This window comes from Leopardus geoffroyi, chromosome D3, assembly GCF_018350155.1.
Source record: "Leopardus geoffroyi isolate Oge1 chromosome D3, O.geoffroyi_Oge1_pat1.0, whole genome shotgun sequence".
Classification (NCBI taxonomy): domain Eukaryota; kingdom Metazoa; phylum Chordata; class Mammalia; order Carnivora; family Felidae; genus Leopardus; species Leopardus geoffroyi.
The window spans coordinates 84131562-84203650 of record NC_059339.1 but is presented as its reverse complement, the minus strand read 5'-3'; the positions used below and the strand labels follow the sequence as shown (position 1 = coordinate 84203650).

The following is a 72089-nucleotide window of genomic DNA, read 5'->3' as shown; positions in this document are numbered from 1 at the left end:
CCAAATAAGATCACATTAGGAGGTACTGTAGGTTGGGGCTTTGATATATCTTTTAGAAGGGCACAATCATTCAACCCATGACAGGAAGCTCCACTGTTAGCATGCTTTAGAAAACCATTAAAATTTGAAAGATAAAATACAATGTTCCATCTTTTTAAAAGAATGCAGAGTGCTCAGACAAACTCTAACTGGAGATATAAAATGAAATATAAGCCAGCTGCTCTGGGAAGTCTCGACTGATCTTTCCTGGGCATATTCAAGTACTTGCGGTCAGTTGACAGTGTGTCTGGGACAGCATAATCTAAGGTGGCCTCACTCTCCTGTGTGGTACCTGGTCACTGTCCAACATGCTGGCCAGCCTGGCTCCTTCCAATAGCAGTAAGCTTCCAAGAGAAAGCAAGACCCAAAGAGCATTGTTTCAAGCCTCTTCTTGAATCACATCTGCTGTTATTCCAATGGCCAAAGCAAGTGAACACAACGGAGGCCAGAATCAACCCAAAGGAGTAAATAAAGAGGTGAAAACAAATAAGGGGCTTGAGGCAGACACACCCTGCGGTGAAACCCAATAGATCCCACCCTGGGCAAGCCACCATTTGAAGACGCGTGGCTTCTAACCAATAGAACCTGGAAAGGGTGATAGAATGCCACTTCCTTGATACTTCACCACAGATGACAAGTTTGATGGGATATCGCTGCCATGACTGACTGTCTGTCTTCTCTGACCAGAAGGGAACATCTTCCTGCTATTCTGGAAGAATCAGACAGCCGTGTTGTGAACTACCTATGAAGAAGACCACAGAGCAGGGGACAGTAGATGACTTTGGGACCTGAAGCTGGCATCAAACTAAGAGGGCTAAGACTCCCAGACGTACAACTGGAAGGAAATGGAACAGTTATAACAACGTGAGTGAGCCTGGAAGTACATCCTTCTCTATGTAGAGACTCCAGATGGGCACACAGCCTTGCTAACACCTTGACTGCAGTCTTGTGAGAGCAGAGCAGGGTGTGGGGCAGGGGAGGGTGTGGGGAGGGTGCATAGGTAAAACATGGCTAGATTTCTAACAGAAACCTCGAGCTAATAAACTGTGTTGCTTTATGTCACTAAATGTATGGTGACTTGCTTCCCAACAGTAGGAAACTAATACAAGAAGATTAGTAAAAACTATCTACCGCAGTCAGTTATCAGCGCGAGTCCCTATCCTTCCCTGCACCTCTATTCCTACGGTAGACTTCACCGTCTCTTTCTCACTGGGGTCATCAAAACATCAGCTCACCTTACAGCCTCTCCAGGGAGGGCTGTTTTCTCTCCCGCACACTCAGGTTCCGCACGCAGAAGCCAGGGCAAAGCTACAATTCATTACTCCTCTCCTGCACATGCAGCTGGAAACACACACACACACACACACACACACACACAAATCTTACTAATTGCAATCATAATTAATTCATGAACGTCAACAGCCAGAGGGCTCTGAAAAAAGCCCGGCGATGCTACGTTTCTATCGTCCTTTCACGCCTCTGCTCTCTCAGGTTAACTATTTTATACCTTCTCTGTTTTTCAGATGTCCAAAACCCTTGCCCCCATCTTCCCTCTCTACTGATGACCTTGTGATCTATATCATTGAGAAAACAGAGCAAGTGAAAGTTCTCTTAAGAGAATCTGTGCATACACACCCTACTTCAGAGACACCAGTAACCCACAGTGTCTCTGTGATTCAGAATCTCCCTTTTAAAAAAGTTTTTCTGGTTTTTGTTGTTAAATTAGGCATATTGTTCATTGTGAACCAGAGCAATCACAGTAAACACAAAGTCTTTACGTTTACATTTTTTGAATTAAGTTCTTAATTAAAAACAGAAATCTAAAAATTCCATCAGCATTTTGATCTTAATGTTTGATTTGGAAATTCAAAGTCATTAGGGTCGTTGTTAATTTTTTTACAAAATGCATTTATGGATGTTGAATTGTCTATATGTTCTTAGAAAAAAGTAATAAAAGAGACCGTGGCTCAGGAACAGCAAACTAAAATTATTTTTCTTTTCTATAATTTCAGCTTATGCTAGACCTAATAGTTACTTTTTATTGTTTGCAGCAACTTTTTCATGCTACAGTAGAGGGACATTTGCAAAGATATCAAGAGCGGTGTGAGTATTTGATATCTCGGAGGCCTGGTCTGAAACCTTTTTGGTGGAAAATTCATTAGCAGTTGCTTAGCAACCGAGGTATTTGGATGTACTATGAATCACTTGACATGTTTTCAGTGGAAAATATTGCCACAGGGAGTAAAAAATTGAGATTTGGGATTTAACTCTGAAATTTGGAAAAGCATTAATTGTTCCTTATTAGTAAAATATTGTATTTGAAAGACATTTTGGAAGGAAGATATTTAAGATTGAGTCGTATTGGATACACACACACACACACACACACACACACACAACCAAAGAAAAAAATTGTCAAGTAAAAAGAAAAACACATATTTCCTTATGATCCCTTGAATCTATATATAATATCAGGTTATTTTTAGAGAAAATAGTATCTTAAGATTCACAATATAATAGGGAAGAGTTACAGATTCACAGAAAATCAATGGCCACTTAAGGGGTGGAATCTCTCTGTAGATAATTACAAAGAAAGAAACCTTATTGACAGGAAATATCAGATCTTGATCGATCTATGTATCTATGTATCTATCTCACTTAGAACAAAAGTAATCACCATGGAAGATGAGTTTGAGGAGAATAGGAATATAGAATTAAAACCCCCAACTTGGAAAAAATGCTGAAAAATACAGAGGTTCTTAAAAATGTATTTGATTCCCTTACATAGCTGTGCTAATGAAACATAGATACTATTCTAAAGCATGTTTTGTCCTTAACTTCTAACTTGCCACAGTATTTGCAGAGTCAGAAGACAGAAGACAAGCAAGTTCAAATTGCCTGCTAGGAGAAAAAATAAGCCTCCACTTCCAGCAGGGCTCTCACTTGATCTCCTACTGGAGGCTTGTGCAGAGTGTAGGGGAAACCCGGATAACCTGAACAAAAGAAGAAAAGAACAGAGGTGCTGTGATTTAACAAAAATCATCTTCAGAAAGAGAAAGTCCATCTAAGCGTGAAAATATCAGAAATAGTTGTGGTAGATCCAATCGCCAACAAGAAAGCGTTTAACAGTACAGAGAATCAAAGAGGCAGTCATGCACAGGCATCAGTTGTCAGACAGTAAAGGCTAAATGGAAACATGAAAAAAAGAGAGAAAAAGCAAGGAAGAAGGTACAACGTCCTTGCCATCTTTCATGAAATGGCTCTGATCAAGAAAATTAAGTATTGCTGCAGCACTGGAAGAGAATATTCTCAAATGAGGAAATCTTGTACTACCGATTCCTATCCACAGCATGCAATCACAGAAATACGGACACACACACAGTTTTTACTTAGCCAAAGCTCCTATTTGAATAAAACGGAAAATGAAAATCAAAGCACTTGAGACAGTAAAATTACCTTTTCCCTGCCACCAAAAAAGAAAAAAAAAATAGAGAAGAGAAGTGTAACAAAACACAACAATTTGATTAAATATCTTAAATAAACAGTTGGAGGTGTGAAAGAAACCTGGAACCAGAATTTCCAAATTGAAAATAGAAATGCAAAACAAAGGAGAAAAATTAAAGGAGATTAAATTATTTAAGGAACTATGAGGCAGAAAAGATCAACATAATTAAAAAATTGAAGATAATGTACAAGGTGCCCAAAGGAGAGTAGAATTAACTGCATATTTAATAAGGGATAATGAAGAAAGCCAGGAAGGGAAAACAGAAAGCAAGGATGTAAAAATGAAGAAAATAAAGAATTAAAATATTTGAAAGGAAAGTAGTTAAAATGGAAGGCAAATAAAAGGATACTCTAAATGGAGTATTCAAAGGAATTGAAATAATTTAACTATTAATATTTATAATTATAATTAATTAAATTTTCAGAGATAAAGGACATCTGAATCTACATTTTGAGAGGATTACTGGAAACCATTCTTCAGACCATCCTGTTTTTTCAAAGATATGTATATAGCATACAGTTTGGAAGCTAGATATGGTGTCTGTTTACAGAGCAAGTCAGATATGGTTACTGCTCATTATACAATATTTTCTCAGCTTCCTCTCCCATAACAGAACCCACTGAAATGTGCAGGTGCCATCTGGCCTCTGTCTGTCTCACCCCGTAGGAGCTGTGGCTGTGGGAACCAGTGTCAAAATTTTGATACTCTGTGTACTGCTATTCTTGTGAATAAGGAATTGCCTTTCTTATGTGACCAGGAATCTTGTGCTAGCATCCAAGAAACTGGCAGGCTAATTCATTAGCACGCAGACAAATAGCATGATATCCCGGAACATTTAGGGTTTTGATATAATAATGGTAAAACAATTAGACTTTAAATAGGACGGGTGTTATTTCTATACCTTAAAAGATGAAACAAATTCCAGATATGCGAAGTTGATTTAATTTAGGAAATCTAATATAAATTATCATATTAATAAACCTAAGAATCCACAGATTCTTAATCCGAAGTATCCACAGAATCCACTTAATCCTAAGTATCCACATGAAGAATGTCCTAACACCAGCATTTTTCTTCATGGAAATACAGATTTATATCCTCCAAGATGAGAAGCCTCCTACACTACAATTGAATATGTAAGGGGGAGGGTTATTAGGTGATGGAATTTGGAAAGATTAATCAATTAGTAAATAAATGAAATCGCCACCTTTTGTGGATATGTTTGTTTGGAATATATTGAGCTGTCAGGATATAAATTAATGTATAAAAACTGACAGTCTTCATATACATAAATAGTAACCAATTAGAGAATATAATGATAGAAAAACCCCATTTCCAACAGCAACAAGGAATGTTAATATTGAGGAATAAATTTGAGGAGAAATGTTCACAAACCCACAGGAAGAAAGTATTCAAACACTACTGACCGATGGAAAGTAGCAATGAAAAATTAGAATGACATAACTGGTTCTTCAACAGGGTGGCTCTACATGCTAAATAGATTAATTTTCCCAAACTTATTTAGAAATTTCTTATAATCTCAATAATTTATACCAACCAGGTTTACTAGGTAGCAGGAGACAGTGAGAGAGGAATGCGAATCCCAGTCTGCTCTTGTGAGTCTGAATTCACATAGGTCCTGGTTTGTCTTTTTCCTACTTCAGAACTTTCTCAGAACCTTCTTTTTTTCACTGCCTGCCCAGCTGACCTCATTCCCCATCACCCGATGCAGAAGTAACCATCTAAGAAATATTGTTTTATCAGTTCCCACAATTGCATAAATTCTAGTGATTTCATAAAACCCTTTTTATTTATCACAGCATGATTCTGTTTCTCTGATCACACCCTGACTGATACAGCCATAGTTGTAGAACCTTGAAGATATTCTTAATCATGAAATGACCAGGTCAAAATTGCTCTCAATATTTATAAGGTATGCTGATTACTGCAGGAAGTGTTTGAGAAATCCACAAGAGTCTTCTTCTCCTTGTGCATTTCTAATTTTCAAGTATATGCATTTTATGGTGCAAGTGGTGATAATTTTTTTCCATATGACTTAATTTCATTCATATATCAAATGTAACTTTTGTCTAAGTTTCATGTGTTTATACTTTTCATTGAACCTGATATTTTCCAGTCTTTCTTAAGTAACAATTTCTGAAATAATAAAAAATTACTTATTTCATCATTACTTAACAATTACAGATTCTAGGACACGCGTTCTTAGAAATAAAGCTGAGCAGAAAGATAGTGCCAGAGTAGGAGGGGCCTAGGCTTGTCTAGTCCCACAAAAACAAGTAGATAATTATCAAATCTTTTTAAATACCCAAGAAATCAACCTGAAGACTTTCAGAACAAACTTCACATCTAAAGGGAGAGAAGAGGCCACATCAAAGAAGGCAGAAAGTGAAGAGCCATGGTTCAGGAGAGAAATGTATCATGGGTGCAACAAAGGGGTTGGAGTTGTGGTTATGGAGAAGGGCAAGAGACAGAGGAATACACAGGGGAATGCACAAAGCCATTGGCTTGGTAAATAAGAGGGGATTTTTTTTTTTTTTTTTGTGAGTCCTTGCAACCAGTGGGGGTTTAAAGCCTGGAGTTTTAAAGTTCACAGAGTTGGCCAGAATTGAGCCCTGAGGGCACTGCACTAGTCCTGGAAAGAAAGCTTGCAAGCAACCCTGGGGGGCAGACAACCTGTAAACAGCAATCAGAGAGCACCTGGAGCACACAATGGGGAAATTATTTGGTCTTTTTGAAGTGTGTCCCTGAGAGAAACTTCTCCAGGAACAAAGGAGCTGGCCACCACCATTTCCGTCCCCTGCCCCTCAGCATAAATACAAAGACACCTGTGGGAAGCAGCACAATGTGGACACTGGTTGCCTAACTTGCTTAAACTAAGTCCCAGTCCCCTGCAATCAGGTGAATCTGCCCTTCTTGGTCATGCTTGCCTCAGTCCCAGTGCCCAAGAACCCTCCCCCAGAAGACCAGCAAAAACCCCGGCCCAGACCATGTCTCCCAAACAGAGTTTTTCAGGGCCTCAGTTCTAGTGGAAGTGGTGACAGATCTCATTTCACAAGCAGACCAGAGCACACCTAGTTAAAATTCACCACATTCAGGCTAGGGACCAAACACTGCCCACAGCAGGCAAGGAGAGTTAAAAAATAATCAGAGATGAACATTATGATAAATGAGATTGGAAACTTGCTTGATGCAATCACCAGTAAACTGGAAGAAGCAGAGGAACAAATTAGTGACATAGAAGAGAAACTAATGGAAAGTAATAAAACTGAAGAAAACTGAGAAAAAAATAATTATGCAAAATGAGAATACACTTAGGGAACTCAGTAACTCCATCAAAAGTAATAACATTTATACTATAGAAGTTCCAGAAGAAGAAGAGAGAGAAAAGGGAGAAGAAAATTTATTTGAAGAAATAATAGCTGAACACTTCCCTAATCTGGGGAAGGAAACAGACATTCATATCCAGGAGGCACAGAGAACCCCCATCAAAATCAACAACAACAAGCCAACAATAAAACATATTGAATAAAAGTTGCAAAGTATAGTGATAAAGAAAAAAAATAGTAAAAGCAGCAAGACAAAAGAAGTCCTTAATTTACAAAGGAAAATCCATAAAGCTAGCTAGAAATTTTTCAGCAGAAACTTGGCAAGTCAGAAGGGAATAGCAAGGATATATTCGAAGTGCTGCATGGGAAAAATCTGAAGCCAGGAATACTCTATCCAACAAAAGCTATCATTCAGAATAGAAGGAGAGATAAAGAGTTTCCCAGACAAAAAATAAAGGGATTTGTGATCACCAAACTAGTCTTGCAAGAAATATTAAAGGGGACTTTTTGAGTGGAAAGGAGAGACCAAAAGTGAGTAAAAAGGCAGAAACAAAAAGCTATAAAAATAAATATTTGCATCAAAAAGCTCACACACACAAAAAGGATATAATATAGTAATTGTGGGGAGGAGAGGAGAAAAGAATGGGTTCAAACTTGATTGAACATCAATTTAATGTAGATTGCTACTTACAGGAGAGGTTAAATACGAACCTAGTGGTAACCATATATCAAAAACCACTAATAAACATGCAAAGGATAAAGAGAAAGGAAAACAAAAATACCGTGAAAGAAAATCAGCAAACCATGAAAAAGGGGAAGACAAGAAAGGATCAGAGAAAATGTCCAGAAACAACCACAATACATGTAATAAAATGGCAATAAATACATGTCTATCAACAATTACTTTGAGTGTAAATGGACTAAATGCCCCAACGAAAAGACACAGGGTGTCAGAATGGTTTAAAAGAAAAAAAGACCCATCTATACACTGCCAACAAGAGACTCATTTCAGACCTAAAAACACCTGCAGATTGAAAGTGAAGGGATGGAGAAACATTTATCATGCAAATGGATGTCAAAAGAAAGCTGGGGTAGCCATACTTGTATTGGACAAAATAGACTTCAAAACAAAGACTGTAACAAGAGATAAAGACGGGGAAATACAAGAAGATATAACAATTGTAAACATTCATGCACCCAACATTGAGACACCCAAATATATAAAACAAATAATAAACATAAAGGAACTAGTCAATAATAATACAATATTAGGGGACTTTAACACCTCAATCACATCAAGGGACAGATCACCTAAACAGAAAATAAGCAAGGAAACAATGGCATTGAATGGTACATTGGGCCAGATAGACTTAACAGATATATCAGAACATTTCATCCCAAAACAGCAGAATACACATTCTTTTCAAGTTCACCTGGGATATTCTGCAGAATAGACCACATATTAGATCATAAATCAGGCTTCAACAAATATGAAAAAATTGAAGTCATGCCATGCACCTTCTCTGACCATGATGCTAGAAAACTAGAAATTACCTACAAGAAAAAAATCTGGAAAGACCACAAATATATGGAGGTTAAATAACATGCTTCTAAACAATAAATGGGTCAACCAGAAAATAAAGAAGTAAAACAAACAAACAAACAAACATGAAAACAAATGAAAATCAAAACACAAGAGTCCAAAACATTTGGGATGCAGCAAAAGCAGTTCTAAGAGGGAAGTATATAGCAAGACATACTTACATCAAGAAACATGAAAAATCTCAAGCACACAACCTAACCTTACACCTAAAGGTGCTAAAAGAAGAACAATAAATGAAGCCTAAGCCAGCAGAAGGAAGGAAATAATAAAGATTAGAATATAAGTAAATAATATAGAAACAAAAAAAAGAGTAATTGAACAGATCAATGAAACCACTAATTGGTTCTTTGAAAAAATTAATAAAATTGATAAACCTCTAGCCAGACTTATCAAAAAGAAAAGAGAAAAGACCAAAATAAATAAAATTACAAATGAGAGAGGAGACATAACAACCAACACCACAGAAATACAACAATTATAAGAGAGTATTATGAAAAAAATGCCAACAAATTGGACAACCAAAAAGAAATGAATAAATTCCTAGAAACATATAAACTACCAAAACTGAAACAAGGAAAGAAGTAGAAAACTGAGAAAGACCAATAACCAACAAATAAATTGAATTAGTAATCAAAAAACCTCCTAACAGACAAAAGCCCAGGGTCAGATGTCTTCCCAGGAAAATTCTACCAAACATGTAAAGAATAGTGTGTACCTATTCTTCTCAAACTATTCAAAAAATAGAAATGAAGAAAAACTTCCAAATGAATTCTATGAGGCCAGCATCACCCTGCTACCAAAATCAGATAAAGACAACACCAAAAAGGAGAACTATAGGACAATATTTCTGATGAAGATAGATGCAAAAATTCTCAGTAACATACTATTAAACCATCATTCACCACAATCAAGTGAGATTTATTCCTGAGTTGCAAGGGTAGTTCAATATTCACAAATCAATCAATGTGATACATCGCATCAATAAAAGAAAGGATAAGAAACATATTATCGTTTCAATAGATGCAGAAAAGGCATTTGACCAAGAAAAACATCCATTCATGATAAAAACAAAAACAAAAACAAAAAACCTACAGCTAATATTATCCTAAATGGGGAAAAACTGAGATCTTTTCTTCTATGGTCAGGAACAAGACAGGGATGTCCACTCTCCCCACTGTTATTCAACATAGTACTGGAAATCCTAGTCTCAGCAATCTGACAGCAATTAGAAATACAAGCATCCAAATTGGCAAGGAAGAAGTCAAACTTTCACTATTTTTAGATGACATGATACTATATATGAAAAACCCAAAAGTACCTACCAAAAACTGCTAGAACTGATAAATTAATTCAGTAAATTGTTAGGAGACAAAATCAATGTACAGAAATCTGTTGCATTTCTGTACATTAATAATGAAACAGCAGAACAAGAAATTAAGGAATCTAGCCCGTTGAAAATTGCACCCAAACAATAAGATACCTAGGAATAAACCTTACCAAAGAAATGAAGAAGACCCACACTAAAAGACTGATGAAAGAAATTAAAGATGACACAAAGAAATGGAAAGACATTCCATGCTCATGGACTGGAAGAACAAATCCTGTTAAAATGTTTATTCTACACAAGGCAATCTACACATTTAATGCAAACTCTATAAAAATATCAACAGCGTTTCTCACTGAGCTAGAACGAACAATCCTAAAATTGGTATGGAACCAAGTCAAAGCAGCCCTGAAAAAGAAAAGCAAAGCTGGGGGATCACAATTCCCAGACTTCAAGTTATATTACAAAGCTGTTGTGATCAACACAGTATGCCACTGGCACAAAAACAGACACATTGGCCAATGGAACAAAATAGAAAACCCAGAAATAAACTCACAACTGTAATTTCAACTAATCTTTGACAAAGCAGTAAAGAATATCCAGTTGGAAAAAGAAAGTCTCTTCAACAAAACGTGTTAGGAAAACTGGACAGCAGCATGAAGATAATTACAACTAGACCATGTTCTTACAACACACACAAAAATAAATTCAGTATGGATTAAAGACTCAAATGTAAGACCTGAAACCACAAAAATCCTAGAAGAGAACACAGGCAGTAACTACTTTGACATCAGCCATAGCAACTTCTTTCTAGATATGTCTCCTGAGGTAAGGGAAACAAAATCAAAAATAAACTATTGAGACTACATCACAATGAAAAGTTTCTGCATATCCAAGGAAACAATCAACAAAACTAAAAGGCGGCCTACAGAATGGGTGAAGATATTTGCAAATGACATATCTGATAAAGGGTTAGTATCCAAAATAAAGAACTTATACAAAAAAAAAAAAAAAAAAACAAAAACAAAAACAAAAAAAAAAAACAACAACAACAAAGAATACCCAAAAAACAAATAATATGATTAAAATGGGCAGAAGACATGAACAGCCCTTTTTCCAAAACAGACATACAGTTTGCCAACAGACACATGAAAAGATTCTCAACATCATTCATCATCAGGGAAATGCAAATCAAAACTACAATATCCTCTGATACCTGTCTGAGTGGCTAAAATCAACAAGCAGAGTAACAAGAGGTGCTAGTGAGGACTTGGAGAAAGGGGAACCCTCCTGCACTGTTGGAGGGAATGCAAACCAGTGCAGCCATTCTGGAAAACAGTATGAAAGTTCCTCAAAAAGTTAGAAATAGAACTACCCTAAGATCCAGCAATCGCACCACTAGGTATCCAAAGAATACAAAAATACTAATTCAAAGGGATACATATCCTGATGTTTATAGCAGCATTACCCACAATAGCCAAATTTTGGAAACAGCCCAAGTGTCCATCGACTGATGAATTGATAAAGTATATGTGATGTATATGTATCACATATGTATTGTGATATTACAATGTAATATACTTAGAGGTAAAAAAAAAGAACGAAATCCTACCATTTGCAACAACATGGATGGAGCTAGAGAGTATTATGCTAAACGAAATAAGTCAGGGAAAGAAATATGCTAGGAATCCACTTATATGTGAAATTTAAAAAAAAAGAACAAGCAAAAGGAAAAAAGAGAGAGAGAGAGAGAGAGAGAGAGAGAGAGAGAGAAAGGCAAATAAAGAAACAGGCTGTAACTCTAGAGAACAAACTGATGTTTACCAGAAGGGGTGGGTGTAGAGATGGGTTAAATGGGTGATGGGATTAAAGAGTGCACTTTTGATTTGTATGGAAATGTTGAAGCACTATATTGTAGACCTGAATCTAATATTACACTGTCTGTTAACTAAATGGAATTTAAATAAAATCTTTTAAAACTTAAAAAAAAAGAATTCTTAGAAATACATAACACTTTTTTTTTATGATTTTTTTTCTTTCCAAGGGCTAATCTTTCCTCAATATTTTACAGTAGGTCATCTAATGTTTTATTCTTCATATTTTCATTAACTAATAATAACCATGTAGCTATAAATTATAAATAACGATGGGGGTTATAGATACCGGAATTCAAATAATCCCTCAATTGATGTATAATTATTAGTGCGTGATCTAACTATTAGTGAAAGAGAATAACAAGATTTCCTGCATACCAAACGCTCCTCTGACTTATCGAGGTATCTCACCTCACGTCATCCACACATCTCCTCAAGTGGACATTGTTATCAGTGCTGTTCTGATTGAACTGAAGCTTGGAGAGATTAGTAAATTGCCCAAGATGAGACAGCTGGTGTGTTGTAGGTTTGACATTTGGCCCAAGGTCTATCTGACTCTAAAAGGTTATGCTCTTAACCTCTTCAACATAAAGCCTTCCGGAAAATAGACTCCAATCCTAACATCGGTATACAATTCCTTTGAGTCTCCTTAAGTAGTTTCAGTAACGTCTCTCTCCTGGCCAACACCAATTGTTAGAAAACACTTTCACATAACGCATGCTTTGCTATAACGTCTTCCTGAGTTTCCTCTGACTGCCCTCTAAAGCATCACAGAACATCCCCTCTGCCTACGCACATATGAGCATTCCAAAGGCTGTGGGTGAGCTCCACTGCACTTTCTCTTTTGGAAACAATTATCCTCACTTTTTCAGATGCTCCTTTCTATTCTCTAATCTCTATGATCCTTGCCATCAAAACCATAGCTTGCCATTGCACCTCCTTCTCGAAGTGAATTGAACAAGTCTTCCAACGAGTTTGTCATAAAAGTGAAAATAAACAGAAACAACAATAACTTAATGTTCACCCATTGCCCTTTAGGATGGAAATTGCCACTGTTTAACACAGAATCAACCTTGCTTATGGACGTTACTGTCACTACTCCATGTGACTATTGGTGAGGCATGGTGTTCCCCAATGAGAACATGTTCCCCAGCTGAGAACATGAATCATAGTAAACATGTATTCATTAGCATTAGATTCATGACTACACATTAAGTGAAAATAATTTTCGAAGAAAACTTTTACAAAGAGCTGTATCCAATAGAGTTTATTTCCTATAGTTTGGAAATCTCTCTTGTATGTCCCTTGTGTCTAGCCTGGAATTATTACTCAGCTTTAAAGCAGTGCTCTCTTCAGTAAAGTATGATATTGTCTTTCAATTGGCTCAGGATATTACCTCAGGCACTGTCACCCTTCCTCCATTTCAACCATTTTTAAAATATTTTTTAAAGTTTATTTATTTATTTTGAGAGAGAGGGGGAGGAGAGGAGCAGGAAGAGAGGGACAAAGAGAGAATCCCAAGCAGTCTTTGCACTGTCAGTGTGGAGCCAGACACGGGGCACGAACCCACGCACTGTGAGATCATGGCCTGAGTGGAAATCAAGAGTTGGACGCCTAACGGACTGAGCCACCCAGGTGTGCCCTCCATGTCAACCATTTTAACTCTAGTGTGTTGCATGTGGTTTCGACCCAATTGTTTTGCAAGGGATTTTCAGTATCAACTTTTTTTTTCCCTCATAACTCTAGAAATTGTACCTGATAAATGCAGCAAAGCTTAGGAGTCCTAAGAACCCAACATCTGCATTTTTCCCGGATATCTGGCCAGTTGAGCTCGGTCATATGTGCGTGATTCCTATTGTCTATAAGACTGAGTCTAACGTTACATTGTCAGGCTTCAGTGTTCTGCATGCCTCTTTCCATGCTTCCATGCTTTCCATGGTTCTCCAGGATTCACAACTTCCTGGAAGCAGTATCCTTCTCCACTTTATTTAACAGACTTGTATTATCACCTTATTCCTGAAAGAATACGGATCAGGGGAAAGAGAGTCACTCTTAGAAAGTTATCATAGTTTTTTTGTAAGAACCTCAGAACCTTCTTAGCTTAGAAATTTCCTTTCAGAGACAGACTTGGGCAGAATCATGTAATTGCTGTCATCAGAAACCTGATGCTTTTGTACTTCCCTCAATCCCGTGTCACATATTCACTGTACTCTTCTTGGCTGCGCAAGAACCCCTACAAAAGTCTTATGCCTGGCACGTAGTTAATGTTTTAAATTCCAGACACCCTCTTGAAAATGTGTTTCTCTTCTATTCGGTTTTCTCATGACACTGTTTCCCCTGAAAAAATTTAGCTTTGCATATAGCTAATATATTGCTTTAAAATAAAATGCTTGAGGGGCGCCTGGGTGGCGCAGTCGGTTAAGCGTCCGACTTCAGCCAGGTCACGATCTCGCGGTCCGTGAGTTCGAGCCCCGCGTCGGGCTCTGGGCTGATGGCTCAGAGCCTGGAGCCTGTTTCTGATTCTGTGTCTCCCTCTCTCTCTGCCCCTCCCCCGTTCATGCTCTGTCTCTCTCTGTCCCAAAAATAAATAAACGTTGAAAAAAAAATTAAAAAAAAAATAAATAAAATAAAATAAAATAAAATGCTTGAAATAACTATTTTACTAAAGTCATATCATCATATTATCTTAATTTAACTGATTGAAAAGTGACGTTGAAAGTGTAGGTCTCACAGGGAAAAAGTGGGGTCACCCTGGATGCCAGGGTCTTGCCACATTCCTCATGGTATTCTCTACGGCTGTTGAACATCACCTTTAGACCTACTTGATCTGTATTGATGTTGTTATCCCAAATGAGTATTGATCCCAATAGTTTAATAGTCCATAATTACTCTTTCCTACATACACTCCATATGTCCATACACTCATGTGTCCTCTTATTTTAAAATAAAATCAATCACTTACTTGAGTGTATTATATGTCTGTGTGTGTGTGTGTGTGTGTGTGTGTGTGTGTGTCTGTGTGTGCATACATATATTAATTTAAATATCTCTTCTATATGCCTTTCATCTTGTACAGGATAATTTGAGGATTAAAGACTCTGCCGCCAAGTTATATCCATCCATGTGAGGAGCAGTGGTCAGATTTTATAATGATCTTCTTTGCCTCTAATTGCTTGTTGTTCCATACACTAATCACCCTCTGCCCGAGGACATTTTTCATGAACTCCCTTGGTGTACTCTCTTTTCTTAGCTTTAGCTTCAGTTCATGGCCTCTTATTTTTCAGTCCATTACCTCCTCAAATAATTTGTGGCTTACCGTTTTATATGTCCTTCAAAATTTTATTCAACTCAAATAACATTTTTCTCATTTTATATTCGTTTGCTTTAAGGTTCTCTTATTTTCTCTGTGTAGTTCTTATCTATAGGTAAGGCATTAACTTCCATATTTTATTCACCCTCATGACTTATATGTTTAAGAGCCTATATAACACCACGATTATGTACTGGTTCTCTGTCTGACATGCATTCAATAGGGATGTGAACAAGAATTAAATGCTGCCAATGAACGAATCTAAGTGATTTCCAGTGTAGAAAGCTATGAACCATCTATTATATTTTTGTTTTGTTTTAGGAGGTTGGAAACTAGGTTTGTGATAAAGACAAACAACCTCTAGGAAGGTAGTTAGGTGGGGGAAAAGTCTGACGAGAATATTTTGTCACGGTAAGAGATTTAGTTTTGTTTCGTTGATAATGTAGGCAGGATCTACTTTACTCATATAATCACAGCTGCATATCAGGGTTAGGGTTTCTTTTCCTGTTAGATCTTGGCAAAACATATAGAAATTAAAAACTACAAGTTCAGGAAGTCATATGATAAAATGTATTCAATTAATTAATCATCCAATGACCCAAATTATGTCTTAAGGTTAAGACAAGAAACTGGGTGTTGACATATAGGTAGTAAATACACCAGAGAAACTGCACATTTTCACCACTTAGCTTAAACAGTTTTCACTTATTTTCGTCAACAGGCAACATGGCAATTGTGAGCAAGCAAGCTAGTGAGGAGAGTGGAAGATCCAGGCTACCTTCAAGGGATTGACTAAGATCAGCCAATCTCTCACACTCACTCAGCCACCATTCGTTCTTGGCTAGCTTGCTCAATGGTCTCCACTTAAAGATGTCTTAAAGGACTGGATTCCACAGGATCACCCTGTAGTGGCCTGCAAAGAAGCTCAGCACATTCCAGAAAGATGCCCAGAGTTAATACTTGATGTTATCTGGCAGGCCAGACCTTTCTACTAATTGAAGCAACTTAGTCTTCTTGGTGTGCTTCAATGCTGATTGGTTCACAGTTGTGTCAACCATAATCTGATGATACATTCACACACACATGTGTATGTATGTATGTGTGTATGCAGGTATGGTGTTCATTTCACATCATTCTTTATCAATATATTCTAGAGTTTTTCAGTACTGTCCAAACTTATTGCCTACTAGTTTATAGTGGTATTTTACTCTATTTGACCATGTGGTCATATGCTTAAGGGAAAAATAAAGGTTTATAGCTACACTCGAAGAAGACATGTCTATAAGCAAAGAAACATTTTGCAGTGGGAAAACTTGCTGCGTTCAAGTTCACATTAAAATTCACCCCTATTCAAATCCACATAATTCACTTCACAATCATAATATATATATTACTTGTTGGATTTTGGTAATAAGACTTTTAAAGGGTCAATTCTAAAAATGATAAAGTAACCAAGCATTTTAGCATTGCCATTTCAAAACATGTTTCTCCTGTTATCTAGTGAATTAAATTATCCTTATAAAAATATTTCTTTTGAAACCCAAAGCTCTCCCACCACAAACAAAGGTCTAACTCTAACACTTAGGCAATTTTTTTTTCCCCTGGAAGAGAAAAAATTTTAGATCAAAACAAAAATTCTCGAAATGAGTGGAATCCAAATGATTTGCATCTGAGGCCAGCAAGAGCTACTGGTGGCTTACAGGGGAGGAAGTCAGGGGAAAGAAAAGGTTACAAAGCAGTATGAAGGGAATTTTCAGTAAAACTGAATGGAAAGCGGTATCAAATTTCACAGAAAACCCTTCTGAAATTAGGAAATTTCTTATGGAAGTTGCAACGTTCTTCTCAATAAAATACCGTAATGACACTCTGCTTTCCCCTCCCCCATCTTGTCATTATCCTCTCAGTTTAGATACTTTTCATGGCGAGCAGGTATCTCCGTTTTACATTTACGGAAAGAAAAATCAAAGGAAATTGCAATTGCCTCATAGCCAAAAATAAAATATAAATAACAAAACACCCTTTTTTGGGATGTGCCATAAAATGTTATGAGTAAGGATCATAAATAAAGTTTAATTTTCAGCTGCCTAAAACCATTATCAAAGGTTGGCTCATTATAAAAGAATGACTCCCTAAGTCAGAAAATAATTAGGTAAGGAATAAAAAATGAGAAGGTATGTATTTCTGGAGGTCCTGTCCTACCCAAAATAGCCCAAAATAAAATCGGCCCTTATGTGGAATTGAGAATTATGTTTCCAAAGGACGTCTACTATATAAAAGAACTATAACTGGATTTCCTTTGTGAAGTTGAAGTAAAATAGAAATGCCTCTATGGTAATCCGTAGTTTGAAAGATGACTAAATGGAGGCAGAACAAAGGCTGAGCCAAAATAATACGAAAATCTCTGGTTAGGCTAATCACCATTCTCAAAACACTTTTGCTGTAGAATCATAAAGTTTAGAAAATGTTTTGATCTAATAGAAACTCCTGATCATTTTTGTAATGGCGAAAACTGCCTGAGAGCAGAAGTGGCCTTTTTCATGTCAAACCAACTTTGGCACTAATAAACTGCACTAAAAGTAGCTTTAAGAAGCTTCCTCTAGACGTGTCACATGCCATTAACCTGCGCAGGTCAAAATAGAAAGCCCTCCATGTGGAGAGAGGAGCATAATCCTCCTAAAGGCAAGGCAATCTGGCACGTTCTGTCTTGTTCCTTCTTGATTCCCTTCGATTTGCCACACCTAACTTCCACTGCCTTCTGATGATGGACAGAAAAGGTAATTTTTTTCAGAACTTTTGAACTTAAAAATATCTTTATTCTATTCTGACATATCAGTAGTGATTCGGGTATATAATGTGAAAGTGGATAATTTTTTTATCAGAATATGAGAGAATTGTTCCTATAGTCCCATGCTTCCACTGGCATTATTGGCTGTAACCAAATGGTGTCATTTGCAATTATTTATGATGGCCTGTACAGTCATTTAGCTTTTAAGATTTACTCTTCACTTCAGGTCTGTTGCAAGTTTAAGCTAATGTATTTTCTTATGGGTCCTTTTTCAATTCTTGTTTAGGGTATGGGCTTGACCAGTTCATTGGAGAATCCCAAATACCAATTACTGATAGGTCTTTTCTCTCAGGCTGTTGATTTTTCATAGACAGAATGTTCCAATCTTCTATCAGGGTTTTTGGAGCTAAAGGAGGCATTGAGAGTGGAGAGGCTCGTCATTCAATGTGTTGACTTTAACTTTACATCCTTGATGTCTGTTATTAGTATTTCATCTCTATCTGGTCTTTTGCTGTGAATTTTGAGTCTCATGGCTTTCTTCTCTCTACAAAATAATCCTGCAATCTTTCAAGCAGGGTTAAAATAGCTATGGTTGCATGACTCTTGTTCACTGTGTGTGTACGTGGAGCAGGGGAGAAGTTCTGGTGGTTTTATATGTATTTTTGTTCGTTTCTTATACAGACTTTCAACCAGTCCTTTGAGTTAAGCCCCATCATATTCCACAAGGTCAAAAGTTTTTATTTCGTCTGACTTCTAAATATGTGACGGTATGCAAGTAAAATCCACATTATACATTATAATTAGTATTGGAGTAGTGAAACATCAGGAATAAATAATTTAAACATGAGGATTTGGAGAAATTCAAAAGCTACCTCTTGTTCTTTAGTAGATGGGGGTAAGATACAGTCCAGTAGAAGAGATAACATCCAGGATATCAACAAATAAAAATGGGATAATCTACGGGGGAAAAAGTATTGAGGAAATTTCAAAGAGAACCATAAGGGATAATCTTCCAGTGGCTGAGAAAAGTTGTACCAGTATTGAAGAGAAAACTGTACCAACACTGTCTTCACTTATGGGAAGAATTCTACTAGTAATAGAAAATCACTGTTCATTGTCAACAATTGAGTTTTCTCTCTCCATTTCTTTGTGTCATCTTTGATTCCTTTTGTCTGTGTTTTATAATTCTCAAAGTGTAGGTCTTTTACCTCTTTGGTTAGGATGATTTCATTCATATCTGGAATTTAATAAATAAAACAAATGAGCAAATGGGAGGAAAAAAAAGAGACAGAGAGAATAATAAACAAAGAAACAGACTCTTAGCTCTAGAGAACAAACTGATGGTTACCAGAGGGGTGGAGGGTGAGGGGTGGGTTAAATAGTTGACGGAGATTAAGGAGTACACTTGTGATGATGTATGGAAATGTAGAGTCACTATATTGTAAACCTGAAACTAACATTACATTGTATGTTACGTAATCTAAATAAGGAAAAAAAAAATGAAGTTTCACATTGTAAATGATAGCTACAGAAAAAAAGGTACCGAAACCAAAACAAAACAAACAAAACACAAAGAAATAGTTTCTGTCCAGTAAACACTGAAACAGAATTTTCAAAACATATGAAAAAGTTTTGGGGTTCCTGGGTGGCTCAGTTGGTTGAGCATCTGACTTTGGCTCAGGTCATGATCTCACGGTTCATGAGTTCGAATCCCGTGTCGGGCTCTGTGCTGACAGCTCAGAGCCCGGAGCCTGCCCTTCTCTCTCTGATCCTTCCCCCACTCATGCTCTGTCTCTGTCTTTTTCTCTCCCTCTCTCTCAAAAATAAATACATATTTAAAAATTTAAAAAAAAATATGAAAAGTTTTATTGAAGACTTATTCTTCAAATTTCTTTTCAGATATTTCTGCTGTCAGTTACCCTCATGTTAACTGATTTGGTCACATCATAACCATTATTCACTTTGAACATTGATATGTAATGTTCTGTCTTTCAGTGAAAAAGAACTTTTGTTATATCATAGGTATGTTTGATTCACAGACAGGAAATACATTAGATAGCAAACTGATTTTAGAAATAGAATTCCTAACAGCAAAACTTTTATTTGTGTCAGTTATGTTCAATCTGAAGACGAGGAATTCTTTGCCACGCTTTTCTGATCTGATGTAGGAGCTTTGTCCTGTGGTTTACTTCACATTCAGCAGTATATTTCGCCTTCAGCTCCCCCTAAAACCATACTGTGTGAGTTTTCAGGGGTTTTCACTCTGTCTTCGGTTTCACATAGCTATGAGTAAGCTTCCTGTAACAAATTCTTATTCATAAGAATGGAAAGGAAAAAAAATACATTGCAAATCATCTTCAGAAGACTCATCATTCCTTTTTCCAACTTTCATGTTCTGCTCCAAGTACTTCCAAATATCCCCATCTCCTGAATTCTCGGTCTCGAAATTTATTGTCTGCTTCCTCTAAGTGGTGTCATATAAATTATATGAAATTGCCCTACTGCAGGATGGAAGAAACATTTTATCCCTCGGGAGAATAAAACCCTGACCACACTTTCATAAACACGGTGAAAGGTTTACTCTTTGAACAACTTGTTTCTGGTGATTTCTGTGCCATGGGAACCCCAACTACCACTCCAGTTTTCAGGTATAAAATATTTTTGCACTCCACAGATGCCATGCATCACTCGGGTCATGGGCTGTGCATTCTTCTACAAGGATTCGGAAACTCTCCAATTAACATGGTAAACGAGAATTGCATTGTGACCTAAATGAGTCAGGGTGGAATATTTCATCATTTTCCAAACCGAGTGAGCTCGCCAGCTTTCAGACGGTTTCTATGACTCACGTTTTGGACAGACACACAGAGGTGGGGCTCTGCATTGGAGAGTAAGCCTGAGTGCCCAGTCAGGTCTCAATATCCAGAACTGGCTGTCGGCTTTCCGTTCCGAGATACCGTTTGTGAAGTTAAACAGAGATTCTGTCTCTGTCTCTGTGTGTGTCTCTTTCTCTCTGCCCCTCCCCCTCTCGTGCTTTCTCTCTCAAAAATAGGTATTTAAAAATGTAAAAAAAAAAAAAAATGATACTTAGCAAACTGATGAACAAGAACAAGAGAGTAAGCAAGTGCTTGTGTGTAACCCAAGGGTAACAATGGATAACAGCAGCAATGGCAGAATGATACATTTTTATGAAATCCACAAAACGCTTCTTCAACACATTTTAAATTGCTTTTAACGTTTATTTATTATTGAGAGACAGAGAGACACAGAGCGTGAGCAGGGGAGGGGTAGAGAGAGGGGAGACACAGAATCTGAAGCAGGCTCCAGGCTCGGAGCTGTCAGCACAGAGCCCAATGCGGGGCTCGAACCCACGAACCACGAGATCATGACCCGAGCCGAAGTTGGTCGCCCAACTGACTGAGTCACCCAGGCGCCCCTTTAACACATTTTAATGTAATGATGTAAGTCAAATATTATTTCTAAAGCATCATTCCTGGATTTATTACAGCAAAACAAACTAGATATAGAAGAACTGACAATTCCCATACTAAATACTTGTTGCTACTGGGCATGAAGAAGAGGTCTTGGGGGAACAGGACTGTATTCAGAGAAAACAATGTGTTAATAATGTTAGACTCTTTAGATTGTCTTTGAGCACAAACTAGCTACAGAGGAAAAAATCATACAGAATTTAAAAAAAAAATTACAATGTCTATTTATTTTTGAGACAGAGACAGAGCGTGAGCAGGAAAGGAGCAGAGAGAGGGGGAGACACAGAATCCCAACCAGGCTCCAGGCTTCAGGCTGTCAGCACAGAGCCCCATGCGGGGTTAGAACTCATGAACCATGAGATCATGACCTGAGCCGAAGTCAGACGCTTAACTGACTGAGCCACTCAGGCGCCCCCAGATTTTTTTATTTGAGTCCAGAGTAGGTGAATTTGTATTGACTGTAGTCTGACAGATGTCTGAGGAACAAAATTCCTGATTAGATCCAGTTGGTATAAGGAAATGAAAACACAGATCAAATAGATTTTTCCCTGTAACATACTATAAAGACTTTATTTCTCTTAAAAAACACACGTTACGGAGAGTTTACAGAATGCTTGAGCTCTGTCTCTACTAATTTAGGAACCCTCTTTGGTAAACAAGAGAACCCTCTGCAAGATCAGGCTAAATCGATAAAGATGGACCTTCCTGCAAAAACCCTACTTGAAGTTTAAAGATCATTTGCAGCCTTGGAAGGATAGGAAACTATTCAGAAGGAAAAATGCAGTCCCGTCGAAGCGGTTTGTTCAGTTAAGGGAAAAGCTTGATTAGGTTTCTACAAAGTATAATTAACACAGATAGCAGTGAATGAGACTTAGTGAATAATATCTCACAAGCAGCAGGATATTCTAATAGTAGTTATTCAGTATGCTCTCAATAACAAAATAGCCCTCCAGAAACTCATCTCATTTCTAAGTATTATTAAACGTATATCCAGAAAGATTTTAAATACTTTTTATATCACATAAATACTGATTTTTGAAAATCTTAATTTCTGTTAGCATTTTCAACGATCTAATGAGTAGTAGTCATTAAAGCTGGATGCTTTGCAATTAATATAACTTTTATAAGCCTTTGGTTAAACTATCTCCATTTAGAAGAGAATGGGATAATTACACTACCCTTCTACATAAGTCTGAGAAGAATCCATACAAGATGTAAATAACATCATCCAAAAAGATTTCTTCAGCACGATTACCTGGAGTTTAGAATCCCTCTTAAACAAAATTAATATTGTATCTATATAAAATATAATATTAAATATATAAAAATATAAATATTAAAATATTATATAAAAGTTAATATTATATAAAACCTATACTATATCATGTATTTCTAAGACTTTTGATTAGTAAGAGTATAAAAAATAGAGTGTGAGTTAATTCGTTGTTTTGCTACTCAGTAAAATAGTAAGTCTAACTTAAAACTGTATTCAGTGTATAAAATTCAATATACAAAGGGAAAAAAAATTGGTTTTCAATTAAGTGATTTCCTGAGCTGTCTCCTACAATTCCACTCCCTAAATTAACTCTGACCCAAAATTCAAAATGCAGTTAATTAAATGTCATATATGTTTAAATCCACAAACCACAAAGTTATCATGATACCTTATATCTAAAACTTTCATACATTGAGACTACTTATTAAAATATAGTAATGGTTCCCCAAATATAATGAATTTGATATTCCCTATATTTAACCTCAAAAATATCTCAGTGTATGTTCACATGTATGTATATGGATAGAGGACAGATAGATATGATAGGTAGATAGATGATAGATAGATAGATGATAGATAGATAGATAGATAGATAGATAGGTGTCATTTTAATAGAGGAATAATAAGTAGAAAATAATTGAAAATCAAAGACTTGTTAATATTTTGAAAATTAGAATTAGAAAAAATAATAATTGTAGAAATAATAAACTTTGAACTCTAGGTAAAGAAGCAGCACGTTCTATGTTATTCAATAAAGTAATGGAAGACTGTTCTTTCAACAAAATATAGAAGGAAATGTATAACATCCACCAGAAGACTAATATCATTCACTGAATGATTAAAAAAAAACTATGGTGTAATTCAGTTTAATTCACGAAAGAAAATAATGTCCTTCTGATTTTTAATACTGAAATCGATGTGTAAAGTTTGATTAATCTTATTTAAACATTATTCTTTTCTTTTTTTAAACTATTTATTTATTTTGAGAGAGAGAAAGAGTGTGAGCAGGGGGCGGGGAGAGAGAGGGAGAGAGAAAACTCCAAGCAGGCTCCACGCTGTCAGCACAGAGCCTGATGCGGGGTTCGATTCCACAAACCGTTGAGATCATGCCTGAGCCGAAATCAAGAGGTGGATGCTCAGCTGACTGAGTCAGCAGGTGCCCCTAAACATTGTTCTTTTAAAAGTTATTATTTTTATAAAATCTTTCTTTTTTTTTTTTTTTTTAATTTTTTTTTCAACGTTTATTTCTTTTTAGGACAGAGAGAGACAGAGCATGAACGGGGGAGGGGCAGAGAGAGAGGGAGACACAGAATCGGAAACAGGCTCCAGGCTCTGAGCCATCAGCCCAGAGCCTGACGCGGGGCTCGAACTCATGGACCGCGAGATCGTGACCTGGCTGAAGTCGGACGCTTAACCGACTGCGCCACCCAGGCGCCCCAAAATCTTTCTTTTTTAACTTTTAACATTCTCTACATTCCTTAACTTATTAAAATACGTGGTTTTTTCATTCCTGTTTGTAGTTTTAGGTTTTCATAGGATTTTAAAAGTGCTTTACTTTTTAAATGTTTATTTATTTATTTTGAAGGGGAGGGAGAGGAAGGAGCAGAGAGAGGGAGGAAGATAATCCCAAGCAGGCTCCACAAAGAGCGAAGCCGATCGCAGAGATGGATCTTATGAACTGTGAGATTATGACCTGAGCTGAAATCAAGAGTTGGTCGCTTAGGTCACTAAACCACCCAAATGCCCCAGGCTTTCATAGGATTTTAAAAAGTTAATTAAAATTTAAACAAATACCCATACATTTTTTTTATAACTGTAATTTCAGAAAAACTAATTACTTGTGTTGGAAAATATAGACTGAACAAACTGCTACCTAAAACAAAAGAATATCGTGTCATCGATGTTAAATATTTTACATTAACCAGGAATTGTGATAGCTTCTACCTTTAGTCTCCACATATTAGAATCATAATGTAAGGGGATATCATGTTCCACTCCTCTTTTATATCTATTTGAGGTAGTACCTGTGCATGTGGCTAAAAGAAAAATAAACATGTAATGAAATTACATGATAGATGTAGAATTTTGAAAAATATTCGACAAGATTACACTCCAGAATATCTTTGCCTGTATTCATCTGTCTATCGTCTTCTTCCTCCTCCTTCTCATCATCTATCATTCCATCCAGGTAAGTGTGTTTATCACACAAACACAAAATATGGGTGTGTTTATCAAGGATTACTTTGGAAGCTGGGGCACCTGCGTGGCTCAGTCAGTTAAGCATCTGACTTCAGCTCAGGTCATGATCTCATGGTTCATGGGTTTAAGCCCCATGTTGGGCTCTGTGCTGACAGCTCAGAGCCTGGAGCCTGCTTCGGATTCTGTGTCTCCCTCTCTCTGCCCCTTCCTTGTTTGTGCTTTGTCTCTCTCTCAAAAATAAACACTAACAACAAAAACAGCAACAATTTTTTTAAAAAAATAATTACACTGGAAGCAAAGCAGAACATATATATTTTCCTTCATTAACCCTTATACTTTATTATCTGAATCATATCCTACTCACTAAATTTCCTGAGCAGAAGTCTTTGAAAGAAAAGCAATTCATAAGAACATAAATTTGGGCTTTGTATCTGTAAAGTGAGTAGTTGAGGTCATAACTTAAGAGATAGAAATTAAGAGTTAGTAGAGGGACTGGAATCCTGTATAATGTAGAATGTATAACTGTATAATGAAGAATTTCTTTAAGATTCTATAAATCACAACAAAATGAAGATAAACCATTTAAAATAGTGACTGTTATGTGTAGTACAAACAGAGAAACTTGAACTGCATTAGCATAGAGCAATTCATGGATTTTATTATATCAAAAGAGGAAAATGAATAAAATGATAAGTTATAGAGGAGTTTAAACCACTTCATGAATAACAAGTTACATAGTGAGTAAATTATAGAAATTAGGGTGTTTTAAATGTGTGCACTCATTGTGTTCGAAGTCGATACAAACACACAACAGCATCACTAATTTTAGTCGTTCAAATTCTATCTTGTTATGAACTATCTCAGCTATGGTTCATAAAAAAATTAAAATTAGGACATGAAGAGTTATACTTGTTCACATGCTAACTGCTAAATAAATGATTTCCAAGGACCAGTAGAAAAAATGAAAAAAAAAAAAAGATTAAGTTTGCCAAATAGATAAAAACATTTTTATTTTATTTTATTATTCTATTATTTACTGTTATTTCTAGATAGAAATACAAAAATGATTATAGTTAAGCAATAATAAATATTTGTGTAATATTTAATATGATGGAATACGATGTGAAAAATAGTTATATTAACATATGTATTATTTGTGGGTTAATACACTTCCATTGATAAACCATAATGGAAAAATAACTTGATAGATATGCATGTATTGGTTGGTTTAATGTTCTTGTGTTACCTTTTTCTATGTATCTTTTAATCTTTACAATTTTAGGTTTATTTTATAGTTATGTAAAAGTAACTTAAATATAGTTACATTAGTACTCTGGGGGACTAATTTTGGAACTGCTTCAAGAAAATAAATTACAATAATGTGACCATATTAAAGAAATTTAATGAGTATTTTTATATCACATTAATTAAATTTAAGTCTTATAAAATATTGATTTATCATTGCAATTTTTTAGAATCATCATTTTAGCTGGCATCATCAAGTAAATAACTGTTGAACAGTGTTATAATTGTTTAAGTTGATACTAATTTAAAAAAAAATCAGGGGCACCTGGGTGGCTCAGTTGGTTAGACTTCAGCTCAGGTCATGATCTCTCGGTCTGTGAGTTCGAGCCCTGTGTCAGGCTCTGGGCTGACAGCTCAGAGTCTGGAACCTGCTTCGGATCCTGTGTCTCCCTTTCTCTCTGCCCCACCCCTACTCATGCTCTGTCTCTCTTCGTCTTTCAAAATTGAATAAATGTTAACATTTTTTTTTAAATCATAAAAGAGTCATCTAAGTCACAGGGTGTAAGAATTATGTGACTGCTGTTTATCTACACAGAGTGGAAAAATACTGGTCCAAGCTTTATTCTAAGTCATTATTTCATTTGATTTTCTTATTTCCAGTAACTAAACTTCAATACCTATTTTTTGCATAGGTTTTAGTCGGTGTAGTTAAAATGTAGAATATTTTTGGTACATGAAATATTTTTGATGTATGGAATATTAAATTTTCTTCTCTCTATACATTGTTGAAAAATAAATGTGTTATCATTTTGAATTATTATATGCTCACATTGATTCCTGGGGACAAAACTCACTACTGTAATGATTGCTTCAATAATCAAATCTGTTGTTGAATAATATTTCGGACACCGGCATACAAACAAATATTAAAAAAAAAACAAAGATATTTTTATAAAAGTTGTGTTTTACTGGCCCGTTCCTTGGTCATCATGTATTCTTTGAAATAATGTAGGGTTTTAACTGCACACAAAAATGGACCTACCTTTACTAAAAGGAGAATGCAGTCATTTTGACAATTGTATTTTCTTAAATCAGAGTGGGGTTAAAGCAATGACCTTCAAACTCTGGTATCCATCAGAGTGTACAAGGAGAGGTCTAACCATCTGCATTTTTCTACCAACAAAATTAAAACCCAGCAGACCGTGTGGTCATACCACTGTAGGGAGAAGTGGAAAAATGATATGATGGGGAGGAATTAGCTAAGAAAGCCAGTCAGAACCAATATGGCATGTGGCTGAAATGGTACCACGGCCAGACTCAGTGGATACAGAGCCGCCGAACTGTTGTGTTGGAAAGGCACAAGCAGGAGCCCATTGTATGGGTGCTGGGCTGAGTCTTTAGGGATAATTTAATACTTCAGACTGTGGAAATCTAGAAGTCACAGGGGCCAGAATGCATTCTGGTTCTTTCAGTGTAGGAATTTTTATTAACAAAAAGTAAAGTATTCTGTAATCAAGTTTTAGGGTGTATTTTGTGGAGAATATATAATAAATCATGTCTTATACAATTTCAATAACTATAAAAGGATGATGGGGCTTTCAGTAAAATATAAAAACGGAAACACAAAGCGGGTAGAAAATTCTAACACATTTCCATTAGTTTGGTGTGTTTAAACATATTCTTTCAATGTTTAAGAATAAATTGTTATAACTAATAAATAAATGGATGAAAAATTCAATAAATATGAAATTACTATGATTGACATGAAAATTATAGTAATCAGTGTACCAGTGTTTTTTATTTAACAAAAAAGAAAAAGTTCTTTAAGAAAAATCACATTTCATGCTGTCCTTGTAAATTCTTTTAATATTCCTTGAAGCTAACTTTAGGTACACAATGAGCAAATATATTTATAACAAAAGCCCATTTTCAAGTACCTTACTATAAAGATGGATGGGGTTTCTGTTTATAAATATTTCATAAAAGTAAAAACCATATCAAACTATACTAATTATTTATTCTACACTGTGCATCATATAAAATGGACAATCGAGGGGCGCCTGGGTGGCTCAGTTGGTTAAGTGACTGACTTCGGCTCAGGTCATGATCTTGCAGTTTGTGAGTTCAAGCCCCGCGTTGGGCTCTGTGCTGACAGCTCAGAGCCTGGAGCCTGTTTCGGATTCTGTGTCTCCCCCTGTCTCTACCCCTCTCCTGCTCATGCTCTGTGTCTCTCTGTCTCTCAATAATAAATAAACATTTAAAAAAAACAAAAACAAAAACAAAATGGACAATCAATAGTAGTTACTGATGAATTGACTTATTTGTCTTGGCCTTGTTCCTATTTTATAAATGAAAAAAGAAAGCTGAGTATTTAAAACAGAGATGTTCAATATAAAACATAAATAAATGCTACATATTCTCCTAGAAGAAAATTAAATCAAGATATATTGCTTTTAGAAGTAAGGACTTCTGTAACATCAGAAGTTGTCTTGTTGGGGCACCTGGGTGGCTCAATCGGTTAAGCGTTGGACTCAATTTGGCTCAGGTCATGATCTCGTGGTTTTTGAGTTTGAGCCCCACCTCAAACTCTGTGCTGGCAGTGTGGTGTCTGTTGGTATCCTCTCTCTATCCCTCTCTCTCTGCTCCTCTCCTGCTCTTTCTCTCTCAAAATAAATAAACTTAAAAAAAAAAAAAGCCATCTTGCTATGTTTCTTTCCAGTACTTTTCCTATAGTTTTTATTGTGTTAATCCTACATCACATATATATTTACTTCATTTCATAAGCACTTTCCTACAACACTAATGTTTCCCATAAACATTATAATGTCCACATAATAATTCTCATGGTGGGTATGGCCTGGTCTGCAGCCCATTAATTGCTGTGGTTGTTCTGATTTAGATCCAAATGTCTTTAATCCATTCTCTTACAGAGAATTTAATCCCTTTTCTTTCCAAAGCTCTTCTCTTATGTAAAGATACAATCAACATATTTAGATCACTTGTCACATGCTTTCATAGGCTATAATGTTGCAAATGGAATTCCTGGCCACCACTTCTGAAGTTCATGATATACACTGCCAAGTTTCTTTCCACAAGGTGGCAATCTATGATCCTCCTTTTAGAATGTCAATCCCTAAGGGCAGGAATTCCTCTCAGTGTGTTCCCAAGATCTACTATACAGAAGGAACTCAATAAGCATGTATGTCATTTATGGAAGAAGAAATGGAGTAATGCAATCTGTAATGCAATATTATCTCATCCTGAAATTACCAAATATGAAACGTGCATTCTCTGTTATCATAGATGAAACCATACTGTGTGTTTTAAGTTTATCTCATACATAGAGCTCTGGCCATTGGGGTTTGCTTGAGGGGTGATGTGAGCCTGTCTCTTGCAGACAAGTGTGGGTTGAGGAGCCTCTAGCACCTGGGGTACCCAGGTGTTTCTCATTCCAGGACGACTCTGTCTCCCATTGGAGAACCGAAATTTCACGAGATAGACCATTCTCTGGAGAAAGTGATTGGCCAGTGCCTGGGCCTGATTCAGCCATTCACTGAGCCGCCCCTGATGCTCAGAGTTTTCCAGCTCAGCCTCTGCTCCCCTGTTCTACCATCAGGATCTGCACTCACTCTTCATATACCCTAAGCCTCTGATGGGCTCTAACTGTACCCCATTTACCTTCCTGGGAAACCCTACACAACACCCACCCAGACCAGGCCCTGGCCTTGGCCCACAGGCATCTCCTGTGGTGTTCAAAAGAGAAGAACATTTCCTGATGTGGGGGCTTAGGTGGATGGGCCAGCTCTCTCATCCGAGGGTGCCAGCAGTTGAGCTAGGACAGAAAGAGAGAATAGTGCCCTAGGGCTGTTCTTCAGGGAAAGACTCCAAGACCTGGCAACATAGTCTCCCGGGAAAGTTCTAGATACCTCACAGATGCTGGAAGGAAAACTGGCCCCCTTGGATTTGCAATGAAACGTAGCACTCAGATTACTGCAGCCTTAGACCTTGACAGATGTCAGATCGGGGCCCCAGAGCTCTGTGCCAAAAGTCCATATCCACTACCTAGGGGCCCCTGGAAGGCTGTAGGTTTACAGCTGGTTCATGCATATTTCATCCCATTCTGGCTTCAGCAAGTCCCACCCCTTCCGAGCCTTGGGCCAGAATCCCTTCCTTGGCACCTGGCTAGGCCCCGAGGCAAGGCGCCAAGAGCCTGTGAATCTAAGTGACTGTAAGTGACTCTAAGTTCAGGGAACTCCAGGGCATAATCATACATCATAATTTTTCACAATGTAAATTTTGATATATAATTAGGAAGCCATCAAAGGCATTGAAGGATCGGTATTGAATATAGAACATAAAAATCTGAAAGTAAAAATTCTAGTAGAAAAGAAAGCAGTTTTGTGTGACACCTTCATGTTTTAGGGACTCTCTGTGTTCTCAAAATAGATCACAACAATGATTAAGATTTTGATGAATGCTGGTCTCTCTCTACCTATCAAAAATAAATAAATGTAAAAAAAATTAAAAAAAAGATTTTGATGACTGTTGAAGAACTACCTCACTAATGACTGTATGAAAGATTGTAGAAAAGAAAAACTTTTAATGTTGAGCAGAGGCTAAACATATTCTAATATTTTATTTGTTCTTTGCTACTTTTATTTTATAACAATACACAATAACAATAGATATATTAAGAGGAAAGGTATTGCTGACGTTCATATGAAAAAAAAATGCCCTGGGATATTGTGTTTATGACGTATTCTAGTTTCATTTTTTCCATGGACATCCATCTTATTTAACTGTTTAAAAATGATATTATAAAACTAGTGTTAAAATAACTATTGGGTTATATAAGAGTAGTTGCCATAAACATATCCCTTCGTGTATTTATTTAGGAATGCATTATTTGATCACTAACCTCCAACCGTAAACCAAGGTTCTGAATCACTTGCTGAGATTGCACCCTTATGAACAATAAAATAGGGGAAACTGTAGATTTTTTAAAGATATCCATACATTTAGGCAATTAGGAAAAGAAAAAAGTGTTCATGAATATCGTGAAGTGAAATTTTAGAAGACAATAGATGCTCTTACTGGAAGAACCTAATGCAGATGAAAGTGAGGGCAGGTCCCGTTGAGTGAAATGTGTGATGAGACATGGAATTGAGTAGAAATGAGATAAAGAATGTAAAAAATGATTTTTAAGGAGAAACTGCACGTTTAAAAATTTGGATGAAGATGAGAAAGTTCGGTTTATTTAAGACACCAAAGGGAGGTCAAGGCAGCAGATAAAACATTGGTAAGATCAGGTCACGTTCTGTCGCACAAAGAAAGGAAGAGAATAAAAATAATCCTGTAGATTTGGTCATGAAATGAGAGTATTTTTGTCTTTTGAAATTATTTATAAAAAACACACAATAAATATATATAATATGAATGTACATAGGATAGAAATATGTAGAAATAATACACACATATGATAAAATTAAAATATGAAATATATATATCTTTCAAAGTTGGAACGTCGCCTCCAGGTTAAGTTATTTAATTTACTCAATGTATTTGAAGACTACAGAGAGTTTATTTAATATGTGTATATCGGTCAAAAATACTACTTTTTCATATGTTTCAGGAGAATCCGGTGTGACTATCAGGGGAGACTCAGCTTCTCCTTGACAAATCCCAAATTAATTATTAGTTTTTTAATTCTATTTTTAAAGTAAGAAAAGAAAGCTTCAGAAGTCCAGGTTGCAGATATCAGCCAGAGGGAATGTTCCATAGAGCCCGTATTTTTCTACCCTTGATAACATCAGTAACAATTAGGTAATGTTAGGTACAAAAATAAACAATTAAGTAAAATGACCATCTTTTTTATTGATTGGACATCTCTTGGAACTATATAAAAGGTCTGAGAATTCCTTCTCTTCTCTCAGCTACCTCCCTCCCGACTGTTGAATAGTAACAAAAATGATTTGCCAGTTTCCAGCCTTTTGGGCAAAGCCTGGTCACCCCTACTCTTCCTCTCATGGATCAGCTTCTCTCTTTTATTTCTAGGAAGATTAATATTTTTAGAGGCACCTTGGTGGCTCAGTCTGTTAAGCACCTGACTTTGGTTCAGGTCATGAGCTCAAGGTTTGTGAGTTTGAGCCCTGCGTCGGGCTCTGTGCTGACAGTACAGAGCCTGCCTCTGATCTTGTGTCCCCTTCTCTCTCTGCCCCTCCCTGGCTTGAGCATGCTCTGTCTCTCAAAAACTTAGTCATCTTTTAAAAATAAATAAACATTTTAAAAAAGATTAATATTTTCCAACCTTTTCCTTCTTATTTGGGGCACTGAGAGGATGCCTTTATTATTTTATGTAGGTATTACAAAAAAGGAAGCACACAAAAATTCTCAGGAAAGAGCATTCCAGGTTTTCCTTTTTTTTTATTAGGATGAAAAATTTCTTTAGAAATTAGGGTATCATTGGTCGTGGTGCACCCTGTTTTCCTTGTGACAATATGCCCATTCCATCTGTTCACACATGATGAAATTATTGACCTGTGGAAATGGCCAAGGGTAAACATGACATTGAACATAGTTTTCTCTCTCACTGTTTTTGCTTACAGACACTGAGGCCCTGCTTTGATAATATTTCAACTTCACTTTACCTTGGTATTCTTAGCTATGTGTTACTTCACCAATATTTTTAAAGAGTCAATAATAAAGCTTTTCCATTCAGGCTTCTGTAGCTCACATGTGTGAATGAAAACATAGAGAATATGTAAGTTATTTAAAATGTTGATGAAGTTTCCACTAGGCAACTTGCATTCTGTATTTTTGTCGTTACCAGATGAGATTACATTTATGAGCACACACGCACAAAAGTTTTATTGTAAAGCACACACAGATTTGACTTGAAGTGAATCCATTTCATAATTAAGTTTGACAGAGATAGCATTAAAAAGTAGAGTTGAGTAGAGTATGAAGCAGATATCCAGAAACTTAGAAGGAAAAATATGTACTGATTCTGTTAAAAGAAAGAAAGAAAGAAAGAAAGAAAGAAAGAAAGGAAGGAAGAAAGAAAAAAAGAAAGAAAGAAAGAAAGAAAGAAAGAAAGAAAGAAAGAAAGAAAGAAAGAAAGAAAAGGAGGGAGGAAGGAAGGAAGAAAGAAAGAAAGAAAGAAAGAAAGGAAGAAAATGGGAGAAATCCACGGAGGCAAATTGCTGATTAAATTTCTCTTCTATAATATACAATTTTCTTTACACAAAAATAAGAAACAAAGACCTGAAACACTGGGGCAATGCGATCTGTGATCAGCATGAAAAGAAAGTTAAGACTTAGAAGGAAAGAAAGCTGTTAGAGAAGCTACAAGTAGAGAATCAGACTGGAATCTGAGAAACCAAATGAGAATTTTATAAGAAAAGTGAAAGAAACTGAAAAATACCTGACAAAAAACCATAAAGAATATTTAAATAAATAGAGTTAGCATTAGGTAAAGAATAGACGCCTCATTATCTCATGTTAGTTAGTAAAAATCTGGTAAAAAGAAATTGCTCTTCCTCATATAACTTAGGTATCACTCAGCGGTTTTTGAGTTCCTGCAATACTATCAAGATGATAATGTCTTTCTCGAAAATGATGAACCATCATTTCTTAAGACCACTGATAGGGGCGCCTGGGTGGCTCAGTTGGTTGAGCAGCCCAATTCGGCTCAGGTCATGATTTCGCGGTTTTTGAGTTCAAGCCCTGCGTAGAGCTCTGTACTCACAGCTCAGAGCCTGGATCCTGCTTCACATTCTGTGTCTCCCTCTCCCTCTGCCCCTCCCCTACTCATGTTCTTTCTCTCTCTCTCTCACTCTCAAAAATAAACATTAAAAAAAACCTAAAAAAAAAAGATCACTGATATAATTTAGACGTATAGTTATAAAAACTTTATATAAATATTCATTTATTTATAGTTAAGATAGGAATAGAAATATGTTTTTTTTAATTTTGTTAACATTTATTCAGTTTTAAGAGATGGAGAGACAGAACATGAATGGGGGAGGGCAGAGAGAGGGGAAGACATAGAATCTGAAGCAGGCTCCAGGCATTGAGCTGTCAGCACAGAGCCAGATGTGGGGCATGAACTCACGAACTGTGAGATCATGACCTGAGCTGAAGTCAGACGCTTAACTGACTGAGCAGGCACCCCCAAAATATAAATATATTTTCAAAGGGGGAAATATAATTATATAGATGTATATATATCATTAAATTAGTTTAAAGAAGTATATTTTTAGACACAATGCAAATTAGTAACAAAAAGTACGTCTTAATAACTCTCGTCTTCGAGATAGAGTTTTTTTCCAAGTGAGTCTTACCTGGACCCCTCTATTTGTAATTTATGCCTCTTGCAATCTGACAGATGATATGTTTGAGTGTCTTCTTACCCCGCATGGTCTTAATGTTTTTACTATAAAGATGGCTCTCTGAAAAGAGATGTCAACACTGCTAAATTGAAAGCCATTTCATTTGTTTTAATTTATATGAAACTGAATTATATTTTTGGCTTCCACTTAGTGGAAGGTCATTAGAGTGTAATTGTCCCATCAGCGATAGTCAGAAAATGTAGGCATGAAGCCATAAACGATAAATTCATTTCACTGATCCTTTGGGGTTTGTTTTAATGCCTTTTTGTCTGTTAGCTCTCCAACGATGTTGGATATCGTAGACAAGATGAAAAGCAGTGATGATTGGTCATATTCATAGTAAATTCGTTTTTTTTCAGCTGGTTCCCAAATGAATATTTAATATTAACATGGTGAACAGCGTTTCATGCCTACTAATATGAAGGTGACATTCCTGTTTTTGTTTTTGTTTTTATTTTTCTTTCTCTCCAGAGTCATTACTGCCTAGAGATGGTTGTGGTAATAGTTTAGGAAATGGAATTAGAGGATGCTTAATAAAATGGTGTTTTGCTGATATCCCTGAATATTGTTTTCTTTTTCTAGCTGATTTCTCACAATGAAAATACTAAATACTATTGTAACAGTATGAGGATTTTGGGAATCTGAGCTGCTCTGTAGAACACTGCACCAAGTTTGATCTCAAATGAACCCTGATACTTGTCATGCCTACTATGTTCAGAATCCCCTCCAAAAAGAGTGGCCACCAGGGATTATTTTCACATAGGATGTTGTCCTCTGAATCATGTGACCTGGATGCTTGGGTCAAAGTAGACTGAGATTGTTCCTTAAAATAAAGGGCAGTCGTCATTAGCCTAAATCGGTGATATGAAGTCTTGCCAAAGAACATGCCCTATTTTGATTGTGACTCATTAGACCAGTCTGATTTTCTTCAGGGACTTTGGACACAAAACACACAGACACACAAATATAGGACATAAAGACAACCCATAGGGGGCGCCTGGGTGCCTCAGTCCATTAAGCGACCAAATTTGGCTCAGGTCATGATCTCACAGTTCATGGGTTTGAGCCCCACATTGGGCTCTGCACTGTCAGCACAGACAGACCTGTTTGTGAGAAGCTGTGAGCACAAAATGTCCTGAAGTAGGGAAAGCAAAGTAAGAAGTCACTGGAAGTGTTATCAGATGTAAGCAGAGAAGAGAAACAGAAAAGCCACATGACAAAAGTAGCTAAGTGAGTAATCCAGGGCTGCTATTTGGCTGGCACACACTGGTATGGCCCCTCTCTCTTTTAAGCATTGAAATATGTTGAAAATAATTGGCAAATAGCTGCTTCTCAAAGGTTCCTATTCATCCATTCCTGGCCACCAGCTACCCTGGCCACTCTCTTATATACAGAAACTAAAGTGCAAGGAACCTTTATTCTGATGGATTGAGGATTGTGCCTTACGGATGATTAAATATTTCAATTTTTACTCCTGCACGTTAAGGTGCTATGAAGGCTTGCCCCTGAGGAAATAACAGAGTCCTGATCCATATTCTGTAAGACCTCGCAGGTCTGTAGGAGGCTTGATTACAAGGTTGTGTCAAGTGCTTATTCACTTCTCTGACGCGTTATCACAAAAAGTGTCTGTATTTGAAGAAATTTCTATTCTTTCCAATCAGATCAGGTGAGCCTGACCACAATACAGGTCACCCAAAATATAAAGTTGACTTCCAAAAACAAAAACAAAACCTGTTTAAGGAGACTCAAGGTATATGGCATTACCATTCTTATGCTCTGAGTTGTACTCAAAGCATAAATGTCAATAAACCTTCCCACACTTCCAAGAGCTAGATATACATGTGAATTATAGTTTCATTAGTAGTTTTGGTTAATCACATTCTAGAGCACAGTGTTCTTAAACAGATAAATCATAAGAGAAATTGAAGTACTTCCATCATTTTCTGGTTACTTATATCAGCCATATTACATATAATGGAAATTATTCCATAAAACATAAATACAAATATTGCATATATATATATCTTTTCACGTGCATATATAAAGTGTGTGTGTGTGTGTGTGTGTGTGTGTGTGCATGTGTCTTTATGCAATCTGTGATACAATAGAGACTCCTAGATCACAGGAATCCAAAGTCTCTTCTCTTTCCCGGATACACAGTTAGACTTCACTTTCTAGTTTCCCCTGAGGTTAGCAGTGACCATGTGACTGAGTAGTTGTCTGTCACAGCAGAAGTGTTATATGCTACTTCCCTGAACGGCCCACAGAAACTCCCTCAGGGTTCCTTTGTCTTTCTGGCTGGCTGGACTGAAGACAACTTCCAGAGCAAACTTGGAAGCCAGGAGTGGAAACAGAGCACACGGCCTAGGGACGCCCTGTTGCTCTGTTTACTGCATAGCACTGCTGTCTGAGAAAAAAAAAATTATTATGTTTTAGATATTATGTAGTTTTGGGTCTACTTACTATAGCAATTGCTATATCCTAACTTGTTCATAGTATTAAATAATAACCCTTAGAAGAGAAGTTTAGCTGGTAAGAGATTTAGAACGTGTTATGCATAAAATAAAAAGAATAAATTCAGTATCCTATTGAGTTTATTTATAAAAAAAATAATGTTTAAATCTTGATGATACCGCTAGGTTTCCAGCCAAGTACTACTAAAAGCTATGACGGAAGTTACATGAGAGCAAACATCCCATTTTATTTTGGTTTGATAATGTACACCTTGCACTCAGAATGGTTCTTGGCATATGGCAGTTTGTCCATAAATATTTATTAAATAAATAGGCAAGAATCATCATTTATGAAGATGATCTGTTAATTTTCTAAAATGTTTTTCTTAAAATTGAGCTTTCAACTTTATCTGATGATTTCCCAACATGGCAAAACTTAAAATTGGGTAATTTGAGGACAGTATTTAAAAATGAGGTATTAGGGGTTGTCTGGGTGTCTCAGTCATTTAAACGTCCAACTCTTGATTTTGGCTCAGGTCATGATCTCATGTTTTGTGGGTTCGAGCTCCACATTGGGCTCTGTGCTGACAGTGCAGACCATGCTTGGGATTCTCTCTCCCTCTCTGCCCCTCCCCCAATCATGCATATTTGTGTGTGTGTGTGTGTGTGTGTGTGTGTGTGTGTGTGCGTGCATACACATGCACACACACAGTCTCTCTCTCTCTCTCTCTCTCAAAATAAATAAATAAACTTAAAAAAATAAGGTGTGAGCACGGTGACCAACGTGCAAACAATTCACAATGAATAAATAGCACAGTGTCCTGTAACTAGTAAAAGAAACTTACTGTCATCTTCAGAAACTGCAATCTTCAGGCTAAAGATTTAGCTATCTCCCAACAACCCTACAGAAATGATTCAAAGAAATAAGTACTTCCACCGCACTCCCCACACGCCCTCCAATTCCCGCTTGTGGTGACCAGTGGCTGACCCAAGTAGCCACTTCTGGACGAATATTCTTAAATCTGGTAGGTAATAAATAGATATGAGGAAGGGGCAACATAATGTGTGTGCTTGTTTAAGTTTATCTATTTATTTTGAGAGAGAGAGAGAAGCAGAGGGGGGGGGCGGAGAGAGAGAATCCCAAGCAAGCTCTGCACTATATCAGTGCAGAGCCAGAGGTGGGGTTCAGTCTCAGGAACCATGAGATCATGACCTGAGCTGAAATCAAGAGGCAGACTCTCAACCAAGTGAGCCACCCAGGTGCCCCTAATACGTAGTATTTAATCACTCCTGCCTTGACGTGTAGTTTAAATTCTAAAGCATGAGATAAAGATGAAGAAATTAAAGTGACAGGATACAAAGTAACTTCTACTGATAAAGTCATACAGAAAAACAAAAATTAGATGTGCCCACAATTTGCTTTCCTCTCCTGGGATTAGCATGTGTGAAAGCCTAGCCTCAAGAGAAATTGGATCTTGAAACTCTCCCTTAAATATCCTGAGCCCCAAAAGTGAGGATAGAGGAAAACAGCCACTTAAACTTTCTCAAGAAGGAAGGATTGAGTCTGAACACTAAAATACTGGAAGTGTAGGAAAATACAGCCTGCTTAGGCATGCACACTGGAAAATGTGAATAAGAAAGTTTCAAGCCACTTACGCTCGTGCTCAGCATTTTCTCCAACAATTCCTCCTTGTCTGTTTCCAGACCTCTTCCTCTTCATTAGCTCTCTCCAATCAGCATGGCGGACACACACTTGTCTCCTCCATTCCAAAAGTAAATTTATTTCCTATGGATCCCCTTCCTCTCAACTAAAGCTTTTACTGGCCAAGTTTTACAAAGCAATTTTCTTTATGCTCTGGCTCCATTTTCCGACCTCCTGCAACTCCACTTTTCAATTTGTGGGCATTTAGCTTCCACTGTTCCATTCATCAATCTATGTTTGCTAATATTAAAAAAAGGGATCACATGGGGCGCCTGGGGGGCGCAGTCGGTTAAGCGTCCGACTTCAGCCAGGTCACGATCTCGCGGTCCGTGAGTTCGAGCCCCGCGTCGGGCTCTGGGCTGATGGCTCAGAGCCTGGAGCCTGTTTCTGATTCTGTGTCTCCCTCTCTCTCTGCCCCTCCCCCGTTCATGCTGTGTCTCTCTCTGTCCCCAAAATAAATAAACGTTGAAAAAAAAAATTAAAAAAAAAAAAAAAAAAAAAAAAGGGATCACAGGTCCAAAATGGAGACACTGGTGCCAAGCCCATGTCAACAAACCAAGACTTAGTAGTAACCTAAGGGCAGTTTCAGCCTCTCCCAGGAGTGTAACCTTTAACTGGTCAGTCTGGAGTTACTTGGTCAGCATCAAGGAGGTAATCCACTGGATAGACCCCATCTGTCCCCCATAGGAAGGTGACCTTGTTGGCAACCCATTCTTTCCTTGTCTCTCTCACCTTTCTGCCTAGAAAACCCTTCCATTTGGTACATCTTCTTGGATAGTCTTTTTATTTGCAGGATATCAATTCATGAATTGTTGTATAAAACCAATGTGCTATTTAAATTTACTCAGTTGAAAATTTTGTAACACTAAGATCACATGAAAGTTCCTATTTCCAATGGCATTTTTCAGGTCTCTCTCTCTCCCTCTCTCTCTCTCTCTCTCTCTCTTTCCTCTCTTTGTCTCTGTCTTAATTTAGCCTCTCTGATGTATCAACGGACTCAACCACACCCTCTTGGAAAAATTCCTTTTCTGTGACATTTCACCCTTTTCTTCCTCCTTCTGACATTCAAACTCTATATCTCAGTATTTGTCGCATCTCCTCTTCTATTGGGCCATTAATCATTTGTGTTACTCAAGTTTGATCCTGAGTCTTTCATTTTTTTTTAATCTTAAAACTACACTCCAACCACAGACCATTTAATCCTCTCTCTATGGCTTCACATATATTTTTATCTTTAGATCTGTATACTCAGATATTTATTTGACATTTCCACTTTTAAGATCTAAATTGATATTAAAGCCATGTTCATAAGTTCTCCATAATCTAAATTAACTCCATAATCTAAACTGATTTCCAAACTTCCATCTCAATATTTCATGACTTATTCCTGCAGTTAGTTGTACCAGTAATCTGAGGTAGGAATGGACATTTCATTCTTTCCACCTCCCACAGCTGATGAGTCATAATATTTTATTGGAAATAACTAAAAATAGATATATTTTACTCAACTGCTTATGTCTTGCTTCATTGATTCAGGGAACAGGGGAAATAAAGTGATAGATAAAACTGAATACATTTCAGAGGGCTCCAAGAAAAGGTAGCACCCAAGTCATATTCCTAGTAGAGACAAAGTCATGAAATTAGATGTGGAAAGCGCTTTTGCTTGTTTGTTCCAGGCAGAGAGAGAAGAAAGAGGCAATGATCTTATGTAGTTTTGAATTTGAGATATGATGAAAGACAAAAGATTGGAACAGAATAAGGGAGAGGAAAACAGTAAGGGCAGAATGGGGAGATGTATCGAAGCCATCAAATTGGAACTTTCTTATGGGAAAATAACATACGGTTTATGGTTTTAGATGAGTATTTTTGTTTCCTTTTAAAGTATTTCTTAAAGTTTGAGAACAATTTTAGATTTACAGCAAAATTATAAAGATAATACAGAGAATTCCTGTATACCCCACATCCAAGATCTCCTATCATTACCATTTTATATTAAATAAACCAACAAATACATTATTATTAACTGAAGTCCGAACTTTATTCAAATTTGCTTAACTTATACTTAATGCACTTTTTCTCTTCCAGGACCTCACCTAGGATACCACATTACATTTAGTTGTCATGTCTCCTAAGACTCCCTTTGGCTCAGTTTTTTGTTTGTTTGGAGGGTTTTTGTTTTGGGGTGTGTGTGTGTGTGTGTGTGTGTGCGCGCGCGCATATTTGTGGGTGTGTGTGTGTGTATTTGACATTACTTAGTTTTGACAACTTTGAAAATTTTGAGTACTGCTCAGATATGTTGTAGATTGCATCACAAATAGAATTCTCCTGGTGTTTTCCCCCATGGTCTAATGGGTTTATGGGCTTTTAAAAGAAAGACCACAAAGGGAAAATGACTTTTATTTCATTTTCTTATACACATGTACGAAGTAGCACAATGCTGGACAGGAGAGGTGAGAGACGAGATTCTTGTCCTGTCTCTGATCTTAGAAAGAATGGATCCAATTTTTCACCATTAAGTATTATGTTAGCTATAGGCATTTTGTAGATGTCCTTTCTTTTTGGTTTTTTATAAGTGCTTTAATTTTTTTTAATATTTATTTTTGAGAGAGAGAGCGCAAGCAGAGGAGGGGCAGAGAGAGAGACACACACACAGAATCAGAAGCAGGCTCCAGGCTCCAAGCTGTCAGCACAGAGCCAATGCAGGGCTCAAACTCACAAGCTGAGAGATCATGACCTGAGCTGAAGTCAGAGGCTCAACCAACTGAGCCACCCAGGTGCCCCTAGATGTCCTTTAAAAAGTTAGGGAAATTCTCTTCTATCCCTAGTATGCTGAGAGTGTTTGGGGTCTTTTGTTTTCTCATCATGAACAGATGCTAAATTTTGTGAAATGCTTTTCTGTATTGATTGATCTTTAGTTTACTTTGTTGCTGTATTGGAACACACTGATTGATTTACTAATGTTGAATCTGCCTTACATCCCAGGAATAGGTTCCTATTCCTCCACAGAAACTGGGGGTAGAGGCATTATCTTCCTTGCTGGTCACATGTCAGTCCTACTCTCCTGAAAAAGACAGTCCTGGGTTGTAAACCTGACAAGAAGCTGTTTAAAAAAAGATTTACATACATCTCAAAGGAGTAGAGTAAGAATTTGCAATTGCAGGCTTACAAAACAAATGTTCTAAAAAAAAAAAAAAGGAAAAAGGAAAAAGGGAGGTAGGGTGTCTCTCCCATTATTTTAACAGGGAAAATCATTTTTATTTTATTTTTAATTTTTATGTGACCTTGCAGTTGGTGGTGGTGGAGGAAACATTATTAGGTTTGGCTTATGCTTTATTTTTATTTTTATTTTTGTTTATATTTCTAAAGATTTTTTAAAAAGTTTTCATTTATTTAAGCAATCTTTATACCCAAAGAGGGGCTCAAACTCACAACCCTGAGATCAAGAGTCACATGCCCTACTAACGTAGCCAGCCAGGTGCTCCCCTGTTTTTTCTTTTTTTAAAAGATTTTTATTGGGTTTGGTATATATTTTAGAGGTCAAAATGACTGAATTTGCTGATGGATCTTGATGTTGACATGACAGTTAAGAAATAAGGCAAGATAATTGAACTAAGTAATCGGTGAGTTGTAGCGCTATTCATTACAACATGAGCACAGGGAAATGGGAACCTGGATTACTCCCTGTTATTCGTTAGGTTTCAGTGAATTATTTGATGTTGAAATGCAGCTGAATTTGGGGCAATCGGGGATTCAGAGCAGAGGTGATGGCCCCAGGCATTCCATCTAGAGTCATTGTAATGTAGATGATTCCTATAGATGGGGTGCTGAAGATCATCCAGAGAGTACAAGTATTTACCGGAAGGAATCTGATGAAAGATTAGGTCCCAAGGAACTCAAACAGTTAGAAGACTAAGCACAGAGAATGAGAAGAGGGAAATTAGGAGAAAATGAGGGAAACATGGAGTCTTTGGAGGCAATCAAAGAAAGACGTTCAGGGAGAAAGGAACTGGTATGTGTCAAACCCTTCCAAGTCTTTGATTCTATCCTCACTTTACAGCACTCTTTCTGTGACCCCCTGGTGTTCAACCACACCTCACATGCACACTATCCCTTATCTTCTAGAACCTTTGAGTCCCCTGATTTTTCTTCCTCAATACAATCTGGATTCCATCTCCTTTTCACCTGATTTTTCAGGGCTCATTTTAAATCTCTCTCTCCTTCAGAAAGCCCCCCCCCCCCCCGCCAGCTCCTCCTAATCATTTAGATCTTTCTGGTAGGTAAGCTCATTGTGCCTCATAGCTCTCTGTCATAGCACTTAACCACCTTTCAACTAGAAAACTTGTGTAGATTTTTTCATACCTCTTGCCTCCAATAGATTATAAGCTTTAAAAATTCAGCAACCAGATGGTCTGGTTCACTTCTATTTTCCCACCACTTGGCACAAGGAAGCATATTTGTCGTATAAATGAGACAATAAATGAAACAAATGGCAAACTATTTTGGCTTTTACCGGACTGTTTAATGCAACCACAGGAAATAATCTTTCCAACTTGTTCCCATGCAAATGAAATGTACATTTATTTAGTCAGGACTTTAAAAGTCAGTAGAGGTTGTGGAAATAAATAAAGGAAACTTCACTTAAAAGGTGATAGGGGGAGCTCTCGCCCACCTATCCTTCACAGCAGCCTGCATTACCAGCCAGAAAAAGGAAGATAAGAACTATCTTGACAAGGGAGGACATTTTTTCACAAAAGAATTTTATCTCTTGCTTCTAGGAAAAAGAAGGAAGATCTCTCCCTGCCACAACAATGTACTAAGGGCAGTTAGCAGCCAGTGAGAAACCACCGCAACCTTGAACTCTTCTTCTCCAATGAACTTTTGTTTAAAACATCCCTCCCGTATTTCCTTCTAAAACCTAATAAAAACTGACCTTCCCTTTGTCTCTTTAGATTTGCCTGTGGTTCATTATAGCTTACTTGTCCTGAATTGCAATTCCTCTGCTACTCCCTAAAGTAAACTCTGGTAAAATAACTGGCTATTTTACTTCTAAGGTTGACAACGTTGAGATAATAATAAAGCCACTCCATTCAATTTTTTTAAAGGTGTTTTTACTTAAAAGAGTCATTCTGCAAATGCATCACATCAATATGCCAGTAAGAACAAATACCATGTGACAATTAAATTGATTTCTGCATCTCATCGATTAAAGTGAACATTGCCTTCACACGCCAGTGAGTTCTCATATCGTAAACAGTAATTAAGATATTAATCACAGAGATTCTCAGATGGTTGTTTCAGTGGAGAGATTTTCTTTCTTTCTTTCTTTCTTTTCTTCCTTCTTTCTTCCTCCTTTCTTCCTCCCTCCCTCTCTCTCCCCCTCCTTTCTTCCCTCTCTCCTTCCTTCCCTCCCTCTCTTATTCCTTCCCTCCCTCCCTCCCTTTCTTCCTTCCTTCCTTCCTTCCATCCTCCCATCCTTCTTTCCTTCCTTCCTTCCTTCCTTCCTTCCTTCCTTCCTTCCTTCTTTTTTATCAATCTCCCCTTATTACATTACTAGTGATTCTACCCATTATGATCTGGAGATTAAACACACCATATAATCATTTCCATAAAGCCTGTTAACTAGGAAGTTTCTCTATTTTTATTTAGGTAATTTACTTGCATAGCACTGACTTGCCGTGTAAGCCGTAATAGTTCTACTGAAACGAAATGAATTTTTTTATAGGATATTCTCGTTGCACATAGCAATGTGATTGCTTCTTTAATTAAAATGATTTCTTATTTGCCAAGGAAAGACAAACAACAGTAACACAAAAAAAGAAAACCAAAGCAAATTTAGACCTTGATATCTTTACTTCAGATAGTATTGCTTTCGAATGCAAGAGGCTTGTGGATATTATCCCATTAGAGATTCTCCGAGAAGCGACTAATTCCATTAAACAATGTGTTGCTAGCACCACTACGTGTAACATGCAAAACACATGTTGTTCTTGCAAAGCAAATTGGGCATCAGTACATATGAATATGAATTTTAGCTGCTAAAATGAAGATAGTCCACTTGCCCTGGGTGGCTAAGAAGTTCTATGCTTTAAATATAAAGAACATATATTGTGGGGGAAAAAAAACAGCTATTTTTACAAAATCATTCCAGTCAATGAATAATGAAAGAAGTGCTCAGGCAAGTATGCGCTGTGAGGTTAAAGCACTTTTGTGTGGTCGCTGTTGGTGTCCATTTCTTCAGTTTCATTTGCATCTGGATAAGCAATATCTAACTCTATTAATTTATTATTAAATTTGAAAAAAAAATACTTTTGTCTAGACCACTTAAAAGTGTAATATAAAATTGTCTGGCCCGTTGCATTGCACTCCATTGAGTAAAAATCTGCATGTTGAATTAAATGATCTCCAGAAGTCTTTAAAAACACATTTTTGTCACATCCTAAGACTTGCAAAGCTATCAGTCTGTGTTCATGGGTGAAAGAGAGCTGATGATCATCTAGGACTGAGTGTGGACTCAGCATATGTTTGGTGGGCACATCTTGCTGTCCTCTGAGGTACCTCCAAACCTGAGACACTTCAAGTGGGAAATACTGGAGTAATAAATTAAAGATTAGGAGAAAATACTGGAGTATTTTCCCCAGGGGAAATACTGAAGTAATAAATTAAAGATTAGGAGAAAACAGACACAAAATTAAAATAATTTTCTAAAGACTTTGCATCAAATTAAAAGTAGAAAAATATTTCAGTAACAAAAATAACGATACTCTTCTATTATTAAACATCCCATTTCCCCCAAATTAATATTTTTCCACTTGTGGTTAATAATTTCTTGTCCTTCTCCTACTGTCTGCTTTCTGGATCCATGGTCTCAGATAACAGTTGGCAAGTTAGACGTCAGTGACAACACTGGGGGCAAATTTGATTTCAAAATAAAGACAAAAAAAAAATCTCTTCAACCACACACATCGCTGAGACCTTTCAGTTTACAATGATGTAAAATCAAGCTATGTCTTTCCCAAGGGAAAAAATCAATAATAGAACTCTTAGTTTTCCTTTGATTAATAGATGTATAGAATTAATGTGCTCTTAGCAATTTGCTCTGTCTGGTTGCTCTGTGTGTGCATGTGCGTGTGTGTGTGTGTGTGTGTGTGTGTGTGTGTGTAAAATAATAAAATATCAAGGAGCCCTTGGGTGGCTCAGTTGGTTGAGTGTCTGACATCAGCTCAGGTCATGATCTCCTGGTTTGTGAATTCGAACCCCACATCTGCTGCCCAAAGCCTACTTAGGAACCTCTGTTCCCCTCTCTCTGCCCCTCCCCTGCTTAAGCTTTCTCAAAACTAAACATTTAAAAAAATAATAATTAAATACTAAAAAATCCATAAACATAAAGGTATATTTTCCCAATAATTATAATGTGAACACTCTTGTAATTGTCATTTAGATTTAAAATAAAAAAATTGATAACAATTTGGAATTCTTCCTCCAATATGGAACTCTTCCAATAACAATCTCCCCGTACACTGGAACTGCACTGTGCAATAGGTTCCACTAACCACAGGTGTATGTGTTTAAACTTAATATGAATTAAAATAAATTAAAAAGTTAGTTTTTCAGTCACAATAGCCACATTCCAAGTGCTCTCATGTACCTTGTGGCTTTCATATTGGGCGGCAAAGAGAATATTTCCATCATCAAAGGAAGTTCTGTTGGACTGTTCTGGTCTAGAAACAAAATACTTCTAGGACATAGTAAACCTAAAAAATTAAATTTCATTGTAGCAGGATTCTTGTGCAGAATTATGACACCGAAGCTTTTATTTCCAGGCAGCAACTTTATTCGTGACAGCAAAGGGTCAGTTGGGTTCATATCTAAAAAGCTGAGCCCCAGAGCTGCATGGTGTAGCCTTTCATACATTTTCTACTTCTTTGTTTCCCATATATGGGTAACATATACACATACAGTCTGATCGGATGGTCTCATGTTACAGGGTCATGAGGGATGTCATGTATGCACATGGCCAGGTTGCCTTCCCTTGTCTTGAGGTCTTTTCTTACCACATCCCTTAGGGAGGGGACTCTACTACGTCATTCCTATAGACCTCATGAAACAAACAAACAAATAAACAAAGGCCAGATATTATTAAAATTAGAAAAGAGAGACTTCATTTCACATGAAAAATTTTGTTTTGCCATATTGGAAATTCACGTTGACCGCCATTATGCAGGTTCTAAGAAGCCTCAATAATGACATTAGGGTCTCTCGGCCTGTCTATCATCATTTCTTTCCTATATTATTACAATATTTTCTAGCTCATTGTTCTGCTTGCCCACATGTCCTACTACAATATTTCCTACAAAGCAAGAGAGTGACGTTTCTAAAGCAGATCACTCCCGGACTCTGTGCCCTCCACCAGCCTTCTTTTTCATTCTGAGAATCAAAGAGCCTACAGTGGCTTGTAGGTCCCGCCTGCCTCTCCCCATTCACTCTCCGTGGTTGTCTCAGTCTCTCTACTGCTCCTTCAACACAGGTGGCCTGTTCCCACCTTGACATAGCACAGGCTGCTTTTTCTCTCCGTGGTACTCTTCCTGTGGATAACAGTGTGCTTCAGTGCCTTCTCTCTTCTAAATATTGTCTCACATGTCATCTTGTATGTGGGACTTAGACATGAAACTAATGTTTATTAAAATTTGTATCTTCACATAAAAATGCAATTTCCATCATGGCAGGAATTGTGCATTTTCTTGAATGCTGTCTCACTCTGTCCTTTGTATAATATTTGGCACATAGAGGGGTGCCTGGGTGGCTCAATTGGTTAAACATTTTGGTTTTTGGCTCAGGTCATGATCTCACGGTTCATGGGATGGAGCCCTGCATGGGACCGTGGACTGACAGTGTAGAGCCTGCTTGGGATTCTTTCTCTCTTTCTCTCTTTGTCCTTCCCCTGTTCACATGTGTGAGCTCTCTCTCTCTCTCTCTCTCTCTCAAAATAAATGAATAAACTTAAAAAATATTTGGCACTAAGATGGCATTGAGTAAATGTTTATTGGATGATTTTTTGAACATAAAGTCATCATAATCCTAAATATGTTCATGAATTGTCCAGTGTAAGAAAAGTATACATGTGCACTAAGAAGAGAGGATTCTTGAGGATAAACTCAAAGAATATAATCTGTCAGCAGAATGTTAGAAAAATTACAATGGCCAAATAGTAATTAGTAATAACACATCATATTCAGTTGAACCAGATGCTCATGATGGTGTAAACAGTATGATCACTTCCTTTAGTGTGACCATGAAAGTCACAAAAATATCAGACAAATAATTTTTGAGAATGGCATTGCAATAAGTATACTGCAATTACACGAGCAAATCATTTCTTTCTAACTCCTTCTAAGCTTTGTATTGCCACCATTCAAAAAAGAAATGATTATTTTCCAATTCTGATTTCTGTGTTTGAACTTTAGATAAACAATTTTCAGAAAGGACCAGTTAGCTAGGTTTTCTTGAAATTTAGTACAGACATTTGTTTGCCTTTACTCAATTGTGACTGTAAAAATAAATATGATGCCTTTACAGAAGGGACATTTCAGAAATGCTGAAAAGCATTCCATCTGATACCACATACAACTGAAATTCAAAACCAGAGAAGAGAAAAAGAACCATGACTATCTCCTTCGTATAGTTTTAATTATTTTGTATTACTGTTTCATATATGCCTCCCCTAACACAGAATTCTGTATGAAAGATCATAAGATTTGGAGATATGCTCAAAGAAAGCAAAGAGCTATTTGGTGCCTCTCATGATGACCATTTAGAGCATAACTGCCCATCCATTTTGGGCTATCCGTCTATTTGAGTAAAATGATATGAGTGGGAAATGCTCTACTGTGTGTATATCCAGTTTTGCATCTCTTTGTTAAAGCTCATGGGACACTCAATCCAGAACAACCACACACATATTTCTATGCTGAGAAATACAGCACACTCCATTTACAACATATCCCATTTGAAAATATATACGTACATATCCTTTCTGAGAAGTAAATATGTTTTTTCCCTCTAGCAACCAGAGACGTTTTATCACTATAATTTGCCCTTCCCTTAACTCCCTGGAAGAGTCTATGCTTAGGTTCTTTCTCAGAGTAGGAGTTATTACCGGAGATAAATTTTATCTGAACGACCCATTTGTATGGCAAGAAAGACATTTAATTAACATCTCCGTTTCTTCTCATTGCCCTGTGGACTCCCTTCCTCCCCTTTGAAACCCCAGAGTCCTACCCTATTACTTAGCTCAATATGGCATATACTTCATTTTACCTTTCTGTCCTTGAACCTCTCATTATATGGGATTCTTGTATGCACAAAATTAAATTTGTTTTTCTCCTGTTACTCTGTGCCACGTCAATTTAATTATACATAAAAAGAACCCGTGAAGGATAGAATAAAAAGTTTCCTCCCCAAAAATCCCCACACTCTAATGGAACTTTCAGTATTTAAATGGAGTTTTGACTTTATTATAGCTTTCTAAGTCTGATTCTAGTGTAGCTTGTACTGTAGTTAGTCACATCATTTTTTTAACTTCATACAAACTCAATAGGCATCTGAAACATTCCAGCTTGCTATTAATAGCCTGCTGGACATATTTATATATCAAGGACTCATATTAATTTAGAGTGCGTACCAGGAAATCAATGTTAATGTATCTTGTGGTGACTATTCAACTTTTAGGAGTAAATAAAGTGAACACAGTTAAATATGAATTGATATATGTCCTATAATACTAATTAAATTTACTAAAATCATTAAGAGAGAAGTTAAAAGTAGACTTATCTCAGAGTGAGCTCAGATAACTCTTCAAGGCTATTGTTAGCCTGATTGTCATTTCCAGACAGGTTACTGCTACCACAGCAAATGACATTTGGGGAATGGGTTAGTGAAATCAGTTAAGCCCATAGAATATACTCTACATAGCTAATAGATGTACCATTTCTGCTTAAAGTTTAATTGGATCTGTCAATGCACTGCATTCAGAGACTGCCAATCACACATCTGTAGTTGAAGAAGTTGAATGTATAACTCATTGCAATGAAGGAGATCACAGTTATAGGGAACTACAGACATCACAACAAGAGGCTGTTATCAAGCACTAATTATAGGATTTAATCTCATGCCAGGTAATTTTGGGGAGACATCAAGAAGTTAGGGTTTTTCATAATATCAGATGCTATCAGGAATTGGGGACAAATCTATCTTTCCGTATCTTATAAATCTTGTCTATATGGTGGTTGAGATGAAGAAAGACGAAAGCTGCGATTGGTTAAGAAGCAGAAGTCATTTTGTTAGCCAGGATAAAGGGATGTTTAATGTTCATATTATGGTTCGTACACTCTTCATGTTTGTAAATTTGTTAAAACATGATTGCAGAGTGAAACTATTTTGTCTTGATCCAGCTAGGCCACAGACAGAGCTTCTCTGATGTGATATTGGTTGTGTTCAAGAAAAGAATACCAAGACCTGGCTGTGAGGGCCAGAACAGCTCACGGATGCCAGTGGCTGCTGAGGGGAGCAGGTGTAAAGTATGCCTCTTTGGCACAAGGATTATTGTTTGCTGAAGGCCATCAGAACCCCCCAGATTCAGGAAAAGCTCTTTACTTCCATCTCACTGCCTAAATTTACATTGGAAATGGGGCCTGTACCAGAAAGTGATCTATTCCTAGACATTCTTTTTTACTGAAGAAACTTATCTACCAGGGTAATCTTTGTTTTCCAAATATCTCCTCACCCTTCCTGTGAAATGCCTCCCTTCTCTTCATATCCCCGGATCCCTACCCCTTTCTGAAGGTCTGAATGGTATTTGTCTCAAATACCTGGCTGCCCCTTTGGTCTTATATTTTTATGGCGATCCCATATGTATGAAATTTGGATTTTGTAGGTGAGATATCAATGACACTCAATTATTTAAAGTTAAGAAAACAAAATAAGTTCATTAATGAGTTCCATGGCATATAGTTATACAGTGATGGAAACATTTATTATTTTATGTGTAATATACTAATCTACCATAATAAATCATCGTTCAAATAAAATGCTAAATTTTTTCAATCTTAAATATTTTCAATCTAGATATGATGACACAATCATCAAGACCTATGATATTTATGTTTTCTCTAAAAACATCTTTCTACCATGATTTCCTACAAATATTCCATTAAACAATTTATTTATTTGTTTTTTGTTTGTTTGTTGTGATTTGCACTCTTTTAACTGCTGGAATTGATTTTTGGAGTACTGCCTTTAAATATGAATTACGCCACTTCTAATATATTGTGGTAATTATATAATAAAGATAATTATGGAGTAATGATAGCAGTAAAATTTTATTAAGTCATATCTTGTTGTAATGACTAAGCATTTGCAATTTATTATAAATATCTTATTTTTCTATTAGCTCATATCTGGCACAAGGCAGTGACCCTTTACTAAATTTGTTTGTTTCTTTGTTTATCACATACACCAGGTCACTTAAATTAGCTTGTGATACACTTGAATTAATTAGAAAATGTTTCATCTTTACAATATTTAGCTTTTCTGTTTCAAATAATAAGTCAGCTTCTTCATTTACTATTTGTCTTGTATTTAGAAAATCTAGTGAAGTTTATTGTAATAATTGCCCAGTTAAGAGCCTTCAGATTTCTTGAGTATATAATCAAAATGTTTCCAAATAACAAGATACTTATTTTTTTTCCCCAAAAGATTCTTTTATGATTTTATGTATTGTATTAGTCAGAATCATAACAGCTTTGCAAATATGATATAAACTAATATCTTAAGATCTTTGTTAGACTGTTTCTAGTATATTTTCACTATATCTTTAACATTTAAGAATAGAATATTACTGGGGCGCCTGGGTGGCGCAGTCGGTTAAGCGTCCGACTTCAGCCAGGTCACGATCTCGCGGTCCGTGAGTTCGAGCCCCGCGTCAGGCTCTGGGCTGATGGCTCAGAGCCTGGAGCCTGTTTCCGATTCTGTGTCTCCCTCTCTCTCTGCCCCTCCCCCGTTCATGCTCTGTCTCACTCTGTCCCAAAAATAAATGAACGTTGAAAAAAAAAAAAAAAAAGAATAGAATATTACTATTTATGGGCATACAGACAAAACTATATTATACAATTTCCTCAACACTCTAGAACAAACTAAATCCCTTCCTTGAATTTATCTTTATTTCTAAAATTATATCAAATAAATTTTGCAAATAGTACAACATAGTAGAAACAAAACAGAATTTCAAACCAAATATGGATGTTGTGGTAATTTTTATGTTATTACTCTCAAAAAATTCTTATGTTTAATTAACGGTAAATATATGATTTTATGGCAAACTAAATGTTTTACCTATATTTTCTTAAATAGAAGTTAATAGTCCTTAGTTATGTTCATAAAGCGTATCATCATTGTGGGATCATCATTATATGGTTAGTAGACAAACAGCTTGAATCAAACAAAACAGAAAGAAGCAATTAATATATAATAAAAGTCATTGGGGTGTTAAAAATTTGGTTTAATGAAAAGTTGGCCCAACATATTGCTATTATCAAATTGAAAAACCAAAGCAAATACCTAATACCATTTCTTTCCCTCACTAAATGCAATTCCCTGGTTACTTTATTTCAGGTTGAGAATATACACTATAGTAACATACATTTTATTTTCAATTATTATTGTTTGATTATGAAGAGCAGGCTGAATTCTAAATTAACTAGAGAATTTGACTTAAATTAACATAAGACTATTAAGCAAACTATCAGTCTGATGCTAAATATGATTTTACATATCTGTTAGTCTGCTTTTTAAAAATATTCTGAACATTTTTATGAATGACAACTTGTTCATTTATTTTTTTTTAATACTAGCATATTTCAGAGATAATTTAAGTGGCAAAGTAGAAGTGGATTAATCAGACTTGGTCTCAGGCACAGACAGAACAAAAAGATCAAATCTAAGCTTCCAATTTCATATTGAATTACTACGTTGCACACCTGGAACTAATATAATAGTGTATGTTAATTTTACTTCGATTTTAAAACAAAACTAAACAAAACTTCCAGTCAAGAAATAAGTTGAGGATCAATATCTAGTTTCTAAAATGGAGTAAAAAAAGTAAAATATAGGGGCTCCTGGGTGGCTCAGTTGGTTAAACATCTGACTTTGGATCTTGACTCAGGTCATGATCTCAGTTCTTGGGTTCCAGCCCAGCATCGGGCTCTGCACTGAGAGCATAGACTCCCTGCTTGGGAGTCTCCCTCTCTCTCCCTCTCTCTGCCCCTCCCCCACACACTGTTTCCCTTTCTCAAAATAAATAAATAAACTCTACAAAAAGTAAAAACTTAGAATGAGACATGAAACAGATTAAGTGCATGAAAAATTTAGCCCTAGCAAAAGCAAAATAACAATAACAATAACAACAATAATAATTTTGTCTATTAAAATTTGGTCTACAAATTTTGTTTTTGTTCACTAAACTCTGGAAGACAGTCAGTTGCCTTTTTTAGAAATATCAAGTGGGTATATTGTCAGTTGTGTGTAAATTTCCTAAACTCATAATACAGAAGAGAATTTTCAAATGTCCCATAATTAGTATTATCATATGAAAGTCTATTTCAATAAATTTGGATGAGCAAACCATAACATTAGGCAGAACGTTAATATAAAAACATGCTCTCAATGTCTTTGTACAGTAGTTATAGATTTGAGGAAATTATTTCCTTTACTATTCAAACATAAACTAAAGCAACAAAAATATTTTGAATACATATTTATAAATGATCTTGATAATCAGAATATTTTCTTCAACAATTCTGTTGATTATTTAATAGAAACATTTCAAAATATATTTACTTTGATAATTAACAGTAGAGAGCAAAGAGGGAGTGATGTTTCTGCAGTAATTTGCATGACAAATAACATTTTTCAGGATGCTTACTTTGTTTCACAAATTATGGCATAAATTCAAAAATCTGGTGAAAATTGCCAAACGGCCTTGTTTATAGCATTATGACAAAACCCCAATTTTCAGTAGTATCTTTTTAATTGTCAAAATAAAATTAAATGGGGAGAAATATCTTGCCAAGTTAAATGAAATCATCACCATTGAACAGCAAGTAGAGAGATATTTATGAAAGTATTGAACTGTCATTTATGCTAAAAAGTTTTTTCTCAGGCCAGCTAGTTTACTTTGCATACGAAAGACCTGAGGTAATACATCAAGGACTCTCCCATTATTAAGAAGCAAATAATTTTTAGAAATGGAACTTGAATAAAGTTTAAAAAATTCTATTCATTGTGAATTTGTATAGCCATTCTCATTTGGCACTCGTTTTTACCAGAGCTCCAGCGTTTAATGTCACGATTTGTACTTCCATCAGCTAGATTTATTATTCTAAAAATTTGAACAGGTTTTTATCAAATATATGTGAGACCAAAAATATATTTGGGCATGTGGCTTTTGAGGCTCAAACTATAAAAATTAATTAAAAAAACAATATTTAGAGCACAATATGTTAAAATAAATGTCAAAACCCCAATCATAATCTTTTTGGCCCACTCTTACAAACCGTTTAAATCATCATTAAGAAGAACAAAGCTGGAGGTATCACAATACCAGATTTCTAGATATAACACAATGCTGTCGTAATCGAAACAGTATGGTACCACCACAAAAATAGACACACAGAACAATAAAGCAGGATAGAGATCCCAGAAATAAACCCACAATTATTTGGTCAGTAAATCTGTGAAAAAGGAGGGAGGAATATACAATGGGAAAAAAAAAAAGCTGTCTCTTCAACAAATAGTGTTGGAAAAACTAGACAGCTATGTGCCCAATAAAGAAACTGGATCATTTTATTACACCATATACAAAAATGAACTCAAAATAGATCAAAGATCTCAATGTGAGACCTGAAGCCATAAAATTCCTAGAAGAAAATACAGGTGGTAATCTCTTTGACATTTTTCTAGATACGTCTCCTTTAGCAAGAGACACAAAAGCAAATTTAAACTACTGAGACTGTACTGAATAAAAAGCTTTTACACGGTGAAGGCAACCATCAATAAAACAAAAAGATAGTGCACCAAATGGGAGAAGATATTTGCAAATGATGTATCTGTTAAGGGGTTAGTATCCAAAATATATAATGAACTTAAAGTACTTAGCCCCAAAACCCAAATAATCCAATTAGAAATGGGCAGAGGTGGCTGGCTTGCTCAATTGGTAAAGCATGTGAGTCTTAATCTCGGGATCATCAGCTTGAGCCCCATGTTGGGCCTGGAGCCTACTTAAAAAGAAAACAAAAAGGGCAGAAGACATGAACAGACATTTTTTCCAAAGAAAAGATACATATGGTCAACAAGCACGTGAAACAGTGGTCAACATCACTAAAACTCAGGGAAGTGCAAATCAAAACCACAATGAGATGTTACCTCACACCTGTCGAAATGGCTAAAATCAAATCACAAGGAACAAGTACAGGTGAGGATGTGGAGAAAAAGGAAGCTTTGTGCACTGATAGGAATGTTAACTGGCACAGCCACCGTGGAAAATAGTATGGAGACTCCTCAAAAAATTAATAGACTTGTTTTCGCTACGGAGTCATTGCCCAAAGAAAATGAAAACACTAATTTGAAAAGATATATGCACCCCTCTTTTTATTACAGCCCGGTTTACAATAGCCATGATTTGGAAGCAACCTAAGTGTCCACGGATAGATAAATGGATATAGAAGAATGGATATAGAATGGATATATATAGTATGGAGTATTACTCAGCCATAAAAAATAAAATAAAATCTTGCCATTTGCAACAACATGGAGGGATCTGGAGGGTATAAAGTTAAGTGAAATAAGTCAGTCAGACAAAGGCAAATACCATGTGATTTCATTCATACGTGGAATTTAAGAAGAGAAAAGAAACAGAAAAAAGAGACAAAGAGAAAAAGAGCCTCATTTAAATATACAGAAAGGGTAAATATATGTGAAAGCGTTAGATGAATGGGGGGATGGGTGAAATAGATAAAGAGGATTGAGTACTCTTATTACCATGAACACTGAGTTATGTATAGAGTTGTTGAGTCACCATATTATACACCTGAAACTAATATAAAATTGTATGTTACCTATACTAGAGCTAAAAAAAAAAAATTAGAAAGATGTTTAAAGATGCAGGTCTCAAAAATTTCAATAAATTTACTGTCTTATAAACATTCTCATGAAGCATAACTTAATAATTCTCTTTCCATGACATCTCAAAGTAGTTTGAAATGCGAATTTGGTAAAGGATAGACACTCTTTATTATTTAATACCGTAAGGCTGAATTCGCTTTCTTTAGAGGGATCCTGTATGTATGTTACTTGTCTTTTAAAGATTTTTTAACGTTTTTATTTTATTTTTTGAGAGAGCCTGAGCAGGGGAGGGGCAGAGAGAGAGGGAGACACAGAATCGAAAGCAGGCTCCAGGCTCTGAGCTGTCAGCACAGAGCCTGATGTAGGGCTTGAACCCATGAACACTAGATCATGACCTGAGCTAACGTCTGACGCTCAACCAACTGAGCCACCCAGGCATCCCTGTACGTTTCTTGTCTTTATTTGTCCTTTATGGTATAAATGTTATAAACCCCTTGACAATTAATTCATGCAAAGTTGCCTTAAATTTTTTTTTGTTTAAAGTTTATTTTATTTTTGAGAGAGAGAGAGAGAGACAGAGCATGAGCAGGGGAGACACAGAATCTGAAGCAGGCTCGTGACTCTAAGCTGTCAGCACAGAGCCCAATGCAGGGCCGGAACTCATGAACCATGAGATCATGACCTGAGCTGAAGTCGGAGATTTAACCGACTGAGCCATCCAAGTGCCCACATATTTGTCTTTTAAAAGGCAGTAATATTATTGAAATATATGGAGTAAATGACATTATTATTTATATGATTCTTCTTGAATTGATATTTTAAGCTTTAATTAAAATAAAAAGTCATATTTAAAATTAAAAAAACATGTTTTGCATAATTATTTGTCTTTTTAACTGGATCAGGAAAATTCTATGAAAGAAAAGGAAAATTTGCTTTCACGTGATGGCAGTGAAAGATTATTCTCATTATATTATGCAAATATTCAGTTTGTTTTCTGCCCAAGCTGTTGTAAATAATTACATTTTTACCATTGTTTTAGCAGATTTAAATTCCTTGCTTTATCAATTTAATGATGGGCACTATATTCAGTAACTACTACATTAATTATACTTAAAAGTGTAAATGATATAAAGTTGTCTTAGTTGCCTTTGTGCTAGGGCAAAACACCTTTGACTGGATGGCTTAAAGAAGATATTTATTTCTCACAGTTTTGGAGGATGAGAAGTCCAAGGTCAAGATGCCTGTGGATCCGGAAGTGAAAGTTCAGATAAACATAGTGAAGGGAAATAAAAGAAATCTCAGAATTTAAGTTACTACAAAAATGAGAGGAAAAAAAAAAAAAAAAGCAAACCAAGTCTGGGGACTAGGGGCAGATCCAGCTCAAAAAGTTGTTCAGACAAATAATTTCACATAAAAACCAGCAACAGGGAAGGATCAAGGCACAATTACATTCTCAAGTATCATCAACAATAACATCATAAATAGAAAAGCATGCCAACAGAAGACGTGTTTACAAAATAATTCAAAACCATAGCTTACAATTTCGAAACTAGATATAATATGGTAAGGAAATTATAATATGTGAACTAGCATCAAATAAAAAGGAGTGAAATTCAAAAGTGAGAGAGTCTACCTCAAGAAAAACCTAGAAATAGAAGAAATAAACCACGTCCAAAATGAAGCCTAAATTAGAAAGAAAATATGAGCTGAAACATCACAGATCCTGTCCTTAGAGAAAGAGACAGTGAAAGGAATTGAGAAGAAAACATTCTAAAAATAAAAAGAAATGGCGATACCCATTCTGGCCAACATGGAGTAAGTAAGACCAGATACTTTCCCACTTGAAAAGTTTTAATATGGACAAAATGTGTCGGAAAATAGTTTTCAAGACTTTGGACAAGAGAAAATGGAGAGTGATGCCAGAGCAAGAACCAATGTGTTGTGCATGCTTTTCCTGTTAGGAAAACTCTTTTCTAAAATATTGCTGGGTATACAATAACCACCCTGGAAAGACAAGAGCCGATCGCTCCATATGAAATAAAGGAATGTGTTTATACCTTAAGACAGAAATTAAGAGTCACAAAAATTTCCCTAATAAAAACTGACAAAACTTTTTATTATAAGCTTGGAAAATAAATTATATGTTGGCAAATATATAATTGGACAATATAATATATATAGTGGCAAATAATTATATAAGGATCAACTTGTAGAATTTATCTAGTGGAAGCAAATCATTAGAATAATTACATGTGTTGACTAATTAGGTTTAAAATTTTAAGTCTTAATTGTCTACTCTCTGGTCACATCCAGTTTAGAATAATATAAGAACACTTAATTTTTGAAGGTCTTGAGTTTTTGTTTTTAAATATTTCATGAAATGTGTGATTATTTTGAAGTTTCTATTTCTCTATATTAATTTCATGGGTCAAATGTACTGTCAGTATTTCCGTGAATAATTTAACATCACGAAAATGTTCCAGTAAGTTGAATTTTAATAACGGATGTCTTTTTAAAGCAACTGTCTTGCAAACCTCAGGAAATGCTCCACTGCATATCATTTGGACTTAAAGACGCCACCTCTGATCTGCGGGTGCCAGTTTTAAATAACATCTCTTTGGGGCTCCTGGGTGGTTCAGTGGGTTAAGTGTCCGACTCTAGATTTTGGCCCAGGTCATGCTCTCGCTGTTGGTGGGTTCCAGCCCCACATCGGGCTTTGTGCTGTCAGTGCAGAGCCTGTTTGGGATTTTCTCCCCCCACCCCCCGCCTCTCTCTGACCCTCCCTTGCTCTCTCTCTCCGTCTCTCAAAAAGAAATGAATAAACATTAAGAATATAAATATCATCTCTTTGACTATACTGATTATGTTGCTCTGTGACATAATACTAAATATGATTTCCAAGATCCTTAATTGACTGTCCTTGGACAACAATAAAATCAAGTGAATTTATTAAGTCATTTTTGATTACTTGGGCATTTCTGAGGTTAAGAGGTTAAGGTAGATAGAAAAGTGCAAATACTGATTAATGTACTATACTGCTCATAGACACATTTTATTTTCTTTTTGTCAATCTCCAACTTAATGATAAATTAAAGTAGCAGGTGCTCTTACGATAAAGTGATAAAATGAATACATGACATGTGAACTAAAATGGAAAATTTAAATAATGTCATTTCACCATGAAATTGATGGCGTATGTGGAAGTACATAAATATAAAAGTATTTTTACAGGTTTTAAAAATTAAGAATTAGAGCAACAAGAAAACCAATAGATCTGGAAGAAATTTCTCTCTGCTGCTTGGACGCCATGGGTCCCTTCCATCAGCAACTACTTCACTTCCTGAATCGCTCACTTTTTTTTAGCTTCCATGCTGATTTTTGCCATTCGATTCATATGTTTAAAAATGATCTTTTCTGAAAAAGTTAGAGTCCTCATAACTATTGTTATTTGATTCTGTTTGTTTTAAACATTGCCACTCTGATGAATTAAAGCTAAAACTTAAATGATTTTTTGTCTATAGTTACATACGACCTCATAGCCATCTATTTGTGTAATTAAAAAAAAACCCTCATTTGAAAGGATATTTTTTTTAATTTTTTTTTAACGTTTTATTTATTTTTGAGACAGAGAGAGACAGAGCATGAATGGGGGAGGGGCAGAGAGAGAGGGAGACACAGAATCGGAAACAGGCTCCAGGCTCTGAGCCATCAGCTCAGAGCCCGACGCGGGGCTGGAACTCACGACCGCGAGATCATCACCTGAGCCGAAGTCGGACACCCAACCGACTGAGCCACCCAGGCGCCCCTGAAAGGATATTTTTGACATTACCTTCTCAATTTGAGTGTGAGGGACTTGTTTACTATTTTGACTGGTTTCACGGGTATATATACATGTCAAAATTTTTCACAGTGTATTTTAAATATATACAGTTTATTGTATGCAAATTATACCTGAGTTAAATTTTTTAAAAGTGCCATATGCTTGCATCAGTTTACAATAACATTAAGCAGATATTAGTATTTTGAAGTCCACACATATTTTATTCCTTTGGGATATCTCTGTAGCACTTGATTGAAAGTTGTAGATTAAATATCAAGCAATTGCAGACAGTAACGATTCATATGTATTTTCTGTCATTATTTTTTTGGTACCATATGCATTTAGGTTTTTGGTTGATTTTTGCTAATGAAAAGATCAGATAAATAAAACCATTTTTATTCTTGGAAATGCTCTTCAGAGTAATATACTATGCTGCTCTGTCTTGTTTTCCCTAGAAACTGTTGAAACGAAACAGTTTCTCATGTAAGGAAAAGAAAATAAAGACACTATTTTACGCCTTAAAGAAGAAATACACGGTCTTTCATGAATATGAGTTTTAATGACAGGTTAATTTAATAAATCCTCCTAGAAAAAATGTTTTTAGGATTATTTTTCGGACTCTAATGTCATCACGAGTGAGACTTTTAAACTTTTTATTAACATAGCTATTTCTTCAATCACTATCAGTTTTCTTTTATTAAAAGGTGTTGAGAACTAGATTGCTTTAATTTCTGATATAAAGAAATGATGGGTAACAGAAATACCCATAAATTTCCCTTTTCACTTGAACTGATATTTCTTTTTTTTTTCTTTTTAATAATGTTTATTTATTTTTGAGAGACAGAGACAGAATGTGAGTGGGTTAGGGGCAGAGAGAGAGGGAGATGCAGAAACCGAAGCAGGCTCCAGGCTCAGAGCTGTCAGCACACAGCCCGACGTGGGGCTCGAACTCAGGGACTGTGAGATCATGACCTGAGCTGAAGTCGGATGCTCAACCGACTGAGCCACCCAGGCACCCCTTCTTTTTTATTGAGATAAAAACACATACAGTAAAATGCACAGACGTTAAACAGTTGAATGAAATATTTCAAATGTCTCCATTCAACTTTGTCAAGATACTGAATGTTTTCATTCCCACAGAAATTTGCCTGACCCTTTACAGTCATTTTCCTCTGTGCCCCAGAGGCAATCATTTTCCTGATCCCTTTCATCAGACATGAATTTATCTTGAAAACCTTAAATTTAATAACATCTTAGTTATTTAATGCTGTGAAAATTTAATTTCCTTCTGTAAATATGAGCTTCTTTCTTCCTCGGTGAGTTCTACCCGTTCTACTAGTTTTTCATCACAGCTAAGAGTCATGAAATGACAGAAGCAATGGATCAAATGCATATATATGTATATAAAAACTATATATAAAGTTTAGATTTATAGTTGATAGTCTCATCTTCTGAATTTAAGGGTAAATAGAAAAAATCATTGGGGATAGTTTTGTTTGCTGAGAGTAAGCTAATGTTCATCAGAAACATGCTGTCTAAAAGACTCATCCTTATGTCTGAGGAACAGTGTTGTAATTCTGTAATGCGATGCTAAATAAAATTTGAAATTTTATAAAAGTATAAGAAAAAGAGCTAGAAAGGGAAAGCAGCAGCTTCATTTGCAATAATGTGAAAAATTACATATGTATATGTATACATATACATATGTATACATATACATATATATATAAACAGAAAGGTAAAGCATGAACAAATTAATTTCCCACCCCTGTGAAAGAAACGGAATTTTTAGAACCTATTAGGCTATGTGTATATATGGTATGTATATGTTTTAATACACAGTATCAGACTAAATGGATAGCTCTGGACCGGATATTTGCCAGAAGCCAGATACCCAAACCTGAAGTCCCTATCAAACACTTGGAAATTGGGTGGGAAATTTCTATGCACTGGAGAATATCTAAAATTAAAACAAAATCCCCTTACTCCCCTTACTCTTGTGATTTTGTTTTACCTTTTTAACACAATAGATGCTGCTGCTCTATTGAATACCAAAATATGATATATTCCTGCTCTCACTCTGCTATCACAAGTGGAGAAAGCAAGCTCAGAAAGAAAGCTTGCACACCACTCTGGAGGAATTTTTTTTTTTTCCTAGAGTCTACTCGGTACTCCACTTAGACATTAAAAAATATATATAATATTTTTTTTCAGAGTTGTATTCTTATATATGTAAAGGGACTTGGATAGAAATGCTTTGTCTGTGTTTTGGGCAGGGTTGCAAAGGTTAAAGCTGGTGCATCGAGGGACAATATTTATGTAACCTACAGCAAGGAACTGGAGGTTAGCAATCTAGTTTCACCCTGCTGGTGATCACCAAGTGAAGTAAGTCCGTACTGAAGGGAGGATTTCTTTGGACAAAGTGTTCCAGGTGCCTTATGCCCCCACAGCCCTGCTGTGCTGTAGGGGGGAATAGAAGAGGCACCTTTCCCTTTGCCTTAGGCTAAGTGGATGGCTCTTCAAGGTAAACACTTACAGGATCTGACAGGTATTTCCTGGCATTTTGGCCTGAGTTGACAAAGACAAAACTTGTCGGAACTAGCCGTGGGACCTAGGTGTGTGAGATTGCTTTGGGCAAAGAGCACCTGGGAGAGGAAGCCCAATCTTGAATCCTAACCAGAAAATTACCTAATGCAGTGATTTTCATGGCCTGATGATTTGACCAGCAGCATCGGTACCACAAGGAAGCCTGTGAAAAGTGCAAAGATTGAGACCCCCATCTCAGTGTTTGTTTTTGTGTTTGTTTTAATTGAAAGCGTGTGATTAACAGACTTTCCAGGTGATTCTTACTCTTGGTAACACCTGGGGACCACGAGGCTGTGGAAATGCCGCTGGCCTGGCGAGGGTCTGCGTGGGGAGGCCCGCCCGTGGCCCCATGCACAGAGAGGAGACAGTAGGTTGCATCAAGAACATGGATGTCAGAAATCCAGCGGGAGGCGCTCTCCCAGGGAGGGACCCAGGGCACAAGACCCAGCAGTTGTGTGTCCACAAATTCCCGAGGAATCAGCTCGAGGTTACACCGCACTGGCCTTTCCCCTAATCCTACCCCAGAGCCCAACTCAACCTTGGTGATGGAGGTGGTTCTCTCTCCTGGGTACACCTCATGACCAAGGTCCTGAGGAGCTTTACAAACACTTACACATGGTAAATTGAAGTTGAAACTATGGGTGGAGTCCTGTTAATTCTGATGTAGTAAGTGTCAAATGCCCTGGGGGTAGCAGGAAGGTGACCTGGTAAAGACAGAGGAGAAAGAAGAAAATGACCTTATCCCATTCTCTGCCCGTCACAGTACCCCAGCCTGAGGATGGGGTTGAGGGTAGGAGGAGGGAGCTTTACTAAACAGAGCTTTTATATTACTAACTTCATTAATATTTTTATTCACTCAGCCAATACTGGTGGAGACACTCTTGTACAGTGTTGGGGATAAGAAGTGAATGGAAAGCCGGTATCAGTGTTCTCCTGGAGCTGGCATTCCAGTTGAATAAGGGAGATGATAAACTAAGAAGAAATATAAAGTGGAGCCAGGGAATAAAGACGGCATGATCTTGCTATCACTCAGTCTGGTCAGGAAATACCTCTCGGACTGAGAGGGCTGACATTGGAGAAGAAACCCAAATGAAGTCAGGCCTAAATAAATCAGAATGTTATGGCGAGTGTAAGAGTCTGACTTTTATCATCTTTGAACACCCGGGAAATCGATGGGACTTAGCCTGTGATTTCTTTCAAGGGCATGAAGAAACTGACAAAATGATTTTAGCAGGGTGTGTTGGGAAATAGTAAAGTTATGTCCTACTTACAATTTATACAATATGGCTCATTCAATAAAACTGCTGCGTATTTTTGATGCACCTGCATCGTTATAAAAGAAGCCACTCTTGTTTTAAACACAAACAATAAAAAAATACTCTGCTGAGGCTTTTTAAATATCTTTTTTATCACATTTGTGAAATAAGTATAAAATGTTGAATTATACAGCTCCAGTCAAGTTTGTATTCATTTTATAAATAAATACTGTGTGCTTACAGTGTGCTCAGTACTATAATGGGCACTATGGGAAAAAAATATGTTTTAGTCCATGCCTTCAGGAAACTCATTTACAACAAGGGGCACATATAATGGAAGAAACTAGATCTTTTAATTCATTGCATGATTATTTATTAACCTTCAAGGGTCCTAGCATAAGATGACCAAAACCAAAATCGGATAAGAAAGGAAAAACTTTATATCAGCGTGACCTTTTCTCCACCTTCTAGCAGTTAGCAGATAATATATATGTTACCAGGACTTTGGTACTTGATTGGAAAAATGAGACCAAGAGGGAATAATAGTAGGAGGTAAGGTCAGAGATTTACTAGTAGTTCTGAGTTTTTGAAAAGAGATGGCCTAAGGATTCATCAAGGAAACAGGAAAGTAAAGTCTGAGATTGGCAGTCTCTTTATGTAAGGATCATGGTCTTGACACTTTATGTGACTACTGTATGAAGACCAGCTTATATATGTAGTCTCTGCCCTCATGAATCTTACCATATTAAAATTAAAAAAGAAATGCTGCACAAGTAGTTCATATTATGAACATGAGGTCTAGGACCAGAGTCCCTGTAATTAAATCTCAGCTGCTTTGTCCATTGGTTTTATGACTCAATTTTCTCATCTGTAAAGTGGACGTTCATAACAGTCCATAACATAACAGTTCCTACCTCTCAGTATTATGAAGATTAAATGTGTTAATACTCGGAAAGGCCTCAAGAAAATGTATGGAATATTGTCACTGTCCACTCAACATCAGCTAAGGTAACATAATTAGGATCATTTAAAAGATTAGAATGAGATGATACATTTTAATTCATCTGAAGGGTGTATCCAGGGATAAAACTTCAGACTTGGTGGACTGAGGCATGAATTGAGTTTGCCTAACAATGGAAAGAAACCAGTTTTTTTTTTTTTTTTTTTTTTGTCTAAAATTCAATGACACAATGGAAAGTAGAATGAATCTAATGAAGTTAAAAATCAGAGGAGACCATGGAAAGGTTTGAAGCATGGGATAAATCCAGTAAGATGATGCTTTTGAAAGATGACTTTGGTGTCCGTGTGGATAAAGGTTAGAATTGGACAAAGTTAGAAGTGAGGACAACAGTGAGGAAGCAATGAGATAGTTATACACGGTGACATGTTGGTGGGTTACAGAAAAAACATCCCGGAAGGTTGGGCGGGGGGGTGGTTGTTTGCCAGCGGTTGAGATGCAGGAGTTTATGGGGAGAGAAAAGTCACTAGTCATGACCAGATTTCTCAACCAAGCTTCTGCATGGGTGCTGCTGTCTGAGGGAGTCTTGGGGGAAGCTTCGATGAGTGTCAGAAGTCGTTTTGGACCTGATAGTTTTAACTCTGACCTTACAGTTAGTTTTCTCACTCAGCCCCTCGAAACTTCCTGTTGGCTGAATTGTATCTATTCTGTCCCCTACTCCTTGACACCATCTATAGATATCACTAATTACTATATGTTGAAATTCTTGGTAATACTGCTTTTTGGCCTCTGATTTTTATATCAAGTTTCTCCTGCCTGTCTAATCTTTCACACTAGAGAAATTTAGAGGATTTTACTAATAAGGAAATCGTAACATTTTTCCATCTGTGTGACTTTGAGTATGTTAACTTATATAGACACGTTTTGGTTTCCTTATTTCCAACATGGAGAAAATAAAATAATAATCTCTCTCCTTGGTTGGCGAAAATTGAATAAAAAAATTATAAAGTGATTAGAAATCTGTTCTGGCACAATAGCAATGTTAGTTATTAAATATAAACATGAATGTATCTTATTTTTTAATGTAATTGATGTTATTGAGAAATTTGTAGGGGTGCCTGGGCTGGCTCAGTCAGTGGAGCATGTGACTCTTGATCTTGCGGTTGGGACTTTGAGCCCCACGTTGGGTGCAGAGACTACTGAAAAAAATAAAATATTTTTAAAAAAAGAAAAAAGCAACTTGTGAAAATTTGGTAAAACTAATTTAAGCTTAAATGCTAGGGAAAGAAGCGTTTAAAAATTGGATTTATAGAGAACTGATGCTGCAGGATCTGAAAACAGGAGATTAAAACTACTATGGTTTGGATCACAGCAGAGGGGAAAAATTAAGCCAGAATCACAAATGGATTTCATACAAGATAAATAAATGAGGAACTTTATACCCATCCTATACGTAAGCTATACATATTTTAGCCAGGGGACTTGATCTAAAATATATTAAATTTATATGATTTAATTATTATTGAACAATTTAATGTGTATTTATTTTTGAGAGAAAGACAGAGCGTGAGTGAAGTAGGGCAGAGAGAGAGGGACACACAGAATCTGAAGCAGGCCCCAGGCTCTGAGCTATCTGTGCAGAGTCCAATATGGGGCCTGAACCCACCAACCGTGAGATCATGAACTGAGTCAAAGTCAGACACTTAACTGACTGAGCCACCCAGGCGCCCCATGATTTAATTATATTTTAAAGTTTATTGATTTATTTTGAGAGAGAAAGCATGAGCGGAGCAGGGGTGGGGAGTAGGGGAAGGGGAGAGGAGAGAGGGAATCCTAAGCAGTCTCTGCTGGGAGCACAGACATGGGGCTTGATCTCATGAACTTGTGAGATCACGACCTGAGCTGAGAACAAGAGTCCGACACTTAATCAACTGAGCCACCAGGTGCCCCTAATTTAATTACTTCTAAAATTATTGGAAATCGTAAAGAGCAAAGATCTCTCGTTCTACCACTCGTCTTTATCTCCCTCATTCCTGTTCCATCTTTGCCTAATGTTTGTGCAAGTGGTCTTGCTTAGCGTAAAAGTGGGGTGAATTAGATGTAAACATAACAAATAACCCAAGACACGGTGATGCTTGACTTCTGAAACCAATTGTGCATGGAAGAATATGACAATGGAGAACAGACAGTAAATGATGCTACAGGTACAGTGAAAGGCCAGGAGTTTGTGATTAGTTCAACCTATATTCCTATCGGAACTTTCAGCTGGTTACCTACTGGCTGTGCAACTACGGGTCAGTTCATTTAACTACTGCGTCCCTCCGCTCCCTTCCATGCTCCTCCTCCTCCTCTTTCTCTCTCTTTTTCTGTGTGTTCTTTTTCCTCTGCAATGACTGTCTTGCTGAGTTGCTGAGGCAATTTTATGTACACCAAGTTTTGACAAATGGCATTTCTTGGTGATGCTAAAAGAGTTGCTTTTATTTGAAAATATGTAAAAGATTTCAATGTCAAGACAGAGAAAATAGACATAAGATGAAGATTTTTCTGAAAAATATTACTCATAGATTATGTAATTGGAACACTTTTTTACAGTCTATTTTGAAAGTGTTTTTCTAAATCCATCTTTCTTCCTCAAACATGCTGATGACTCATGTAGCAGAGATTTAACAATGCAAATTAGTACACAAAGATTTAATCAGAAAATTCTCTAAGCATACCCATCTATTTTATATAAGAAAAGAAATGAATACATAATCTAATTAAATGTAGAGCCAAACAATTTTTTTTTGGTTTTTTGATTTTACTGACTTCTGAACAACATAGCATTAAAGTTAGAATTAATATCACATTATAACTAAGTCAATTACAAGACCAACAATAACAAAAAACATTAGTTATAATAAAAATATTAATTCTATTCGCATTGAAAATATTGTAGTTTATTTTTTGCCTTGAACAGAATTCTAAGCGCTATAATTATCGGAAGCTTGTTTTGTCAAAAGTGGTATGAAATTTGTTTTCATTCTTTTCAATAAACACTTTGATTTGAATAGATTAAAAAAATTTTTTTAACGTTTATTTATATTTGAGACAGAGAGAGACAGAGCATGAACGGGGGAGGGTCAGAGAGAGGGAGACACAGAATCTGAAGCAGGCTCCAGGCTCTGAGCTGTCAGCACAGAGCCCCACGCGGGGCTCGAACTCACGGACCGCGAGATCATGACCTGAGCCGAAGTCAGCCGCTTAACCGATTGAGCCACCCAGGCACCCCGATTGATTTGAATAGATTTTAAACAAGGTTTTGCATATATATTTTCAATATGTAAAAAATTGGATGAATACTCTGATAATAAAAATAGAAAAGTGTAATTTTGATGAAATCAAATGGAATGAAGTTGAAACATAATATATGTGCATTTTATTGAAAATTCCCAGTTATTATGAATTTTGAGATAATTAAGCCATATAATATAAACTGTGAAGGCAGCAGCAGAAAAAAGCAATTAAACTTACTGTTGTCTACAGTGCAAAGTGTTTGCATCATTATGGGGGTTAGAATAGAGGAAGCAGGAGAGTGTTCATGGATTTCTTTTGGCTGTAGCATCTCCTCACATTTGAGAAATGAACTCTTCAGTGTGACAGTTTTCAAAGCTATTGTCTCACCATACATCTTGTCTCCTTAAGTGCCACACCACGGACAGAACTGCATTATATCCAGGGAGGATGTTATTTACTTTTACAGCAATGGTCGCTCATGGTAACGCTGGCATTTGACCTCATGTGTTTTGATCCCATGTTGAGAATTATATTCTCTACAAAATGTTAAATTTCCATAGGGCTACCATATTTTAACTGAATGTGCTGTAGGTGAGGATCTTTTATGAGAGATTGTTGTATATTACTTTGAAGGAGAAAACAATAATCTGTTCCAAGATCAGCTGAGGTACATTAACATTTACAAGAGTTTCTTTGAGCAGATTCCGAATCCAATTGGACATGCCAAGGGGCGCCTGGGTGGCTCTGTCGGTTGGGCGTCTGACTTCGGCTCAGGTCATGATCTCACGGTTCGTGAGTTCGAGCCCCGCATCAGGCTCTGTGCTGACAGCTCGGAGCCTGGAGCCTGTTTCGGATTCTGTGTCTCCCTCTCTCTCTGCCCCATCCCCACTCACGCTCTGTCTCTCTCTGTCTTAAAAATAAATAAAACACTTTTTTAAAATGTTTTAAAAAATTATGTCCAATTTTAACTACCGGGTCCACACTACTGTGTGGGAAGTGGGTAAGTATGCTTGGGACAGGAGCTGGGGAAGGCTTTTACAGGGCAGATGCAGAAATAAAGCAGCTTGGCTACAGCTCTAGTGGTTGTCGTATTTGGAAAAATCTGGTGGACTATTTGTAATTAATTATCTTCAGCTTTGCTTTCCCCAGCACAAAAGCATACACAGGAATTGACTCTGGCTTAGGTTCCAGTTTGCTTACTTAAGCTACCAAGACATTAGAGCCATATAAGTCTAATTAATCACACATAAGTTGTCTAATTAACACACAGTGAAATTTTTTAAAAAGTGTATTTTTTAATCGTTGTCTTATTTTCAGTTTGGGTAATGTTTTCTTACTTCCTATTTTAAATAAAGAAACTAAACCTTATTCTCTTGGTCCGGGACTTTCTGATTTTTCTGAGAATATCCATTCAGTAGATGTTTATATGGTACTCCTAATATAGATACATGACCATTAAGATTTATATGATTAAGAAATAAAACAAGTGAAAGTTTTACTTATAACTCACCTTTATTTTTTAGTGATATTAGCATATATCTAACTTAAAAGTCTGTACATGTAAAATGACTTTGAATTGAAATCTACAATATTCCATTTTAGGATAGATCAGAAATTGAAAGTAAAGACTGAAAACAAACAACAAAACAAAACAAAACAAAACAAAACAAAAAAAATCCATGCTGCTGAAGGGCTGATGTGTTAAGAAAAAAGACCCAGTGAATTTTACAACGTACCTGCCAGATTTACAGTCTTGGAGTTCACCAGTGGTGTGTCTAAAAAATGGCAGGCAATTGGCTGTATTCTGCCTGGTTATTTTCAACCCTTGTCCATCTTGTTCAGATAGAATGCCTGCCTGGCTTCTAGGCTTATTTTAATACCCTTGAAATACTGAAAGTGATGGCATTCTGCAATTGCTGTCTCATTTCAGTCCAGTGATACTCAAATTTCCCACTCTTCTGATCTCTGTTCCAAGCCTAGTTTCACGACTTTTGGAAAAGAGTAAAAGGAATTCTCTTAGCACAAAGGTAGCATCACTTCCCTTTTAGTGTGATGGCCATGGTTCAGGGCTATGATTATTAATTTCATAGAATTTTCAGTTCCTTGGTCTCCTACTTCTCAAAGTTGGAAATCATTTATGTCATGTCATTAAAAAAAAAAAATACTAACTTCCTGCATGTCTAGCAGTTACAGCACAGATCTGTGCAAATGTAAATTAAGTTTACAGTCCTCAGTGTGCCCTTTCTCTTTTATTTTTTAGGAGAAAAAAATAAAAAGCTGGTTTCTATTTGTGCAGTGCTCAGCTCTTTGCTCTATTGTTCTTTCCTTCTCATCACTGTTAAGTGATGTTGGAAGTAATTACATCCCACCCTCTCTTTTGGCCAGGAAGCAGTTTTCAGATAGAGGACAGCTTGAAAAACGTTCACCATTACACGGAAATCCTGTCTCAATGATACCCTCCGTGTAGTGGTATTAGATTTTCTCCCTGTGCCTGGTGAGAGCAGCTCAGACTACCTGGTTAATCATCTCATGCCTATTAATGTGTTAGCCACACAAATGTGTCTTTATCCTACATTTTATATCCCAAATCAACCTGCCACCCCTGAAACACCTCTAGATCACATTACTGTCTCCCCGGTCTCAATTCCTATAGTGCTTATGCCTGGTGACATTCAGTTTTCACAGGTGTGGAAGATGTCTGGGCAAATGATATCCCAAGACTTCTGTAAAAAAGAGCTACTTCTTAAAGATCCATATGGCTCCTGGAGCTGAGCTATTTGTAAAGTGTTTTGTACAGAGTGTCTCTTAATACATTTTCAATTGAATTTAATTGCACTCAGGAAGCATGGTGTTTTTAATATCACTCACTGGGAACTAAACATTAGAAGTAGGTTAATAAATGAAAATGCCCAAGGCAGTGTTAATTTCCCCTTCCTTCGGGCAATGTGCAAATTCTGCCCTTAATCATATTTTATTGTGCTTGACTATTTGTTTTGGTTTTCCCCGATGGACGGTGAATTTCTGGAGGACATGAGACTGGGGCCTGATTTCTTCTTCTCTCTCTCTGTTTTCTCTTTCTTTATTTCTATATTCATTCCGCACACTGGCACACTGCCTACATGAATGTAGTGTTAAATGCCTCTTGAATGAATGATTAATTTAAATTTTAAGCATGAGTCTAAATATTTAAGTTCTCACTGTGCATTCCATCTGTCATGACTTTGTTTACAACTGAGAGAAGAGCCAGTCAGCAGCACAATTATTAATAAACAGAAGAATGTCTCTTTGCTTCTGTCATCACCTGGATAAATCTGAGTTGGAAAACCTGGCAAGTGACAAATAGAACAAGAGGTGGTCCTTGTCATTCTCCTGAGATTATGGATTCTAGAGACTACTGGAATCTATGGGGGATTCTCTTTTTCTTTAAATCTGCTCCACTCTCCTTGGGTCTTTTTATGTCTTCCTAGGGAGGACAGATCGCCAATCACCACAGTTTATTCTCTTATTCGCATAACAAAGGTTTATAGAATTTCTAGTATTGGCTAGCTGTTATATGGGTCGGGGGGTGACAGCTAGTTTATAACAAGACAATGGTGTCCTCTGCTGTCATGGTCGGTGTAGGTTAGTGACAACCCACATATTTCTGTGGCTTGGTTTATCAGGCCATTACATTACGGCAACAGATACCAGCTCTTTGAAGCAGGTAATAACATCCATATTTCACACAGGAAAAAAGTGAGTCCAAAAGAGTTTCGCAGACTGGGTCGTGGCAGAATACCCAGTTGCTCTGATTTGACTTCTAACCAGTGGAAATTCTGTTTTATTTTATTTCATTACACGATGCCACTTCAGTTTCATGACTGTTTTCTTCAGAGGCTATGGTAGTCTTTTACCATTTTTACTTTCCCATAGTTGGACTAATTTTTATGAGTTGGTACTTTTTCCCCCCAAATGCCTTGTCTTTAATTGTGTTCTGAATGCCTATGTTAATAGATATTTGAGATGTATGGATGAGTGAAAACAGGCAAATGACAAATAGACAATCAGGTGAATACAAGGATTTAAAAGAAAAATCCACATCAATACATACTATAATAGATGCATAGAGGAGTAAAACAAACACTGACCGGATATGATGTTAATTGAAAAGTAGTAGCAACGACAGTGACTTCACCACGAAGAAATGAATGAATGTATGCCATATGCGTTCACTGCTTCATTTTATCCTCACTCAATCTTGTGCTATTAGTATTGTGATTCTCACTGGCTTCCTAAGAATCTTGCCGATGCAGAGATCTTAGTTTACTCGTTTTAACAAAGCCTACAATATGAATAACCACAGGGGTGCCTGGTAGGCTCAGTCTGTTAAGCATCTCGATTTCACCTCAGGTCACGAACTCCTGGTTCTGAGATCAAGCCCCACGTGGAGCTCCTTACTGACAGTGTGAAGCCTGCTTGGGATTCTCTCTTTCTTCTCT

At 36.6% G+C, this 72089-nt stretch overlaps 1 long non-coding RNA gene across 1 annotated transcript; it reads left to right on the top strand.

Moving 5' to 3' along the window:
• Positions 1 to 17684: 17684 nt before the first annotated feature.
• On the top strand, positions 17685 to 43489 carry LOC123587669. Its single transcript, XR_006707456.1, has 2 exons — positions 17685 to 17776; positions 43319 to 43489. It is a non-coding gene; the product is annotated as an uncharacterized LOC123587669 (long non-coding RNA).
• The last annotated feature ends 28600 nt before the right edge of the window (positions 43490 to 72089 follow it).